The sequence below is a fragment of the Gobio gobio genome, assembly GCF_949357685.1.
Source record: "Gobio gobio genome assembly, chromosome: 7".
Lineage (NCBI taxonomy): Eukaryota > Metazoa > Chordata > Actinopteri > Cypriniformes > Gobionidae > Gobio > Gobio gobio.
Window position 1 is genome coordinate 3,943,176 of NC_137103.1, and position 72,089 is coordinate 4,015,264.

The following is a 72,089-nucleotide window of genomic DNA, read 5'->3' on the forward strand; positions in this document are numbered from 1 at the left end:
CAGTGAAGACGACTTCAGGACGTCTCAGAGTGTCCAGCATGCACATCTCCTCTCGAGGCATCAGCTACAGAATCCTGTCCCCACCAGTGCAGAGCTTGCTCAACATTAGCAGCAGGGGAGTGTGATGCATCTGCACACACAGTGAAGCCAAGACTTCTGGACAACAACCTGGTGTGAAGACGGGCAGCAAAGCCACTTCTTTATAAAACATCACGGACTGACTGAAATTCTGCTGGACGTACAAGCGTTAGACAGCTGAAGACTGGTGCACAGTTATTTTCTCTGATGAAGATCCCTTCCAACTGTATGGGACATTTTGGAAAAGCAATTGTCCGGAGAAGAACAGGTAGTAGTGGCCTAATAGTTAGAGAGTCAGACAGGTAACCTGAAGGTTGAGGGTTTGATTATAATATAGGTGGGGGAGTGAATGAACAGCGCTCTCTTCCACCCTCAATACCCCCGACTGAGGTGCCCTTGAGCAAGGCACCAAGCCTCCTAATCGCTCCCCGGTGCCACAGCAAATGGCTGCCCACTGCTCTGGGTGTGTGTGTGTGTGTGTTCACTGCTTACTGATCCTAATGTGTGTGTGGAGTAACTCGCATGGGTTAAAGAAGACAAAGTCCCAGTACGGGCTACAATACTTGGCCGTCATGTCACATCATATCATAATAAAGTGGCTCTGAGATATTACGTTGAAATGTTGGATCCATGGCCAGGCAACTCCCGGATCTTAATCCCATAGAGAACCTGTGGTCAACCCTTAGAAGGCAAGTGGACAAGCAGAAGCCCACAAATTGTGATCAACTCCCAATAAGGCAACAATTTATTATTGCTAATAAAAGCCTTTAAGAGTTATGAAATGCTCATCGTTTTCCAGTATACCATAGAAATTCTGAAGCAGCACATTTTGTGAAAACAAAAGGGTCACTACCAATATATTGGTCACCGCTGTAGTGCACACAACTCGTCAGGTACTGGTGGACTACAGAAATGGAGTTGGTGGGTTAAACCATGGAACTGATATGCAGAAGGTTGCTGGTTCGATCCCAGCGATTACCACCAGTTTGTCCTTGAGCAAGGCACTTTACTCCATGTTGCTCCAGGGGGATTGTCCCTGTAATACTGTAAGTCACTTTGGATAAACAGACTTACAGAAGCGACTCCCTTCCCCAAGATTTAAGCAAAGATTGCATTTGTTGTTCTCTCTTTGCTCTCTTGACGTGTTTTGCAATGGGCAAAGTCCCCGTTACACAATTATCGGTGAGTAAGAATCAAATGGTGAGGCACCTGCAGCTCTCATGGCATTGGTCCTGCCTTTTGTTCACACAGGTCAACTTTTTGCAATATATGGGAGTTTATTTGCGAAACTGTTTCCATTTTTAATTAGCAATTCTAATTTGCGCAATTTGAAGGGTAATGGAAACGCAGCTACTGATGACATATAAAACCATACTTCTTTGAGAGAATCCTTGTGATTACTTTACTTGTGAAGCATTTATAACACATGAACGATTTCCCCTCCTGTGCAAGTACTCATGTGAACCTTAAGATTTCCTTTTTGTGAGAAATTCTTGCCACACAGTGTACAGATGAAAGGCTTCTCACTGGTGTGAAGTCTCATGTGAGTGTTGAGGCTACTTTTGTGACTGAAACTCTTTCCACAGTCATGACATATAAAACTGTTCTCTCCTGAGTGAATCCTCATGTGGTTATTAAGGGTTGCTTTATGCGAGAAACTCTTCCCACACTCATCACATGTGAATGGTTTCTCTTCAGTGTGAATGTTCATGTGATACCTAAAGCCGCGTTTCCACCGCAGGAACTTTACCCCGGAACCAGGAACTTTGGGGGGAACTCAGTGTGTTTCGACCGCAGGAACCAGGGTCTAAATGAAGTTCCGGGTAAATATTTCCCCCTCCAAACGGCCCTGCTTGCGAGGTGGTACTTTCAAAAGTTCGCGAACTTTCGGGGGTGGGACTTGGGCGCTGAACATGCTGATTGGTTGAGCTCTCGCAGCATTTTTTTTTCCACCGCCATTTTTACAAGTGTTTTGCAGGTGGGTTCTGCGTTCAGTAAATATTTTCTTTGCAACAATGGAGTTCAACAAAAAATTCGACCGATGGACCGACGACGAGGTTCAGGCTTTATTGAGCATATATGCGGAGGAGGACATCCAGCGGGAACTGGAAACGGCGACCCGCAATGAAAAGGTATAACGTTACCTGAAGATATCGACTCGGTTCCAGTCACACTGGAAAACAGTGCAGAGAGAAGTTAAAGAAATTAAGACAAGATTACAAGAAATTAAAGGATAACAACCGGAGCGGTTCCGACCGGCGTATCAACAAGTGGTATGACCGCCTGGACGCGTTGTTGGAACACAGACCGTCTTTTTCTGGCGCAGCGGTAACGAAAGACTCGGCTATTGCGTTGTTGGAAACCATCCAGGAATCCAGGAAAGGAGTGGGTTGAAGGTAAATATCTCATCTTGGTATCATCTATTAAACTCGTTGCAGTGTTAAAACACGTTGCTTTTTTCAACGTGCTTTTCCAGACGTAACGAGTGACCCTGATGAATTGCAGGCAACAGAGACCAGCGTGTTTTCCCCCGCGGTCACCAGTACTTTAGCCCTCGTCCCGTGTCTCCTGTCAAAACACACACACGCCGAGGTATAAAGCTGACAAAAATGTGTATATATTTAAAAACTGATGTGTAATCCTTAATGGTTTTGAGTAGTTTTGTTGTTTTTAATTGTAAACTTAAATTGCCCATGATAAAAATTGCACACTGGGCATTGTTCAAGCTGGGCAAACAATTGTTCATTATTTGTAGTGAAAACACTAAATAATTAATTGATGGTTTCTATTGTTTCATGGTTGCCTTGTGTATTAATTTCCATGTGTTTCTGTGCAATTTTTCTACTTAGAGAAAAGGAAAAGGGACTGTGACTTTTCTTGATGCACTGAGGGACATGGATCGGACGCTAACAGGGCCGTCCTGCAGCATGGACAAGAACAGCGAGACCAATATATTCAGCTGTTACTGGAGAGCCAGGCCGAGGAGAGATGAGGAGGCAAGAGTTGGCATTCCACCAGTCAGAAGCGGAAGAAAGCTGACGGCAGCAGAGGGACTTTCAGACCGGGTTTCTGTCTGTTCTTGGACAGTTTGTCCAGTCGTTCAAGAAGTAGCCACAATGACCAGCCGCTTGAATGAGGCATTTGCACTACCACATTTGTACTTTATATATTGTACGTGTTGGCACAGCTCTTGGACAGGTTACTGAAAAATACAAAAAAAAAAATATATTGTTGTTTTCACATTTTATATTTTCATTATATTGTTCTAGTAATTTATTTGTCTTTGCACACTTTTATTTTAATTTTGTAAGAACTAATCTGTCTAAAATAAAGTCAAATGTGTAAAATGTCACTGTCTTTTTAATTTCCACATTCTAACTATATAACCACTTTCTAATTGTATTCATATAGTGTTGGAAGCAAATAAAAGGGCTGCTGCTCGCAAGTTTTCTGAATATGCATATAAACATATCTAGAAAACCCAAATATTATATTTTTAAATGTATAACTATGTGAATGTAGTATAATAACTTATAACCACAACTTAAGTGAAGCCATAAGTGTGGTCCTGCTTCATTTCAAATTTGAGGAAGAAATCTCTAAATTATGCATTTAATGAAGCATATTGTAATACTAGTCATGTGATTTTTTTTATTTTTGGTGAATGCTAAGAGATGTTATTGTGATAAATAATAAATACTTGCAGTCTAGTACCTAATCTTTCAACCGCTTAATTCAGTCTATTGTTTTCATTCAATTAACTTTTCACACATCTGTCATGACTGAAACCTCATTATCCTTTTATAGAAAATCTTTTGTTTTGGAATTGAGCACATTCAGATTTTGGATTGCCCATCATCTCATTTTGCATTAAAATGGTCAAACCAGGTGAAAGTGCACGTTTAAATAAGCAGTGTTGGTAATGTGTATACATAATCAGCAAAAGCAGCGCTGCTTGCATCTCCTCCACGTGTTATTGTTGCAGACAGTATCGCTCAAAAGTGATTACTGTCCGTCGGTGACTGGGAGGAGCAGTCGTGCGCATTCCCATGTCACCGGACTAATTTGCCTAATCTTCCCGGTACTTTAGACCGCGGTGGAAACGCAGATAGTAGCAGGTCTGGGGGAGAAAAAGTTCCTGGTACAAATAGTTCCGGGTAATTTCGGTGGAAACGCGGCTTAAGATTTACTACTGTTGTGAAGCTCTTTCCACATTGATCACATATCACATAAGTGGATTCTCATGTGGAATTTAAGGCTGTTTTGATGTGCAAAACTCTGTGCACAATGAGAGCAAGAATAAGGCTTCTCTCCAGTGTGAATTCTCATGTGGGTTTGAAGGTTTCCTTTTAGATTGAAACTCTTTCCACACTGTTGGCAGGTGAAACGTCTGTCTCCAGTGTGAATTCTCATGTGGGCTTGAAGGTTTCCTTTTAGATTGAAACTCTTTCCACACTGTTGGCAGGTGAATCGTCTGTCTCCAGTGTGAACGCTCATGTGGACATTAAGGTTTCGTTTTTGAGGGAATCTCTTTCCACACTGTTTGCAGGTAAAATAGCTCTTTCCGGTGTGAATTCTCATGTGGATGTCACAGGTCGGGGCGGGCCAACCCAGACTGCACCCACCCCTGAAAAACCCGGGAACCACCTCGAGGAACGTGTCAAGGACCAGACAGACAAGAGAATAAAATAATACAGTTTATTTCTTAATTTAAAAGGTCAATGAATTGGATAAGTCCTAATTAAAATCTTCTTCTTGCCACCAGGACAGTCCAAGAGTCTACAGACCTCCCGGGACGGGAGGGGAGGGTCGCTCGGGACGGACCGGAGGCTCGCCGGAGGGGAATCAGGGGGGAATCCCCGCGCCGTCCAGGTAGGTCACCGGGTAAGTATTCCTCTACGGGACTCAAGAGGGGAGGCCGTGGTCATACGAACCCCATTCAGACTGGAACCAGGTAAGTATGCCGATGCGAGGGCGAAGCGAGTCACTGGGGTTACTCCGGAGGGAGGTACTCAGAGGTGGGGGCAAGCGAGCCACTCTCTTCTTCTTCTGAGCAGGGTAAAGGCTTCCAAATAGGGCGTGTGGGGACCACCAGGCGGGGGGACACTTTGAGCGGGACGCTCACGTCAGCTGAACACTGGGACAGACACAGCACAGTTTCGACGGTTCAACAGTATGTGAAGCTTTTCAACTGATATACCTTCTCTCCTTTTGAACAGGGTAAAGGCTTCCAATAGGGGCGTGTGGAGACCACCAGGCGGGAAGGACACTTTGGGCGGAACACTCGACCACCAGGCGGGGAGGACACTTTGGGCGGAGCACTCCACTTCAGCTGAGCACTGGAACAGTACAGCAAGGTCTCAACGGTTCAACAGTGTGTGAAGCTTTGCAACTGATATAAAGCTTCTCTCCTTTTAACATGATCAAGGCTTCCAATAAGGGCGTGTGGAGACCACCAGGCGGGGAGGACACTTTGGACGGAACACTCCACTTCAGCTGAGCACTGGAACAGTATAGCAAGGTCTCAACGGTTCAACAGTATGGGAAGCTTTTCAACTGATATACCTTCTCTCCTTTTGAACAGGGTAAAGGCTTCCAATAGGGGCGTGTGGAGACCACCAGGCGGGAAGGACACTTTGGGCGGAACACTCGACCACCAGGCGGGGAGGACACTTTGGGCGGAGCACTCCACTTCAGCTGAGCACTGGAACAGTACAGCAAGGTCTCAACGGTTCAACAGGGTGTGAAGCTTTGCAACTGATATACCTTCTCTCCTTTGAACAGGATCAAGGCTTCCAATAAGGGCGTGTGGAGACCACCAGGCGGGGAGGACACTTAGAGCGGGGCGCTCACGTCGGCTGAACACTGGGATAGACACAGCACATTTTCAACGGTTCAACAGTACATGAAGCTTGCAACTGATATACCTTTTCTTCTTCTGAACAGGGTAAAGGCTTCCAATAGGGCGTGTGGAGACCACCAGGCGGGGAGGACACTTAGAGCGGGACGCTCACTTCGGCTGAGCACTAGAACAGACACAGCACAGTTTCAACAGTACAGGATATAAGAAGCACTCAGCACTAGCGGGGCCGGGTCTTTTCAAGCCGGAAGTTGGGCAGTTGCTTTACCAAGACCCTTCGTTAGAGACAGCGGGTGGAAGACTGTAGGAGAGGAGTGCACGGCAGACTTCTATTACTTCTCCACACACAAATTTCACTTCACAGCACAAACCGTGTAAATCTTCACTTCAGGCACTGCAATTCCACTCGCACACCGTGCATTCGGGCCAGCACTCACCCACCGGTCTTTTCTCCCACCAGATCGGATCTCGTCCTCGATCAGGGCTTGACTTTGCTCCGGGAAAGCAGAAGAATGATGCAGCGATCACCACATTCGGCAAGGAGAGGACAGAAGTTGGAGACAGATCATTAATTCACTCGGTGTAATGTTCACTCGTGCCAAACGTTTTCCAAACTCTCCACACCACTTCAGTGTTAGTGCATATAAACAACGGATCAAATACTCATCACTTGCGTCTTTCTCACTACGGACGATATTCCTCAAGTCTTCGCTGCCAAATACTTCACTCCTTCCTTCCTCTTCCCCAACTCCAATCTTCCCCACTCCACAGCCCAGCCTCAATAAAAAGAGCAACCCGCTGACAAACACAGCATCATACGGGAGGAGAACCACCCCAACAGTCTGTTTTCTCTCTGTTTTTAAAGCCTCATCTCAATAGGTGTCCCTCTCACAGCGTTCTCTATAATTGCCCCACACCTGCTGTCACTCAGGCAATCAGCCCCGCGGCCATGGCAACAGATTCACAGGGCATAGACCGGAGGTTCACTGGAAAATCCTGCAACAGTATTCACCAGGATCTTAGTCCCGTTCGGTTTGTTTTGTCACCCCGTGACATGGACATCAAGGCTTTTCATTTGAGTGAAACTCTTTCCACACCGTTTGCAGGAGTAAGGCTTCTCTCCGGTGTGAACTCTCATGTGGACTTCCAGGTTTTGTTTTCGACTGAAACTTTTTCCACACTGACCACAATTTAAATAACTCTTAGATTTGGTCTTCTGAATCTTTTCCATCTTCATGGATTTCTTTCCAGTGATGAAATCCTGATGTTTCTCACACTGATCTTTATCTTCTATATTATTCAGTTCCTGACTCTCCTCTTTCAGCGGCATCAGGCCTAAAGCGAAAAAAGACAAATACAAGTTAACACCAGTTTAATGGCACAGAACAACATACATAAAATCCAACACAAGGCATCAAAACCTAAGGAAATAAGTTTACTGAAGAGGGGTTTAATATGGAGTACAGCTTCAACTCTTCTGGGAAGGCTTTCCTAGGGCTGTGCAATTAATTGAATTTCGATTTTGGCTCCCAACGATCACCAAAATAGTACAATCGAGAAAAAACTATTATTTTGCCATGTTCAGTTTTGCAAGAACACTCTTATTTTGTCTTGCGTTCTGAATGAAACGCGCATGCGCACATCCGCCCCTCCCGAAGCCACAAACTCTCTCAGGTCGTGAGTCTCGTTACTCGTGTGCATATCATCCGCTGCAATTTAAAAACTCGGCGTGAGTAAAGATGGCAGAAGGAGGGCAGTTTCAGCAGCGTTTGGTGAGCAAAAAAGGCAAAACCAACTCCGTTTTCTGGGAACAGTTTGGCTTCGAGGAATCAGACGACGAACAGAAACATGCTACGTGCAAGATTTGCAATATGGTAGTGGCTGCAACGCAAGGGAACACCACAAATTTGTTTAACCACTTGAAAATTAATCACAGAGTGACCTATGATAATCTAATAAAGAAACAAAAACTGACGAGAGCAGGGGTGCCGTGTAAACGTCCTTTTTTTCCCTTCATATTTTTCTAATAATTCTCTCTTTGTAAACTTTGTTCAAAGCATGCGAGTGCTGCCATATTTTCGAATATGACCAGTCATTTTCGCCGTCCTCACCTGGGTGTAGTGCCAGAAGACGCGAATGAGAAGTTGCGCGCGCTGTGAGAAAATGTGTCTCGCACACGTCTCACAGCGCGCAAATATTGAGTTCTCTTTCAAGTCTTGCTCTTGAACGGACAAACTCACACAAAACGTATGTCAACGTCCATCTTGAGTATTCTAGCAGATAGTCTGTATATGCCTTAAGTAAACTTTATACAGTCGATAAATACGACGCATATCCGAGCATTAGGTCTTAAAGGGGCAGTAGCCTTTACTGCTGACTGTTTAATGTCAAACAACAAAAGACAAGGACATCACTCGCTGCTCTTGATTGAATAGCTTTTGTGAGTTTAATAGGATTAATCTTTACTCTATGCACTCAAATATGCAATGTTATTTTACATTTGATACATTTCTGTACCTGAAAACTAATGTTAGACGTACCTGAAAAACCTGAAAAGCATAGCCGAACCATATTGTTGATCTTATTTATTTGTGGTTATCATTTTTACTTGAATACTTTTATACTTTGATTTGAATGTTATATTATTTATTTTAATAGTTCAAAAAGTACAACAAATGTTACAATTTCAATTGAATTATTGAAAGGTGTCTTTTTAATAAATGCAACACATTCCCAAAGTCATGTGAAATAATCGTGTTACATAATCGTGATTTCAATATTGACCAAAATAATCGTGATTATGATTTTTTCCATAATCGAGCAGCCCTAGGCTTTCCACAAGGTTTAGGAGTGTGTTTATGGGAATTTTTGACCATTTTTGACCATTCCTCTAGAAGCGCATTTGTGAGGTCAGGCACTGATGTTGGACGAGAAGGCCTGGCTCTCAGTCTCCGCTCTAATTCATCCCAAAGGTGTTCTATCGGGTTGAGGTCAGGACTCTGTGCAGGCCAGTCAAGTTCCTCCACACCAAAGTCGCTCATCCATGTCTTTATGGAGTGATGCTTTGTGCACTGGTGCGCAGTCATGTTGGGACAGGAAGGGGCCGTCCCCAAACTGTTCCCACAAAGATGGGAGCATGAAATTGTCCAAAATGTCTTGGTGAAGCATTAGGAGTTCCTTTCACTGGAACTAAGGGGTCAAGCCCAACCCCTGAACCGTCAAACCCAGACTCATCCATGGGATTAGCAGACAGAGAAGCATGATTGGTCCCTCCAGAGAACTGGTCTCCACTGCTTTAGCATCCAGTGGCGGCACGCTTTACCCCACTGCATCCCACGCTTTGCATTGCACTTCTTGAGCTCATCTGAAGGCCACAGAAGTTTGGAGGTCTGGAGCTCTTGACTTTGCAGAAAGTTGGCGACTCAGACATATATTGTGGCAGGAGAGTTGAGTGGTTGTCAGCTGTCATTAACATATTATTGACTAATAAAATAACTACACGTCTTGAGGACATTTTGTATGCCTCCCTAATCAAACACTCCAGATTCAACTCATTAATAGAGACTTCTGAAGTGGTTGACTACAATCGAGTATATTGATGGTTTAAAAGTTTTTGTGCATCAGCTTATCATTGCAGCTGGGCAGCTTGTTATACACTTAAACCACGGCATCCCTGCATGCAAGGCACTAGAGCCAAAACAAAAACATAAAGATCCAAGATACAGCTCATTCAATCGTGCAAAACAAGATGAAACTCAGTGTGTGGCATGTTTGGAAAACTTCTTGAACAACGGTGTGCTGTTACAGCCGTTCTGTCTGACCGAATGGTACCAAAGAAGCCAGAACCCTCGAGATCCGAGATGGATAATGGCAGAGATTGTGGTGGTGGTGGTGGAAACCTTAAAATGTGCAACCACCCTCATGCCAACAGAAAAGGGCGTTTCAATTTCCAACATTTACCCCATCACATTTAGCCCCCTAAACATACACCTGATCAGAGCCGAGGATGACAGCCAAAGAGTCACAAAGTTAATTATTATTACTGTGGCAAGGTTTAGCAAAGTCTGTGACAGGAGAGGGAGCTTGAGGACGAGCGGCACATAAGTGTGTCAAGTGCGAATAATAAACACCTGTCTCTTATTTCAGTAATTGGCATGGAGAGACAGGATATAAGCCATCAGGAAGCGTGGATCAGGAGAGAGACTCTGGGATCTGAGACTAAGCAGAGAGGAACTGCAGACCAAACCAACTGGATAAATAAATATATAAATAAATGGACCATTTCTTATGAAATAAATTTAATTTATCCATCTGTCTATAAGACATATTTTCAAATGCAGACACTCTACCTAGTTCTGCTATCCATTCCTGATCCATTTCTGACTTCCAGCTCCTAAGAATTATTTGTCTGCCAATCATTAAACCAGGCACTCGTGGGGCAGTTGTGGCCTAATGGTTAGAGAGTCGGACTTATAACCTGAAGGTTGCAGGTTCGAGTCTCAGGTCCGGCAGGAATTGTCGGTGGGGGGAGTGAATAACCATTGCTCTCCTCCACCCTCAATACCCAGACTGAGGTGAGACCCTTGAGCAAGGCACCGAACCCCCAACTGCTCCCCGGGCGCCGCAGCAATATGGCTGCCCACTGCTCTGGGTGTGTTCACGGTGTGTGTGTGTGTGTGTTCACTACTGTGTGTGTGCAATTGGATGGGTTAAATGCAGAGCACAAATTCCAAGTATGGGTCACCATACTTGGCCACACGTCATTTCACTTTTTTTCACTTAAACTGATTTGTACCCAGTATCTTATGTTTTTGTCTCTTATGTCACTGTTGAGGACATAGTGAAACCTGAGTATCCAGAACAGTGCAAATGTGTTCATGAATCCTTTTCCAGAAATCCTGAATTTTTGTAAGACTGAGGATGGAGACTTAACTCATGCCTTCTGGTCTTGTACATCTCCAGCAATATGGTGTATATTTTAACCCAAGCCTGAACAGTCTGGAAGGGGTCCAATAAAAACAGTGCACAATCTTAAACTGTATAAGGGGTATTTTTGCATCCCTAGATGCCTTTTTGACATTTTTTTAAACTCTATGCCACTCCTCGTCATCAAATGTTAAATTCAAATCTCTTTCCCATATTTTCTTAAGAGCTAATGACGTTCCATCACTGTGATTCTGAATCAACCAGGAGTAGTATGCTGAGGCTTCATGACCCTTCCCATATGCTGAAATTATCATACAATGAATGTCTGCTATTTTAGGAGGCTGTGTAGTAGAACCAATAGTAGTACAGAGTAAATGTCTTAATTGTAAATAACGAGAAAACTGAGATCTAGATCTCGGATTGCCATTTTCACAAAGGTCACTTAATATAATAACACCTTTCTTAATCCATTCCCTCCACAGAAAGGGGTCTTTATTAATACACAGTTTGGGGTTCAGCCATATGCTTGAACAAGCATTCAGGTAAGGGTCAGAGCTACACAGCCAGGAAATCTTTAACCAAACTGTATGCAAATGTGAAATAATAGGATGTTTTTTCACCTCGCTATCCAGTTTAATGGACAGACAGACTAATTTATAAAACCTGGCAAACGCATATCCTAAGCAGTTTTCCCTAAATAAATCGCAATCAATTCTAAATGTAGCGATTCAATGAAATACAATTCAATTCTCAATGATTCATAACGCTTTGAAGCTTCAAGATGCGGTGTTTTGAAATCGTCATCACTATATAAGTTGTTATTTAGGGTTTTTTTGTGCACAAAAAATATTCTTGTTTCTTCATAAAGTTATTGTAGAACCACTGTAGTCAGATGGACTTTGTAACGACGTCTTTAGTGTCTTTTAAAGGGTTAGTACACCCAAAAATGAAAATTCTGTCATTAATTACTCACCCTCATGTCGTTGGACACCCGTCAGACCTCCGTTCATATTCGGAACACAAATTAAGATATTTTAGTTGAAAGCTGATGCTAAGAAAGGCTTCAGATAGGCCTCCATTGGCATTCAGTACATTGACACTTCCAAGATCCATAAAAGGCACTTAAAACGTCGTTATAAAGTCCATCTCACCACAGTGGCTCTACAATAATTTTACGATGCGACGACAATAGTTTTTGTGCGCAAAACAAAATCAAAATAACACCTTTATCCAACTTGTTATTGCCTTCCGTGTGTGCCTCCACGACGCATGCGCGAGAATATGACGCAGATCCGGCGTTCGGGAATCCATGAAATGCACACTTAAGCCCCATTTTGAGCACTACGCCGAGACCTAAAGCACGATCAATGTAGAATTCAACAGCTGAGATACGTGCGTCTTCCTCTGCTTGTAAACAAATCTCTTCTGGGTCATGTGTCCGAACGCCGGATCTGCGTCATATTCTCGCGCATGCGTCGTGGAGACACACACGGAAGACAAGAACAAGTTGGATAAAGGTGTTATTTTGATTTTTTTTTGCGCACAAAAACTATTGTCGTCGCATCGTAAAATTATTGTAGAGCCACTGTTGTGAGATGGACTTTGTAACGACGTTTTAAGTGCCTTTCATGGATCTTGGAAGTGTCAATGTACTGAATGCCAATGGAGGCCTATCTGAAGCCTTTCTTAGCATCAGCTTTCAACTAAAATATCTTAATTTGTGTTCCGAATATGAACGGAGGTCTGACGGGTGTCGAACGACATGAGGGTGAGTAATTAATGACAGAATTTTCATTTTTGGGTGAACTAACCCTTTAATTAGGACACGCGTGACATTCTTCAAATATATCCTTCATTTCTGTAGAGGATCACATGAGTTGAGCTTTGAGAATGACACTAACCTGTTTGCTCCTCAGTTTCTTCATGTCTCACACTGAACACTTCTTCAATCTTTATGTCTTCACTCTCCTGTTTAATCAACGCCATCTTTATAACAGTGTCACGTGGATCTCAGAGGCTTCTCCAGGAGTTCTCCTGTGTGTTTGGACAAAGTCATGTTTAATATTAATAATTATAAAGAACAATTAACAGAAAGTAAAATAAATCCGTCAGTGATATAGTTAATGGTCACTAATTGTCCTGATTATCCGGAAAACCACATATAGACAAAAGAATAACACTTATCCTGACACTTCATGATTTATATTTGGTGTTTAATTATAAACTACATTAAATAGTTAGACACTTCCTTAGCTGTGCAGAAACAATTAATATTATTAAAATAAAGTATTCATTAAAAAAGTTAATAATTTCTGAAAATAACAATTTTATTTTATTTTGAAAAAAAATTAAATCTCAGTTTCTCCATCACTACTTGACTGATTTCTTGTTTACAATAATCTTATTTAGGATAGAGATAAGACGCACCTTATCTATTATTTGCTTAAACTACCGTTAGATAAAGCATTGCGATGTTATATTCAATAATGATGAATTAATTTACACCGACTGTAAAACTATAAGAAAGATTAAACTGTTTGTGTCGATTTAAAAACTTAAAACACAAACCTTTCTCCAGCCGAATCACAGACGTGCGTCGCTGACTTATGACGTCACGGCGCATCGCCAAAATAAAAGTCCCATTCGGTTAGAACGTTTAGGCTACATAAAAGAAATACAATATATTTTCATTGCGGTTTGATGGGTGAAATACGTGTTTAAATGCTGTTCAATAATAACTATATTGAATGAGTGTGTATCACATCTAATATGTTAGATTCTGTCTAAAACAGTCATGTTTGAGTGCAGAAATCATTTATACAAGGGTTATTTTATCTTCTACTGATTATTGACGTATATAGCTATGCATTTCAGTAATACTGACACATACAAACTCTGCTTTAAGGAGCTCACACAATCTTTTTAATGTTTTTTAAACCATATTTGATCATTTTGATATTGGGGGATCTGATATAAATAGTTTCTGCATCCAAACATTGCATCTTTTCATCTCATAATTGCACAACATGTAATAAAACATTATATTCTATGCTCTTTTGTGATATTAGACAGCAGAGTGAACAGGACTTTTATTTTGCTCTGCGATGACATCATAAAGAGTTGCAACTTGATATATTAATCGTTTGAGATGAGCAAAATCTGCGCAGAACCGATCACCGCGAGATGCATGCCGGTTAGAAATGTTTCCAAGTTACGTTCCGAGTGCCAACAAACTCTCGTGATGGCAAAGCGGCTGTTTCATATTGTGCAGTCGGGCGCATTTGCTCAAAAGCATGATGGGAAACGACTTGCTGACGACACAGCTTAATGCTTTTTGGTTTAAACAACCGTGATGTATGGTTCTCTTTTAAAATGTTTGATTTTAAAACTCTGATATCATAATAATAATAATAAATAATAATAATACATTTTATTTGTGACGCACTTTACATTAAACAAAATCTCAAAGTGCTACAGATTTAAAACAATAAAAAAAAAAATAAGAATAAAGAAAACTGAAAAATAAACTAACAAATTAATCAAAAGCTCTGCTAAAAAGGTGGGTTTTAAGACCACGTTAAAAAGCATCAACAGTCTGTGGGATCCGCAAGTGGTCAGGGAGAGCCTTCCACAGACTGGAGGCTGCTGAGCAGAAGATCTCCCATAGTACAGAGTTAGGTCGTATGAATTATAAGAAGACATGTTGAAACAGAACGGAGATTACGTGTGGATGTTTGTATGGTGAGGAGTTCCTTGAGTCAAGTCAAGTCAAATTTTATTTCTATAGCACATTTACAGATACAGATGGCTGAGCCACACCAAAGTGCTTCACAATAAAGTGCTAAGTGCAAAAAAGCAAAGGAAGGCAGAGAAGAAAAAATAAATAAAAATAATAATAAATAAGTAGATAAAAAAAAATGAAAAGGGCAACAAGACAATGACTGCAGGAGTTAAAATAATGTAAAAAGAACATTTGAAGGGTAGCCAGGAGCACTATATACTGGCACTTAAAAAGGAGACACTAATCAAAAAAAGGAGACACTTGAGGTAGGGGGGATGCACTGATGAGTGAGGAGGGAGATCATATACTCAATCCTGAGAGAGACAGGAAGCCAGTGGAGAGATTTGAGAATGGGGGTGATATGGTCATATTTGCGCACCCTCATCAGGATCCTAGCAGCGCTGTTCTGAATACACTGCAGCTTCTGGAGATTTTGATAAGGAGCGCATTGCAGTAATCCAGCCTGGAGGAGACAAAGGCGTGGACAAGCTTCTCCGCATCTGCCAATGTTAGTATGGGACGAAGTTTGGCAATGTTTCTGAGGTGGAAGAAGGAGGTCTTACACAGATGCTTGATGTGAGCTTCAAAAGTAAGTTGGGATTCCATTCTGACTGATGTGGAAAGTGGAATGTCCTGATCAGAGAAAGCAATGGCATCCATCCCTCCTGGGGTGGTTCTGCTCTTCTCTCTAGTAATTTGGCACATAGTCTTAGAGCTAAACCTTGACTCACTAGGGCCCAGGTCAGGAAGCAGACAAACTGGCTAAACCGACCGTCTGCTAGCTGTCTCACGTCACTGGTGTCAGATAAATCCCAGCACATAGAGACTCTTTCACCTAGATATTATCATCTAGAGACTGTGTCTGTTCCCCGAATTAGTAAATACAAAAAAACATCAAAACCATTCAACAGGAAAAATGTAATTGATGTCCAACAAATAAACAACAGATATAATACACAGAAAAAAAATTATGGCCCGATTAAATTAAGCATTATAAATAAAGTTGACTTGACTTTCGCTTTTAACAGTGCAGATTGTTCCAAAGCAGCTTTACAGTGTTAAACAGGAAAATAATGAAGCATAATTTTATTCAGCTGTATAGCCATTCTGGAGAAAACGGGGATGTCATCAGTTAATTTCAATTATCATACAGTGAGAGTGTGGGCTTTAGATCAGTAATTAGATCAGTAATTTAGTTTAATAATTAGATTTATTTCGATATTTAGTTGAAAAATTTTGAAAAGTTTAGTGTCCCCAACTGAGCACACCAAGCCAGAGGCAACAGTGGCAAGGAAACCAAAACCCCATCAGGTGACCTAATGGAGAAAAATAAACCTTGGGAGAAACCAGGCTCAGTCGGAGGGCAGTTCTCCACTGGCCAATTAACAAACCGCGTATGATTATTATTCTGGAAACTTTACAGGTCAGAGGTCATAATAGATCAGAATATTTGAAAGATCGGAGGCAACATGCCGGAGACGGGTTTATTGAGGATGCCGTGTCGATGAGGCAGTTTCAGGGGAGTCTAATTGACATGACACGGTCTCTTAGACACTTCGGGGTCCTGTGTTGGTCATGTGTTGGTCTTCTCTGAGCGCAAGTCCACCATCTGATCTTGATACGGCCCGGATCCGGCTGACTGCATTAAACCTCGGGATAAAACAGAGAGACTATCATTAGCGTAGATGCCATTCTTCTGATGATGTAACGAGTACATCAGGTGTTATGGGAAGTGTTCCCGGTTCCGGCTGACCTAGTTAATGCAGCCTAACAATCATTTAATTGAAAAAGTGTTTTGTGTATGCCATAGTAAAGAGATGTGTTTTTAGTCTAGATTTAAACTGACAGAGTGTGTCTGCTTCCCGAACAATGTTAGGAAGACTGTTCCAGAGTTTAGGTGCTAAATAGGAAAAGGATCGACCACCTGCAGTTGATTTGGATATTCTCGGTATTATCAACTGGCCAGAGTTTAGAGAGCGCAGTAGATGTGATGGAGTTTAATGGGTTAAGAGCTCGCTCAAGTATCGGGGAGCTAAACCATTTAGTGCTTTGTAAGTAATAAGCAAGATTTTAAAATGTATGCAATGTTTAATAGGCAGCCAGTGCAGTGTTGACAGAACTGGGCTAATATGGTCGTACTTCCTGGTTCTAGTAAGAACTGGAGCTGCTGCATTTTGGACCAGCTGGAGTTTATTTATTAAGCGAGCAGGGCAACCACCCAGTAGAGCATTACAATAATCTAACCTTGAGGTCATGAACGCATGAACTAACTGTTCAGTATTTTGCATTGAGCTCCACAAGTAGTAACCTGGAATACTCTCTAACTCTTGATGGCTGCTCTGTCAAGTCCTCGTCGTCAGTGAGGAACCTGGGTGTGCTCTTTGATACCAATCTTTCGTTTGAAAGCCACGTTTCTAGCATCTGTAAAACTGCATTCTACCATCTTAAAAATATATTCAATTCAATTCCAATTTATTTGTAAAGCGCTTTTCACAATACACATTGTTTCAAAGCAGCTTTACAGAAAGTGCATTTCATAAATGTACTTTGAAAAATGTTAGAAAGAGAATGTTAAAGCAAAATCTTAGAAAAAGTTAATCAATCAAGTATTCATTTAGGCCATAACAACGCTGGCGTTGAGTCGTCTCTTCACAGGCGTCGAGTCGTCTCTTCACAGGCGTTGGGGCATCTGAAGTCTCCATGAGAGGCTGGATACAAACTGGAGCTGATGAACTAGTTACCTCGGGACTAGTGTCCCCAGATAACAACAGAAAAGCAGATGGGAAATAATTAGCATAGCTGCTGTTCAGAATATTAATGCTTTTGATCCGATTTAACTGTAGTATAAAAAGGTAATTATAATGTGAATGCTTGGCTAAAGAGATGCGTCTTTAATCTAGTTTTAAACTGGGACAGCGAGTCTGAACCTCGAACAGTATCAGGAAGACTATTCCAGAGTTTAGGAGCTAAATGTGAGAATGCCCTCCCTCCTTTAGTGGACTTAGATATCCTAGGAATGACCAGAAGCCTAGAGTTTAGTGATCTTAAAGAGCGCGATGGATTGTAGGGCGATAGAAGATCCGTTAAATGCACTGGAGCTAAACCATTTAGGGCTTTATAGGTCAGTAGCAATACTTTGTAATTGATACGGAACTTAATAGGTAACCAGTGTAGAGATGATAAAATTGGTGTTATATGATCATATTTTCTTGACCTAGTAAGAACTCTAGCAGCTGTGTTTTGGACTAACTGTAGCTTGTTTATTGATGATGCAGGACAACCAGCTAATAAAGCATTACAGTAATCTAGTCTCGAGGTCATGAATGCATGAACTAACTTTTCTGCATCAGAAATAGATAGCATGTTACGTAGCTTAGCAATGTTTCTAAGGTGGAAAAATGCCGTTCTTGTAACATATGAAATATGATTTTCGAAAGACAAGTTGCGGTCTAATATAACACCCAGGTCTTTTACTGTAGCGAATAAAGTGACAGGACATCCTTCCAAGTTAAAGTTGTATTGTGAGAGGTTTTGTGGGCAGTTTTTTGGACCAATAAGTAATACCTCCGTTTTATCTGAATTTAATAGCAGAAAATTACACGTCATCCAGTATTTAATATCTTCAACACACACTGTCAGTTTAGATAATTTAGCGTTTTCATCTTGTCGTGATGAAATATATAATTGAGTGTCATCAGCATAACAGTGGAAATTAATTCCATGTTTTCTTATAATATTACCAAGTGGCAGCATATATATTGAGAATAGCAGAGGGCCTAACACGGATCCTTGCGGCACCCCATAGTCTACTGACGTTATCTTTGATTTTTCCCCATTTAGGCAGACAAAATGGTAGCGGTCTGATAAGTACGATCTAAACCAGTTTAATGCTTGTCCCTGAACACCAGTGTAATTTTGAAGTCGATCTAAGAGTATTTTATGATCTATAGTATCGAACGCAACACTAAGATCGAGTAGAACTAGTATTGAGATACAGCCTTGGTCAGAAGCTAGAAGTAAATCATTTGTGATTTTAACGAGCGCGGTTTCTGTGCTATGATGCGGCCTGAATCCTGATTGAAATTTTTCATAGATATCATTTCACAATTGGGCAGACACAACTTTTTCTAGTATTTTAGACATAAATGGAAGATTTGAAATTGGTCTGTAATTTGCTAGATTATTATGATCTAATTGTGGCTTCTTAATGAGAGGTTTTATGACTGCCAACTTGAATATTCTTGGAACATGACCTAAAGATAAAGACGAGTTAATAATATTGAGAAGAGGCTCTTCCACTACAGGTAACAACTCTTTCAGTAGTTTAGTGGGTATTGGATCTAATAAACATGTTGTTGGTTTAGATGCAATGATAAGTTTATTTAGCTCTTCCTGTCCTATAGTTGTAAAGTGGTGTAGTAGTTTTTGAGGGGCGATAATTGCGGTTGAATCATAAGACATCATTAAAGATTGTACATTTACAGTTTTGTTTCTGATGCTTTCTATTTTCTCAGTGAAGAAATTCATAAAATCATTACTACTAAACTGTAACGGAATATTTTGCTCAGGCAATGCTTGTTTATTTGTTAGTCTAGCCACGGTGTTAAATAAAAACCTTGGATTATTTTGGTTATTTTCTATTAGTTTGTGGAGATGCTCAGCCCTGGCTGCCTTTAGGGCCTTTTTATAACGTGACATACTATCTTTCCACGCGATTCTAAAGACCTCTAAATAAGTTTGTTTCCATTTACGCTCTAAGTTACGAGTTTCTCTCTTGATAACATGTGTAGCACTGTTGTACCATGGTGCTTTAGTTTTCTCTCTAACCTTTTTTAATCTAATTGGTGCAACAATTTCTAATGTACTAGAGAAAATGGTACTGCTAGTCATTTCCTCTAGTTCATCTGTTTGTTTGGGTTCACTTAGCAGCTGAGACAGATCAGGTAAGGTAAATATATCTAAATTACGGCACATGCTCTCAATGCAAAATGCTCTACATGACCTCAAGATTAGATTATTGTAATGCTCTACTGCAGGAATTCCCAAAGTGTGGTACGCGAGCTGCCACCAGGGGGTGCGCGAGAGGAAAAATGTAATGGCGGTCTGTTTTTTTAATGGGATTTTCCATACAATAAAAAAAAAATGAACAGTAAACATTTCCTTTGTAATCGCTTTTATTTAAAAAACAAACAAAAAAACTATAATGTATTAGTTTTTGATAGAAACGTAGAAGAAGACAGCTGCTGTCTTCTACGCACGTACTGCTCTTCTTTTATGCACTGCAGGCTAGGCTATATGCGTGCCAACTCGTTTCATTCATTCCATATATATATTATAAATATGCTTAACTGGCTGAAATCAGGGAAACTGTCAAGTGGGACGTCTTATGATAAAGTTGTTAGTCACGAAGGAGGAGAGGGACCAAGAGAGAGTGAGGATTTGGAGGCAACAGAGACGGAGAGAATAGAGAGAGAGAAAATGAGCAGGAGTCAGAAGATGCGCCGGAGGAAACCGAAGAGGAGGGAAAGAGATGGCAAATAAGAGGTGATGAGGGTGAACACCAGACCGGGGAAAAAAGAAGGAAATATGATGACAATTATCTGGGTCTGGGCTTCACTTGGATCGGTGATACAGATTGTCCGAATTTAAGTCAAAAGCCCCTTACATTTTTTTAAGCAAGGTTGGAGGAGTTGCAGAAAACCCCCCCAAAAAAAAATGCAGTTTCATTCATGCGTTGGGTCTACGAAAGATGCATTACGGGCTCCATATCTGCTCAGATGTAGAGTAGGGAGAAAGGGGCTAAAAAAAGTTGGACATGATTCCTGTGTCCAATAATACTGTCGTGCCGCATTGATGCCATGTCTGAAGACATCCTATTGCTGCAATGTTTCTTTTATGCTGCGTTCACACCAAACGCGAATAGAGCGGCAAATCGCGTCTACCGCGTCTAGTTTGACACGTGAAGATTTTGAATCCATTCGCGCGTCCGCGGCGAATTGGACGCACGTGGAAATCGAGCGTTTGAAGCGAAATAGACGCACGTTCATTATCTTCACTGCATATTTAAATATCCTTAAAAAATAAAAAGTTATGAAACTTCTCTTTGCCCTCAGTCAAAACGATTTGGCTGACAACAAATTATAGATTCATGACACCAAATATCGCCCGTTAGATCTACAGAAGACGAACCAGAACAGGACATCAGAGACCGCGGCAGACGTCAGAAGGACTGGCCGAGGAAAGGCTGCTCTCACTGAGGTTATGAGCGGTGATTACCTAGTGATCGCCTGGATCTCACAACTACAAAAACACAAGATACATTTTTTTAAATAGGCGCTCTCTTTATAAAACCACAGATTTGAGCTTTAAACAAAAACGACATTCTCACCTGAAAAAGTCTTAAAACTATGTTTTGTGACACAATAGTAGTATTTTTAAATCATTTCATCACATCTTTACTACGTGACCGCGGCGAGCAGGCTCCTGATTGGTTAACGCGCCGCGAATTGACGCCAAAGTTAAATTTTTTCAACTCGGGCGTCAGACGCGAATTCGCTTCAAACTCGTGAATGCACAAAAGCACCACTCGCGTGTAACGTGCGTATCGCGCAAGACTCTCAATTCGCGTCCTTCGCGCGCAAAGACCTCCAGATGCCCGTCAACGTGCCTTTCCATTGACTTAACATTGAAATCACTCGCGCCAGACACTCTATTCGCGTTTGGTGTGAACGCAGCATAACGCGGCTGAAAATAACCGTGCTTTCTGTTACTGAGCCTGTGTCTGTCATTCGTCCTCTTAAAAGTGGAAGCTTGTGCGTAGCTTTGTTGCATTATATTGAAACTTTGTTGATGTTGTCATTGTCATGCGTGTTATGGTTATTTGCGCATGATTAAACATGAGTCTTTATATGGCGCTAAAACAAAGGTTTGTTGCGTTTTGTTTTTTGAAGTGAGGATTGGGGGTGTGCCAACCCGGTTGGGACATAGAAGGGGGTGCGCAGGAAAAAAAGTTTGGGAACCGCTGCTCTACTGGGTGGTTGCCCTGCTCGCTTAATAAATAAACTCCAGCTGGTCCAAAACGCAGCAGCTCGAGTTCTTACTAGAACCAGGAAGTATGTCCTTCTGGGGACATTGGCCTGTATTTTAACTGTCTTTATGGGGACACCTTGTCTAAGGATAATCATCAACCCTTTCAATGTTTGTTTGATACTTTAGACCCATTTATACTTGATAACTTGATTTTTGCAATTAGATATTAAACTAGATTATTAATCTGTTCTGGTCCATGCCTAAATTCTAATACAATCACATCGCAATTCAAATAAGTTGGATCATTACTTTAGAGAAGTGACTACTAATTATAAAGTTAGAGAACAGAAAATCATTGCATGCACATAACAAAAATGATCACTTTTACATTTTTTTTTTTGCAGTTTACAATTGTATGTACTTTAGTTAAAAAAATCATTCTACACTTTCTGTAGCATTGAATTTTTTATTTGATTTTTAGCTGGGCCCAGAATCACATCCAGTCACTCAACCAGCAGAAGATTCTGTGATGCCCTCACCAGCAGACACACAGGTAATAAGACAAGTTGTTTTAGAACCATTTAGTTTCAGAGCTGCACAGTATACATTATATTGTAGTAATAATTATTTCCCAGCAACAATGTTTATCAGAATGTGTTTGACAGAACGATGCGAGGATGGCATTATTACAGGCTTTGTCCCAACCCTGTTAGTGCATGCTGGATGGCATTATTACAGGCTTTGTCCCAACCCTGTTAGGGCATACTGGATTTTTTGCACATATTTACGATACCTATCTACATTTGTGAGTTATGAATGACAAATTGTAATATAATTATATCGATTTCTACATTTTAAACGACTTACCTCAAACGATGGATACAAACACCTTCTAAACAAACCTGAAAGTTTGGTCGGCACTTTAACCTCATAGGTAGTGATGAGTATTTATGATACCTTTTGGGGACATTGACCTGTATTTTAACTGTCCTTATGGGGACTCCTTTGTTGCTAATATAATTTGTGTAAAATTCTCAATACCTTCTACCTTTATATTTGTCATGTTTGACTGATTACAGGTTGTCTTCCAAAACCACATGGACACAGATTCCAGCTCTGCAGAAGATGGGAATGTGTCCCACTCCAATCACAAGGTAAAAAATTATAGATGATGGCCACAGTTCATAAAAGTTTGGTGAATTCATTCATTTTATCTTGACTGATTTTCGTAACAGTTTAAAAGGCAACCCTTTCAATGTTTCTTTGATCCTTTAGACCCATTCATACTTGATAACTTGCATTTAATTTTGCATTTATTCATGCAATTAGATCTTAAACTAGAGTAATTGCGTGCATGTAACAAAAATGCTTGCTTTTACTTTTTTTTTGCAGTTTAAAATATAGGGTATTTTTTGTGGATGTTAGAAGTAATACGATAAAAAGAAATACTTTTATTCTACAGACATTGGGAGATATTGTAGTTCTGTTTCAGTGGCACAGACCTTGTATTTAGGGGTTCAAGCACGAAGTGCTGAAACCCTATTGTAATTGTAAATTTTCCCATGATGCATCATTCTCCATCTAAAACTGATCGGGCAGACCAAACCGTAAGTCGTAGAGTTATGAAACTTTCAGGGCTGGTAGTACTCACAACGACTACCAGCGTCACAGAGGCTTTGGATTTGACATGCCTTTATATCCTGATTACTGATTAGGTGCAACACATTAATGATTTGAAACAGGCGTGTTCAATTTTGAGAGCTTGTGTGTTACCGATGACAACAGTGTGTTGCTCATGTTTCACTTTTGGGGGCTGTGTTGTGCCATTCTGAGTTAAGTGCACCACAATGCTACATGTGCTTTGTGAATGACAATGTGTTTACAGTTTTGCACAAAGAGTGATTCCGATTTGCTTGCTGTGTCCACATGATAAGTTCTGCAAACTGTGTGATTCAATCAATAAAGTGGTTTGTACACTTGCAACTTTGGTTTTGAAAATGGATTTTAGTGTTTTAGCAATTGTGAAATACTTTAATACAGTGGCTAAGTTTGTTAAGTGTTATATTTAAATATTCACAGTGAAGGTGTGTTAGTTGTGATTGGGACGTTAGTTTTTAGGGGTGGTTTACCTATTTAAAACTACAGACTTTCTAAACAGTGTCCCAACACTGTGATTTTTATCTGAATTATATTTCAAACAATGCATACCTTGCTTAGACGGCCCAGCAGTGTCAGTAGCAGGCCTAGGTAAGGGGGGAATGTTACCATCCTCTGCACCCTCCAAAATGGCAGGATGAGTGCTCCTCAAATGGCGCATCATGGATGATGTATTGTTGCAGATATCAATCACAATACACATCTCACTTTATTTGCTGCTTCCAAATGGAAATGCTCCCACACCACAGATGTACGGCATCTCTTATGTGGAGCCTCCATTTTTATCTATTCTATCAATATATCTATCTATATATCACCTAATCTATATCTATATAATTCTATATCTCTAATTTATGCTGTGCTATCTATCTGTCACTATCTAACTTAGCCTATATGAATGTGTCACTAAATCTATTCAAACTATCTGTCACTGTCTATACCTATCAGTCAATATATCTCATTTAAATCTAGCCTAAATATAACTAACCAAAGCGCATTATAAATCTCACTTATATCACAAAATCTCTCTCCTCTCACAAAAACCCATGAGGTGAAGCTGGATTAACTTCACTTTTAAACTGTGGGGAATTAGGTTCATACAGATGTGTGGTTTGTTCCCGCCCCTTTCAATCAACGCAGTTTCGACAGGCGCCACCTGATGAAACACTTTGAAGCTTCATTTAGCCATAGTCATGTGACATGGGTGTTTCGAATCACAGTTCGGAGCAGTGTTTCAAAACATCTGCGCTTCGGGATCTCGGCAAAATGCCGAAACGTCAGTTTCGCGTCAGCCATCCCTACCAGTTTCTTGACTACGATTGTGGATTATCCTTTAACCCTCGCGAGTCGGCAATCACGCCGGCGTGATTGGCTTGCTTTTTTTCTTATCAGTGCCAAAGAGACTCAAATAACTCTGTCATTTTTTATATCATTCAGGCAAGTGTTATACATCATTATAATCTGTTAAGTTTCTATTTTTTTTAGTACAGTCACAATAAAAACAAATGGTTGTGCTTTTTGCAAAATCAAGAAATCAAACATGATGCGCGATCTGCAGCCTCTCTGTCAAAGACGTTCATTCAGATAGTCTTCAAAAAACGACCTCTAGCTTATTGAATACTTGTCCGACAAACATGGGCCATAAGTCTAAAGAAACGCTGAAATGTCAGGTTTTAAACACTGTAAACCAAATCAAAAACAAATATTCTGTGTTTATGTAATCCGTTTGAAAGCAGATCGATGTTATTCGTTCCTGAGCGGCTCAATATAGACTAATGCGACCACGCCCACGAAGTGCGCGCTCTATTGAGATTCAAATACTGAGGCGACACCCACACACACATCAGCTCAAACAAACACACACATCAGCTCAAACAAACACTTCCTGCAACAAGGGCGCACTGAAGCTTTCTTTGTTTAAATTAGCTCAAAATTACTGTCAGATGTAAGTAATTACCTTGACAAACTATACATCATTTAAAAGATCTAAGACTCAAGCTTCCATTTTTGACCTCTGTTTTATTCTCAAAGTCATATAATGACCGTAATTTGTTAATATGTGTCAGGAGTTATGAATATGAAAACCGTCGGTACCTTCTAAAGATTGTAATTCGAGCGTCAGCTGCTCTCATTCATAAAAAACTGTTCATACTTCATACTGGCAGCCGGAGGGTTCTCCGTGCACATGTAGTCCATATATAGCACGCATGAAGCTATATATGGACTACATGTGCAGTAATGTAAAGTAATGCAACAGTAATGTAAATGCTAAATGTCCTAATACCTGTTGATACTACAACAATGCAAAGTATGCTCTTAACCTTGCAGTTTTTCACATATCTTGTAAGACTCAATTTCTCCATTTCTTTGCACAAAACTCTCCAGAAAGTGCCATTTAATGATTTATTAAAAAAAAAAAAAAAGAGGGAGCATATCCCCAGACCCCCCTAGGGAGAGCCCCCACCCCCATAATAAATCCCAATTTAACCACTGGAAACACCCCATAATCACAGCCCAATGGAGCAGAATCAGACTTACATTCTGACGACAAAGTAAAATCTAGTAAAAACTACATTTTTATTGGACATTATACAAAAAACTACAATTATATAACATTCAAAATACAGTACATTAACACATAGTCTATCTCAAAAAACCAAAGCAAAGTCATTGTTTGTGAGGAATGACCCATTTGAATGAACAGAATGAATGAATTTGAATTAATCAACCTCAGCATTCGAGTGTGGGAGGGAGAGGACAGCACAATCCAAGTCTTCATATGGGTTTATGCCTGCTGAATCCCTTTATTTCTTATCTTCAGCCCAGAATGCCAATATGTTTGTTGTTCCTTCCCAATTCTGAAGATGAATAGACCTCCACTGAATAATAATTTTGTCACTTGAGGCCAGGCAATATCCTAGAAGGTTTGCTAGTTTCGCCATGTCTTCAGGCTGATGTTATGGTTTAGTGTCTCCCCCACATTGAACAAAAATGTGCTCTCAGTTCATGGCTAAGGAGATGGTATAGCTCACACATCTCCTTCGCACACCTCTCGGGAGAGAGGTTCAGCAGTGCGGCCTTGGACTCAAAAATATAACCAAAGTATGGCTTGGGATAAATGTATCCATCTATTGGGTCTTGTTTTTTTGCCATTGTGTTAATGACCCAGCTGTAGACAGACTTTAAACTCTCATTTAATCGTTCAAGCAGCTTGAGTGGATCCAACTTTTCCCCCTCAAAAGCCTTAACAGCAGACTGCACCTTGCGTATTATAGATGTAGAAAAAGTGAGATGCAGGAGGTTCTGTTTTAACTCCTCCCACTGATCCAGGATTCTGGATACAGCTGGCTCTATGGTAAACACAGACCTTTGTTATCAGTAAAGGTTTCTTCCCACAGTTTGTCGTCAAATAGACAGACTTTTATGCCTCCCTGCGCTTTGGAGAAATAGAGAACCAATTATAGGTTTCTCTAACAAGAAATTCCACACTAGCCGAGTAACACACACAGTGGATGAGGACTAGATGTTTTAAGTCATTCTCCTCCCTCAGAATTTTGTGCACACCATTGTACACTCCTGTCATCACAGATGCATTATCTGTGCCAACGCCAATCAAGTTCTCCCTCTTGAGGTCACACTTCCCAAGAAAAGCTAGAACTGCTCTGGCTATTGGTCTAGCTTCCCCTCCCTCCAGCTCAACAAGGCCTAGGTCGGTGGGCACCACATAGGCCTTGTCCTCACTAAAATACTGATGTACGATCCCAAGGTACTTTAAGACACTTAAATCAGTGCTTTCATCAAGGAGGCTGTCTTTGCTGTTACCAAAATCAGCCACCAATCTTTTAAAGAAGTATGGTGCAAACACCCCATTGATAATTACTGTATACTGTATTTGGTACGGTGCATCTGAAATGTTTGACTGCACTGGAATCTGGAAAAGCAGCTTTGCATGCCTTACCAATGTGGTCATGAGAGAATGCAATAACCATTGCTGCCTCTGCCTGTTTTTCAAAGATTCAGTGCTTTTTTTATTGTTGTTGTTGAGAAAATGGCAATGCAGATCGCTTAGCTTGATTATAGGGCTTGTACTTTTTTCATTGTGCTTCTAAGTTGATGCATGCTTTTTACTGTCAGACAACATGGCACAAAATTCTGTATTGCAATACAGACAGTAAGCCCTTGTGTTATCGCCCACATAGGGCTTCAGCCACCCCTAACATTTTCTATACTTCATTCTTTATTTCAGACCCTTAGGTCCATACCAGACAAATAAAAGAAAATAACATAATAACAGACATTTACATATTACAAACATTATTTAAGACATACAAACTTCCAGAACCAGGAGGAATACCTTGTATCACTTAATGTTGGATCATTTATGACCATTATGATTGTAGTCACTTAATCAACACATAAAATTAGACATATAATTCCTTAACACAGCGTGAAGTAGGAACATCATTGAAACAAACACTTGGCTTGCACTTGGCAGCTTAAGCAAAATCCTTAATGTATCATTAAATACTACCAAGCCAAATTTACCAAAAGCCACGTTTTTTTGGCCCTGGCACAAAATGACCAGCTAACATAATTTGAAATCACTATCATTCATTGCATTATAAGAGTAGACTGATTGCTATAAAATAAGGGAAGAAGTGCTTCCAATCATGGTGTACTTGTGTTAGCAAAAGTTTCCCTCCAAAGAAAGATGTACAGACATCATTGCTTTGCATCAAAATGGCCTTGCAAGCAAAAAAATAGCTGGATCATCAAGAACTCAAGGTTCAACTGCAGTGAAGACGACTTCAGGACGTCTCAGAGTGTCCAGCATGCACATCTCCTTTCGAGGCGTCAGCTACAGAATCCTGTCTCCACCAGTGCAGAGCTTGCCCAACATTAGCAGCAGGGGAGTGTGATGCGTCTGCCCACACAGTGAAGCCAAGACTTCTGGACAACAACCTGGTGTGAAGACGGGCAGCAAAGCCACTTCTTTATAAAACATCACGGACTGACTGAAATTCTGCTGGACGTACAAGCGTTAGACAGCAGAAGACTGGTGCACAGTTATTTTCTCTGATGAAGATCCCTTCCAACTGTATGGGACATTTGGAAAAGCAATTGTCCGGAGAAGAACAGGTAGTAGTGGCCTAATGGTTAGAGAGTCAGACTGGTAACCTGAAGGTTGAGGGTTTGATTATAATATAGGTGGGGGAGTGAATGAACAACACTCTCTTCCACCCTCAATACCCCCGACTGAGGTGCCCTTGAGCAAGGCACCTAGCCTCCTAATCGCTCCCTGGGTGCCACAGCAAATGGCTGCCCACTGCTCCGAGTGTGTATGTGTTCACTGCTTGCTGCTCCTAATGTGTGTGGACTAACTTGCATGGGTTAAAGAGGACAAATTCCCAGTATGGGCAACCATACTTGGCCGTCACATCATATCATAATGAAGTGGCTCTGAGATCATTACGTTGAAATGTTGGATCCACGGCCAGGCAACTCCCGGATCTTAATCCCATAGAGAATCTGTGGTCAACCCTTAAAATGTAAGTGGACAAGCAGAAGCCCACAAATTGTGATCAACTCCCAATAAGGCAACAATTTATTATTGCTAAGAAAAGCCTTTAAGAGTTATGAAATGCTCATCGTTTTCCAGTATACCATAGAAACGTGACAATCTGAAGCAGCAAATTTTTTGAAAACAAACGGGTCACTACCATTACAGGGAGTGCAGAATTATTAGGCACGTTGATTTTCTGATCATATTTTTTTTCCAGGCACATTTGACCAATTCCAAACCACAGTAATCCTAATAACTACTATTGATTTAGTATTTAATAATGTATAAGTGATATATAATTGTTCATGAAGGCTGGAAATGAAAATCACCTTATATTCAGGTGTGCAGAATTATTAGGCATGTTTCCTTTTACAGATAAATTGAGCCAAAAAAGAGATTTAACTCAGACTGAAAAGTCAAAAAGTATTAAATGCCCATGAGAAGGATGCAATACTAATGCAATACTAGACATTGCAGTTAAGGCATGACCATTGGACAGTGAAATGCTCGTTGGGTCAGCAGGATCTGACAAAAACAGGTGGTGAAGAAAAGACACCTGTTAACTGCAAAAGAATTAAGAATTAAGGTGAAGAATTAAGGGTGAAACAATCAGGAACCCTTTAGTCTCCAGCGCCACCATTTTCCAAAGCTGCAACCTACCTGGAGTCTCCAGAAGTGCAAGGTGTCAGGATCTCAGAGACTTCAGTTGGGTAAAGAATCCTAAAAAATGACCCCCACTAAATAAGAATCATAAGCTGAAGTGTTGTAAAATACATGAAGAAGGTTTTTTTATAGGCTTTATGGACAGATAGGTTGAGAGTGACTCTTGAAGGACCAGCACCACATCCTCTAGTACCACTGTTTGAAGAATTCATCTTCCAGAATCTGGCAGTACGTTTTGGGAGTTCATTTTTAGTCCATCTCTGCAAAACGGACTTCAGGATGGACTAAAATGAACTCCCAAAACGTACTGCCAGATTCTGGAAGATGAATTCTTCAAACAGTGGTACTAGAGGATGTGGTGCTGGTCCTTCAAGAGTCATTCTCAACCTATCTGTCCATAAAGCCTATAAAAAAACCTTCTTCATGTAATTTACAACACTTCAGCTTATGATTCTTATTTAGTGGGGGTCATTTTTTAGGATTCTTTACCTAACTGAAGTCTCTGAGATCCTGACACCTTGCACTTCTGGAGACTCCAGGTAGGTTGCAGCTCTGGAAAATGGTGGCGCTGGAGACTAAAGGGTTCCTGATGGTTTCACCCTTAATTCTTCACCTTAATTCTTAATTCTTTTGCGGTTAATAGGTGTCTTTTCTCCGCCACATGTTTTTGTCTGACCCTGCTGCCCCAACGAGCATTTCACTGTCCAATGGTCACGCCTTAACTGCAATGTCTAGTATTGCATTAGTATTGCATCCTTCTCATGGGCATTTAATACTTTTTGACTTTTCAGTCTGAGTTAAATCTCTTTTTTGGCTCAATTTATCTGTAAAAGAAAACATGCCTAATAATTCTGCACACCTGAATATAAGGTGATTTTCATTTCCAGCCTTCATGAACAATTATATATCACTTATACATTATTAAATACTAAATCAATAGTAGTTATTAGGATTACTGTGGTTTGGAATTGGTCAAATGTGCCAGGAAAAAAAATATGATCAGAAAATCAACGTGCCTAATGCTGCGTTCACACCAAACGCGAATTGAGCGTCAGGCGCGAGTGATTTCAATGTTAAGTCAATGGAAAGGCGCGTTGACGCGCGTCTGGAGGTCCCGCGGCGCGGAAGGCGCGTTACGCGCGGCGCAAAGGACGTGAATCCGCTTCATTTGCGCGTCCAGTTCGCGCGAATGGCGCGAATTGAGCGTCTTGCACGATACGCGCGTTACACGCGAATGGTGCTTTTGTGCATTCACGCGTTTGAAGCGAATTCGCGTCTGACGCCCGAGTTGAAAAATTTGAACTTTGGCGTCAATTCGCGCCGCGTTAACCAATCAGGAGCCTGCTCGCTGCTGTCACGTGGTAAAGTGACGTGTATGAGAAACCCTGCATAAATTAAAAACAGTGCTATTGTGTCACAAAATGTAGTTTTAAGACGTTTTCAGGTGGGAATGTAGTTGTTTAAAGCTCAAATCTGTGCTTTATTTATAAAGAGAGCGCCTATTTAAAAAAAATAATCTTGTGTTTTTGGAGTTGTGAGATCCAGGCGATCACCGGGCAATCACTGCTCATAACCCCGGCGAAGGCAGCCTTTCCTCGGCCAGTCCTTCTGGCGTCTGCCGCTGGCTCTGATGTCCTGTAGTGGTTCGTTTTGTGTAGATCTAACGGCCGAGCTTTGCTCTCATGAATCTATAATTTGTTGTCTGCCAAATCGTTTTGACTGAGGGCAAAGAGAAGTTTAATAACTTTATATTTTAAGGATATTTAAATATACATGTACTGAAGATGATGTAGGAGTTGCCTGGACCACATTTGTGTGGCTATTAATGCTTAATATATATTTTTAATGAAAATGAAAAGAGGCAGAGTGGTGTTTTATGACATATTTCTCCTGGAGTGCCTTGAACGCGCGTCAATTTCGCTTCAAACGCTCGATTTCTACGCGACGCGCGAATGCATTCAAAATGTTCGCGCGTGAAACTAGACGCGGTAGACGCGATTTTGACGCTCAATTCGCGTTTGGTGTGAACGCAGCATAATAATTCTGCACTCCCTGTATATTGGTCACCGCTGTAGTGCACACGACTCTTCAGGTACTGGTGGACTACAGAAACTGAAGAGGAGATTTAACTGGACGTAACTCAGTTGTGATCTTGCAGAGAGTATGAGCAAAGAAGAGGAAACAAAGGAGATGAACAATCCACTGGAAGTCTCAAATTGGTCATGAAAAGTCTTACTTTTTGTCTTACTCGTAGAGTTTTACAGGGTAATACAATGAAGAGACCAGACACTGACTGTATCTGTGCTGGGGTGAGATGGTGTCCATGATAAAGGGATGAAGGGGAATAGGTGAGCTTGATTAATGGTGACATCCACTTCCACCAACAAAGGGAGATAGGGGTTGGGATGAATGTTGGTGGATTGCAGTGGCTTCCTGATAGATTATTTCTTTTAGCTGGAGAGGCAGCCGCATCCCTTCCCCAAGATTTGAGTAAAGATTGCGTTTGTTGTGATCTCTTTGCTCTCTGGATGTGTTCTGCAATGGGCAAAGTCCCTGTCACACAATTATCGGTGAGTAAGAATCAATGGTGAGGCACCTAAAGCTCTCACGGCATTGGTCCTGCCTTTTGTTCACACAGGGCAACTTTTTACAATATATGGGAGTTTTTGCGAAATTGATGTTTCCATTTTCAATTCGCAATTCTAATTTGCGCAATTTGAAGGGTAATGGAAACGCAGATACTGATGACATATAAAACCATACTTCTTTGAGAGAATCTTTGTGGTTGCTTTACTTGTGAAGCATTTATAACACGTGAACGATTTCCCCATCGGTGCAAGTACTCATGTGAGCCTTAAGATTTCCTTTTTGTGAGAAATTCTTGCCACACAGTGTACAGAAGAAAGGCTTCTCACTGGTGTGAAGTCTCTTGTGAGTGTTGAGGCTACTTTTGTGACTGAAACTCTTTCCACTGTCATGACATATAAAACTGTTCTCTCCTGAGTGAATCCTCATGTGGTTATTAAGTATGGGATCAGTTTCCCGCCAAATTTATTGCAGTCACGCATAAAAAAATAATAAGCATGAATCAAAATTTTAAAAGCACATGTGAAAATATAACGCACAAAACTGAAAAATCAATGCAAAATTAACCAGAATCACAAACAACGCAGTCAAGGAAATAAAAATAATAAGCGCAAATCAAATATTTAAACAAGTTTAAAATTATATTGCTCAAAACTGAATCATGAATTCAAAATTATCCAAATCGCTCACAAAATCATGTTTTCTGCTCTTATTTTAATTTTTTGCATGTCCGTGCTCTTTTCTCCTTTGCTCTTGTTTCCACATTCTGTGCTTGCGGTTTCAAATGTTGCAGTTCAAGTTTCATGTAAATTAGGGGCGGGTCTTAGCATCACCATTGGTCCACTAGTTTTAGATTGACAGCTCATCCTCAAGCCAATCAATTGAAGAGAGAAGTTGACGTCACTCCAATGCGACTCATGCCGCAGTTCAGCCAGCCGCTGTTGAGCTATATACGAGTATAACGTGTTCTATATCTGCAAGGAAATACATTATTGTATTGTTATAAATATAATCTTAGGACTCTCTCCTTTTGTATGATAGACGTTTTAGGGGGGTTTCCTCACAATTAAAGCAGTAAAATGAACATGATCACGACTGGGTGCTTAAAGCTTGGCTGTGAGCGAAACGCTTTCACTATCCGTGCGTCACTATGCACGGATGGGCTTTTATTTTATCCGCAACCTTATCACAAAATCCGTCGGCCCCAACGTTTTTTGACCAATGTTCAAAGCTGCACCCGCCCGCCATCCGCTGATTGTAGCTAAAGCCTTGTTGGGCGATGCAAGGCGATGCTGACGCCAGCAATCGTAATGCAAGGGACTGGCCTACATTAAACCTTTAACTAAAATAGTTATTGAGCTGTTTACACTGTCATATACAATAAAAGAGCCTGGACAGCGACAGGAAAGGAAAATAACGCAAAAAACCTGCCTACCATAGCCTATAGAGCATTTGACTGAAGGAGCTCATGCACCGTTCACTGGTAAAACGACGTGCGCTCAAATCCCGCTCCAACATGACATTTCTCTGTACTGTAGCCTACTTTACTTGTTTTAATTTAATATTTGAACATACGTGTTCTCGTTGTGCTTCATCGAGTTTTGATGTGTTTTATAGATGCAATAATGTTTATTATTCATATGTGGTTACATTCCACCACTGGCTGTGAAAAATATTTCTTTGGAATGAGAGTGGCACTAACCAACTATTTGGGGTCATGATTAACCCCTCTAAAATGTTGATTGTGTAAATTGATATATTTAATATATTCATGATTGTAAACAAATATATTTCCTTGAACAAACAGTGGGCCTTAGAGATGCGCGGTGGGTGGTTAGCTACAGCCGCGGACTCCGCGGATCGGGCGGATGATGTGACGAAAAATGATATTTTAATATTTTAAATTCGGGCGGGTGGTTCAACCATTCAAATTGATTATAAAAAAAAAAAACATAGGCCTACATTGTTAAATATTGTTGCAGCGCCTGGTAGGCCACTAAGCAAACCTGCAAGGGAGCCCGTACACTGCCTGGGTTTTGTTTCGATATTAGTTATATCTTAAAACAGCCAGTCATTGTAGTCACTCAGGGAATAGGCATTTAAAAGAGAGAACGCAAGAGCTAAACTTATACAAATTCAATAACATCCACAGCAGAAAACGAAAATATAGTCGGAAAACTTTGCCCATTAATTAGACGTGCAAGGCAAGCAGGCAAGTTTTGGAGTTGTTATGGACAATTAAAAATGTGAACATGCGTTGCACAGTTGTGCGGTGGACTTTCAGCGAATTTCAGTGAACGAATAGAGTCTGTTTTTTCTTTAATATCAAGGCTCCATGGTTTATTGATTGTTAGGCGAAGACGCGCTCTCTTCCCATGCAGTCAAAATAACGGTTTAATTTCTTCAGGCTCGTCCTAGTAGTCACCCTGACATGACAGTGCGTAGAGTTAATTAGCCTATAATGTGAATGACTTGTTATTTTATTCTTTTTGGAATAGGCATTAATTGGTAGTAGGATAAATAGCAGGATGTTGAAATGATGTGCCAAATTGCGTTTATTACAATGATAAAATTGTACAGTAACATTCAGGTAACGTCAGGTTTGCCGATGTGCGTTTTATTTATGGTGTCTATTTATTTTTGTCCCTGTGCGCCGATCGGTTCCCTGCTGATATTCTGGGGTACAATATAGGCTATTCATAGCCAATATAGGCTAGCAGCACGGGAAGTGGAGGTGCTGCAAATTTGAGTTAATTTACATGTATTTATTTTTAGCATTTAGTAATTTATTTGTTGGGGAGAGCGGGGCACAACCTAACGCTTTTTGACTTTCCCAGTTTGTGTAAATCCACTTGGGGTTCAGAGTAGGCTATTTATTTTTTCCCCACATTAATTGCACACATGTCTAGTACAATTATGTGGTTTTGTTTCATTAATACAGTGTTTACTTTTTTCTTGATTTACCCCGAAAGAATGGAAGTGAAATGTGACAACATGCCCCATAGGTGGGGCACAATGTAACATGACCAAATAACTTCTTAAAATGTTACATGATCAAAAAAATATACAAGACAAACTAAAATATTTTGTCAACAAAATACAATTATTAACTTTTTAAAATAAAATAATGGCATTTTTTAATCATTAAAAATATATGCATTTTTGAGTTTGACTATAAACACATCGCTAAATACAGCTATACAGCATAATTCAAAACAATAATAATGAATAATTTCTGAACATTAACTCTCAGACATTATTCACCCTTTTCTCATTCTCAAAAGAATTCATAAAAGTATATAATATATGGCATACTTCTAATAGGGGCTCATTGTAACGCAGTGTTAACACACACCCCATCTGCAACTGGATTTAAATCTTGGCTCGTGTCTTCTGCTGGTTAGATCAGCATTAAAGAACAATAGCAACTGTTAAATAACAGATAAGATTAAAATAATATCGGATTTGTCTTATTTTAAATAAACACAAAAAAACAGAGATGAAAACTAAACTTAAGTAAGAAATGTACTTTTGCTATAGGGCTGCCCCCAGCTAAAGTTTTTTTTCCTAGTTGTTAATTTAAGCCGTTCGTGCTGCGCTGGTGCCTCCATGCCATTGTCTGCTATATTTGCTTATTATTTATTAAATCCTCGAAATTGGTTGACAAAACGTTGATTAAAATGAAGAAACAATTTATACAAAACGAAATCATTTCTGTCCCCCATGTTTTCTCACATATATCATAATAATATTTCATAATCAACGTAGGCTAAATGAAATGAAAAAAATAACATTATAATATTTAAACATATTAAATTAAAACAAGTAAAGTAGGCTACAGTACAGAGAAATGTCATGTTGGAGCGGGATTTGAGCGCACGTCGTTTTACCAGTGAACGGTGCATGAGCTCCTTCAGTCAAATGCTCTATAGGCTATGGTAGGCAGGTTTTTTGCGTTATTTTCCTTTCCTGTCGCTGTCCAGGCTCTTTTATTGTATATGACAGTGTAAACAGCTCAATAACTATTTTAGTTAAAGGTTTAATGTAGGCCAGTCCCTTGCATTACGATTGCTGGCGTCAGCATCGCCTTGCATCGCCCAACAAGGCTTTAGCTACAATCAGCGGATGGCGGGCGGGTGCAGCTTTGAACATTGGTCAAAAAACGTTGGGGCCGACGGATTTTGTGATAAGGTTGCGGATAAAATAAAAGCCCATCCGTGCATAGTGACGCACGGATAGTGAAAGCGTTTCGCTCACAGCCAAGCTTTAAGCACCCAGTCGTGATCATGTTCATTTTACTGCTTTAATTGTGAGGAAACCCCCCTAAAACGTCTATCATACAAAAGGAGAGAGTCCTAAGATTATATTTATAACAATACAATAATGTATTTCCTTGCAGATATAGAACACGTTATACTCGTATATAGCTCAACAGCGGCTGGCTGAACTGCGGCATGAGTCGCATTGGAGTGACGTCAACTTCTCTCTTCAATTGATTGGCTTGAGGATGAGCTGTCAATCTAAAACTAGTGGACCAATGGTGATGCTAAGACCCGCCCCTAATTTACATGAAACTTGAACTGCAACATTTGAAACCGCAAGCACAGAATGTGGAAACAAGAGCAAAGGAGAAAAGAGCACGGACATGCAAAAAATTAAAATAAGAGCAGAAAACATGATTTTGTGAGCGATTTGGATAATTTTGAATTCATGATTCAGTTTTGAGCAATATAATTTTAAACTTGTTTAAATATTTGATTTGCGCTTATTATTTTTATTTCCTTGACTGCGTTGTTTGTGATTCTGGTTAATTTTGCATTGATTTTTCAGTTTTGTGCGTTATATTTTCACATGTGCTTTTAAAATTTTGATTCATGCTTATTATTTTTTTATGCGTGACTGCAATAAATTTGGCGGGAAACTGATCCCATAATTAAGGGTTGCTTTACGCGAGAAACTCTTCCCACACTCATCACATGTGAACGGTTTCTCTTCAGTGTGAATGTTCATGTGATACCTAAGATTTACTACTGTTGTGAAGCTCTTTCCACATTGATCACATATCACATAAGTGGATTCTCATGTGGAATTTAAGGCTGTTTTTATGTGCAAAACTCTGTGCACAATGAGAGCAAGAATAAGGCTTTTCTCCAGTGTGAATTCTCATGTGGGTTTGAAGGTTTCCTTTTAGATTGAAACTCTTTCCACACTGTTGGCAGGTGAAACGTCTGTCTCCAGTGTGAATTCTCATGTGGGCTTGAAGGTTTCCTTTTAGATTGAAACTCTTTCCACACTGTTGGCAGGTGAATTGTCTGTCTCCAGTGTGAACGTTCATGTGGACTTTAAGGTTTCCTTTTTGACTGAAACTCTTTCCACACAGTTGGCAGGTGAAAAGTCTGTCTCCAGTGTGAACGCTCATGTGGACATTGAGGCTTCGTTTTTGAGGGAATCTCTTTCCACACTGTTGGCATGTAAAACAGCTCTTTCCGGTGTGAATTCTCATGTGGACATTAAGGCTTCGTTTTTGAGCGAAACTCTTTCCACACCGTTTGCAGGTGTAAGGCTTCTCTCCGGTGTGAGATCTCATGTGGACTTCCAGGTCTCGCTTTTGACTGAAACTTTTTCCACACTGACCACAATTTAAATTACTCTTAGATTTGGTCTTCTGAATCTTTTCCATCTTCATGGATTTCTTTCCAGTCATGAAATCCTGATGTTTCTCATACTGATCTTTATCTTCTGTATTATTCAGTTCCTGACTCTCCTCTTTCAGCGGCATCAGGCCTAAAGCGAAAAAAGACAAATACAAGTTAACACCAGTTAAATGGCACAGAACAACAGACATAAAATCCAACACAAGTCATCAAAACGTACAGAAATAAGTTTACTGAAGAGGGGTTTAATATGGAGTTGGCCCACCCTTTGCAGCTCTAAAAGCTTCAACTCTTCTGGGAAGGCTTTCCACAAGGTTTAGGAGTGTGTTTATGGGAATTTTTGACCATTCCTCTAGAAGCGCATGTGTGAGGTCAGGCACTGATGTTGGACGAGAAGGCCTGGCTCTCAGTCTCCGCTCTAATTCATCCCAAAGGTGTTCTATCGGGTTGAGGTCAGGACTCTGTGCAGGCCAGTCAAGTTCCTCCACACCAAACTCGCTCATCCATGTCTTTATGGAACGACGCTTTGTGGGAACAGTTTGGGGACGGCCCCTTCCTGTCCCAACATGACTGCGCACCGGTGCACAATGATGGGAGCATGAAATTGTCCAAAATGTCTTGAAGCATTAAGAGTTCCTTTCACTGGAACTAAGGGGCCGAGCCCAACCCCTGAAAAACAGTCCCGTTCTCCTGGCAACCGCCAAACCCAGACTCATCCATGGGATTAGCAGACAGAGAAGCGTGCATGGTCCCTCCAGAGAACACGTCTCCACTGCTTTAGAGTCCAGCGTGCTTTACCCCACTGCATCCCACGCTTTGCATTGCACTTGGTGATGTAAGGCTTGGATGAGCTGCTCGGCCATGGAAACCCATTCCATGAAGCTCTAGTACACACTGTTCTTGAGCTCACCTGAAGACCACCGAAGTTTGGAGGTCTGGAGCTCTTGACTCTGCAGTCAGCTGTCATTAACATATTATTGACTAATAAAATAACTACACGTCTTGAGCACATTTTGTATGCCTCCCTAATAAAACACTCCAGGTTCAACTCAGTAGAGACTTCTGAAGTGGATGTACTACAATCGAGTATATTGATAGTGCCGCCGCTCCCACCACGTGCTTTTGACGTGTAAAAGTTTTTGTGCATCAGCTTATCATTAGAGCTGAGCAGCTTGTCAGGCACTTAAACCACAGCATCCCTGCATGCAAGGCACTAGAGCCAAAACAAAAACATAAAGATCCAAGACACAGCTCATTCAATCGTGCAAAACAAAATGGAACTCAGTGTGTGACATGTTGGGAAAACTTCTTGAACAATGGTGTGCTGTTACAGCTGTTCTGTCTGACCGAATGGTGCCAAAGAAGCCAGAACCCTCGAGATCCGAGATTAATACTGGCAGAGATTGTGGCGGTGGTGGAAACCTTAAAATATGCAACCACCCTCATGTCAACAGAAAAGGGCGTTTCAATTTCCAACATTAACCCCATCACATTTAGCCCCCTAAACATACATCTGATCAGAGCCGAGGGTGACAGCCAAAGAGTCAACACAATTAATTATTATTACTGTGGCAAGGTTTAGTGAAGTCTGTGACAAGAGTGAGAGCTTGAGGACGAGCGGCACATAAGTGGGTCAAGTGCGAATAATAAACACCTGTCTCTTGTTTCAGTAATTGGCATGGAGAGACAGGATATAAGTCATCAGGAGAAAGCCAAATCTGGACACAACTGTCCAGGCCAATTTCAAATTTACCGTTCGTTGCAAAAAATTTCAAGAAAGCTGTGTTTTTGCAATTAAAGAGTTATTTGGCAACTAACAGTATTCTAGAAAAATTCCAGTCTGGATTTATGAAAAATCATAGTACTGAGTCTGCACTTCTAAGAGTATTGAATGATATTTTACTATTTGTTGATTCTGGGAACTTTAGTACTCTTAGATTTGAGTGCAGCTTTTGATACAGTGGACCATGGCATTCTTTTATCACGCCTTGAAAAGTGTGTGGGGCATCCAATGAACTGCTCTTAGCTGGTTCGAATCACATCTTAGTAATAGAACTTTTTCAGTAGGTATTGGTCACGCTACTTCATCTGTAGCATCTCTTACCTGTGGTGTTCCTCAAGGGTCTATTCTGGCACCCATTTTGTTTTCCCTTTACCTGCTTCCACTAGGTTAAATTTTTAGGAAGTATGGAGTCATTTTTAGTCATTTGTTTGATTACTCGTTACTGAAAAAAATAATTCCGTTAGTAACGCCGTTTATCTATATCGCCACTATTCCTATCACTGTTCAGGAGTCTCCAAATATCTATGAGGCTGAGAGATTGACACATCCTAAGTAATGACTACTTCGCTTTAGGTGTATTATACACTTTTGAGCTGCTATGGTCTAAGAGTGGATCCATTAACAAATTAAAATCTCCCAGCAGGTCGCAACTTCACTTCTAAATCTATTTTAAAAATGTGGTTGTCAATATTAGGCGCATAGATATTGGCCAATGGTAAATTCTGCCCCTGTATTTCAACCCAAACCATAACTCTTACGAACTCTTACATTTGTTTAACATATCTTAATTGTAAAAGCTTTTTTATTAATATTATAACTCCCCTACTATTACTTGACCCTTCACTGCAAAACATATGACCGCCAAATGCCCTGCCAAGGTTTTCAGCTTCCTGCATAGCAAGAAGATGTGTCTCTTGGAGAAATACTATATCCAATTTGTTATGCTTAAGAGAAGCCACCACCTTCTTCTTTTTAATAGGGTGCCCCAACCCATTCACATTCCACATGGAAGAAGATAATTTACCTAAGTCAACGAGTGGCATTCTTCAAATGTAAAGACATATGTAGCCAAGTTTACATTCTCTAAACCATATTCAAGCAACAGTGTGACCATAAAACCCCAAATAACCAACAGAAAAAAAAATACAAATTGCGCTTCAACCTGAACATCGCGCATCAACGTTTTAACAAAAATCCAACCCACGATTTGTTAAAGAGAAGTTCCGCGACACTTCGCTACTCCAAAAAAAATCAAGTCCGATGAAGTAAAAAACTCTTCTCAATTTTTTATTGTAACCAGTAACCAAAGAAGTATTCTTAACGTGTGTATATTGTATACAGTTACAAATAATAATAATAATAAAAATAAATAAAAAAAATACCAAGGATATCAAGGCTCACTACATTTTTCAATGAAGGCCATAGCTTGTCGTGGGCAAGAAAAAGTCTTGCAGCCGTCCTTTGTTTCGATTCATAGTTTTGCAGGATAAAGCAGTGCGAAGCTCACCTTCTTCGAGTGAAGCATTTTCTTGCATTCCTTGAATCTGTCTCGCTTCTGCTGTGTTGCTCTGGCGAAATCAGGAAAAAACATAATTTGATTGTTCTCCCAGCAAAGTTTGCCTTTAAAGGGGTGGTAAACCACGATTTCACTATTCTAACTTTAGCTAGCGTGTAATGTTGCTGCTTGAGCATAAACAACATGCAAAGTTACAACGTTCAAAGTTTAAAGCAAAGGGAGATATTTGCTTTTAAAGAAATCAATTTTAAGGACTACAGCAAACGGCCAGTAGGGACTACAGACATTCCTCCAGGGTTACTGACATCACCAGCCCCAATATTTACATAAAAACCCTTCTCCGAGAATATTAAATAAGGGGGGGGGGGCATTTTGTATCGCGGCGCTGTTGTGGTATAGTTAGGCTGGAGTGGTGTTGCTGCAATGCCGACGAAACGCTGTTATTTTCATCCGGATTGCAGGTCTGGGGTACTTGCTTTGTTCAGCCTTCCTTGTGGGACGGGGGTGCGTTGCAGTGCGTTTAACATACAGCATGTTATATGCATGTGTGTTTGAGACAGAGGGGAACAGGCACACACGGGGCTCCCGCAGCACATCTCACGGAGGAAAACTTCCACAATATTCGCGAGTTCAATGCTTGATTTGCACAACGGCTTGTCCTGAAAGCTGGATTTACAAACAGAAGCTGTTTACGGGCCACAACCTGTAAGTCTAATGTATTTTTCATCTATGTGTTTTCCTGTAATAGGTTGTAGGAAGGAAGTAAACAGATGACAACGCTGTTCTGCAAACCAGTCTATTAAATGCTCATTCATACTTAACGTTATCCGATGAACACCTAACGTTACAAACACCTAACGTTAAAATCTCAACAGCGAACTTGGCATTAGTGTAAATGATTCTTTGATTAGAGCTTGTATGTATTATTTATCTACAGGCATGCTAAACATGGTTCTGTGTGTGATTTGGCTAACTTACTAGTAAAGCCAGTGTTTAGTGTTTGTTTTGGGTTAATAGTTCTTGCGACAGATATTTGGCTATAATCGTTCTAAAAATACAACAGTGCCATTCAGTAGCGATCACTATAGATCCACAGTCTTTACTCTTGAGGACTGAACAGGTTGAACAGCTTCTGCTCGATCATCTTCACTAAAATGTTCTGGGTCTGATTCGGGCTCAGATTGGTATGGTTTTATTGACGCCATTGTTTCTAATACTACCAAAGCACAGTCTACCGGTAAAGGTAAGGGCCGTGGCGTTTCCGACAAACGTGTACTAGGCGGTTAGCGAATCTCAACACACTGGGCCAGCTAACCAATCTGAGCCCATCGTGTATTTTTGAGGGACTGGCTTCATAGAACCCGGAAACCATCAGACCGTTTTACAAGGAGGGACAGAGCAGTGTAGAATAAAGGTCAAATATATGAAAAATAATGCAATTTTTTTTAAAACGAAGCATGAACACATGTTACAGTGCACCGCACAAACACAAGCAAGTCTTCAAAAGAATGTGTTTTACCACCCCTTTAATTCTCGCCGCCCATAACACCAAGTCCCTGTTGGCGGACCACAGGAATTTTGCCAAAATGGCCAGGGTCTATCTGTCAAGTTTAGGCGCTGACCGGGAGATCTGTGTGCATGCTCTATCTCAAGTTTCCGGCACGACGAGTCTATCAATTACGGGATAAGTCCATCCAGAAAACTCACCATGTCCTGGCCTTCTTTACCTTCAGGTATTCCGACGATACGGACGTTGTTGCGTCTGTTCCGATTCTCCATGTCTTCTATTTTGTCCCATATTAGCTCCAGTTTGGCTTTGGTGGCAGGTGGATTGGCCTGTAGTTCATTCTCAGCCCCTTCTAGAAACTCCACTCGTTTTTTAACCTCATCCAATCTTGTAATCAGGGAGGATAGTTTAGCCTCAACCGACGCGGTAGTTTTCCGTATATCCGCAATTCTCTCCATATCACTTGAGATTTTTGTCAGAATTGTGTAAATGTTTGCGATGTCTTGACTCCCGTCAGTGGACTCTGTCTCGGGATCCGCTAATGTTAGCTCTCGGCCATCTTGATCCTGAGTGGCGTCGGGTGTATGCGAACGTAAGTGCCTTTATATATCCCCACTAGCTGAAGTTTTGGCCATTCTTTATTTCCAGTATTGCTTAAATGACCGTGCAATTACAGTTTTCATCGGTTCACGATTATTAAAAGGATAATTGTAGCAAACTGAAGCGGTGCTCGCTGCTAAGCTGCCTTCTCTCGCATCGCGTCACGTGCCTCCTTGACGGCTAATATTAACCAACCTAAAGTCTTCTTCAAAGTTTAGAGTGTAAGATGAAGTTTAATTTGTTATTTATAGGACGGTGGACCGGCTCACAGCGGGCACACACTGTGCAGTCACTAGCGGACGCTGTGAAGAGAAATGAAAACAGGTCACACTCAGCAATTATTTGCACAAATGCTCCCAAATATTTTTTGAGATTACACAGATTCAATTTCAGATGCATATGTGACCAAAATGGTAGCAAATTCGAGCCTTGATCCTGTTGTGTTGCAGATTAAGAGGAGCAATGATTAGGAGGATATTCTTCACAACAGGGCTGCATTTCCCAAAAGTACTGTAAGTGACCAATCACGCTTCTCTATCTGCCAATACCATGGACGAGTCTGGGTTTGACGGTTGCCAGGAGAGAACGGGACTTGCCTGACTGCATTGTGCCAAGTGTAAAGTTGGAGGGGGATTATGGGGTGGGGTTGTTTTTCAGGGGTTGGGCTTGGCCCCTTAGTTCCAGTGAAAGGAACCCATGAACTGGCTTTTAAATTTTTTTATACTGAGGTCAACTTATGATGTTCGCATGGTTTTACATTCAGAAACATCATAATGAATAAGTAAAAGGCTATTTTCTGCCCTGGTTTTGAGGCTCTCTCAAGGAATGCTCGGTTAGACTTGGAAGTAAATGTCCACGGCTAGGAGTTTGATTGGCGCTCATTATGATTTGCATATTTAATGAGCTCCAGCTCCCTTGCCAGCACATGTGGGAATTGTTTTGAAACCCTGTGAGGAAACGGCAACCGGAATGAATTGCCTACAGGGCTCGCAAAATGCCTATATCAAACAAACACAATGATTTATCTCTCATCCACCCGTGATTGATTAGAATGTGTTTTTTTTTTAGTTTTATTACTTGTCCAGCCCGATCCGTGAATATAACTGCCAACCGTATACGTGTGCCCGCCCTTCAAATATCAAGTCAAGAGAGTGAACGCACATCAAGAAAGGAATGTTATTTCACTATTTAAGATTTATTAAACTATTAAAGCTTATGTTTTGTAGCCCGTCTGAAAAACCCATAGCCCCGGGACGTTGAGCTTTGTGAGCCTTGGCCCATAACGTTACAAGTCAGAGTCTGATCCCGAATCGCAATGAACAAACAATACCATAAATAAAGGATTCTCCAGCCTGTGACAGCGTGCTAAGGTATGTTCTGTTAAACACATACACATAATCAATAGATATCAAACGATCTGTAACAATGCATTACTGTCACATATTAAAAACATTTTTACAAACATTGGTGTGTTGCTTCATTCATTCATTTAATCTCATCCTGTCTGCAAATCCAGTCTTGTTTACAAACAAATCCGTGGTGAAATGAAGGAACAGATGCAATGTCTTCCCCGCGTGAGCTGGATATTCATTCAAAATAAAGTTCATCCATGCATTCATAATATTGGAATCTGAATGAAGCTTATGCGGTATGTTTACTGCTTAGTTCAGCTCTATGTGTAGGCCTGTGTCATGTTAGTGTTGTTGTTCTGTAGAGGCGGTGCTTCACCACACGATGATGTCAAGGTGTGGCACATTCTGAGATTGAGCGTTTGCTGGGTCTGGAGTCAATAAAAGCTTTTCTTTGACTAACAAGGAAGTTTTCAGCTCTGAAATTTACAGGATATTCTTATATTACCATGACCTTTTATATATCAAAAGCTCAAGGGAACGTTGATTTCTCAGTTCATGACCCCTTTAATGCTTCACCAAGACATTTTGGACAATTTCATGCCCCCATCTTTGTGGGAACAGTTTGGGGACGGCCCCTTCCTGTCCCAACATGACTGACCAGTGCACAAAGCGTCGGTCCATAAAGACATGGATGAGTGAGTTTGGTGTGGAGGAACTGGACTGGCCTGCACAGAGTCCTGACCTCAACCCGATAGAACCATAGACACTAAAAGAAATGGACACAGCGACCCCATAGACTTCAACGGAGGAAAGTGAAGTAAATTAGAAGCACTCACTTCCTGATGGCTGAGCGTAAATTGTCGTGTTTCTTTAGAAATAAACAATGGACAAATGGAGTCTTTAAACGCCTCAGATGTAAAGTTATTCATTGTCTAAGTGACGCCAAAATGAATGGGAGTCAATGGGATGCTAACAGCAGGTGATGGCTTGGTTAGCAATGGCTGCCCCTATGGAAGGTACGCTTTCCGTAGGACTACTCCCTTGGATAGATCACCTTTGGGATGAATTAGAGTGGAGACTGAGAGCCAGGCCTTCTTAAAACACCACAGGAAGATCTCCTTGAAGGGACTTTGAGGATTTGTTTTAAATTTACAATTGAGTTATTATTTGACATAAAATATATATATTTAAATTTGACAAAGAAACATGCAGATTTTTTCCTGAGAAATAAAAGGACACTTTCATCTTAAAGTCAACATGAAAGAGTCATTGCAATATTTTTTGCCCTATTGTGACGTATATTAGAGTGAAATCTTAGTCCATATAATGCGAGTGTAGATGTCCTCTAAAGTTCATGTGCAAACACTTTTATTTCCATTCTGGTCATGTGATCTCAACACGTCTGTTCACATGCATGGGTGCCGTATAGGGGGGAAAAGTTAGGACTGACAGGGGCCCCAACAAATAGGTAAAATAGAATAATTTTTTTTTATTATATTATACACTATATAAATCATCATGATTGAGTAGATTTTAAATAATAAAAAAAAATCAATGATGTCTGACTTATTTTGGCAATAAAAGTTAAATATCCCCATTGACCAAAAAGTAAACATCCATATTGACCGACCACCCCCCTGTATCTGCATGAAATGGTTTGGTCCTGCCTTAGCCTTAACTCATCAGTAGCCACGTTTCCATTACAGGTTTGCACAACACTTTTGCGATATTTATGCGACTAAAACAATTTTTTTCCTCTCGTGATAAGTCATTCCAAAAATTATTATGCCATGTATGTTGTTAGGTTTATATCCCAGCCACCGCACGCCATTATTTTGAATAGAGGGAGACGTGCGTGTTATCCAAGCACTGATGGCAAAGCACTGTATCAAGTATAGTGGTTTCTGGGTGTTTCTCTCTCTTATCTGCTTCAAGGTCTTGATAAATTGTGGCATTTTCTATTCTATTGTCTTGTCTTCTGTCCAAACATACCATCATGTGTAAAGAATGATCCACTTTTACGTACGCCAGGTTGTGACGCATTTGCCACATATAGAGAAGTAGAGCCCTGCATTTCTGCCCGAGCCCGACAGGCCCCGACTTTTTTACGCCCCTAGGGCCGGGCTTCGGGACAATTTTCCTTTCATACCTCAAACGCGGTCCAGGCTTCGGGCCTTTTTAGGCGTCTCCTTCATTTTATATTTTAGACATTCAATATTTAAAAGAGCCAATGAGATATGCTGCACTGGTGGAAACAACATGAGACCATGATATCGCGAGTCCGCAACTGTCAAGACCGGCTCACACAGTGTTTCAACACACATCGCCGCAAATGAGTAAAGCAAGCCAACACGCAAACTGCCACAAGTGAAAATAAGCAAAGTCTTAGATGCTCAAAAACACAACCATCGTTATTAAAGGTCCCGTTTTTCGTGTTTTTTTGAAGCTTTGATTGTGTTTACAGTGTGCAATATAACACGTGTTCATGTTTCACGTGTAAAAAAACACCGTATTTTTCACACAATTTACTTATCTGTATACCGCTGTTTTCACTGTCCTCAAAACGGCCTGAGAATTTCCCTCTGTGACATGGAGGCGTCGGTGCCATTAATAGCGTTGCACTGGAGCGCGTCTCACAGACATGAGAAATATGTCGCTTGAAATGTATACTTTTAAACGAAACAATTCAAAACAAAAAGAAATAGGCTACTCTCTGATTATGTAATAAAATGTGAGTTTCTCTTTTGGCGTCCACTACTGCGGAGACGGCAAGTCAGCACCGTCGGCCAACAAAAAACTCTAGAGTTTTCTATGTCAATTAATAAACAATTAAAATGTCTCCTTGCTTTTTTTGACATAATCAATACTTTTGCCAGTTCTTTGCGGCAAGCTTAGTGTGTGCGCTTGAGTGGGGATAATAATAGCCTATTATATCGTTAGCCTACTCATTACGGTAATATATCAATATATTACATAAACGCTCGGGTTAATAATTCTCTCATATTTATGTAATTAAATTAATAAAAGTGCTTAGTCAATGAATGGCTTAAATGAACAACTACTATTATATAAAAACTTTAGTCGGGGACAGCCCTATACCTATGAGCGAGCAGCGCTGAGTGGAATGAGCAAGCTCGAGTAATAGGTCAGTATTAGATTTTGGATAGCTAGCTTGGCTTGTATGTTTGGTGCAGAATGGGTGTGTTAGGGGGGGCCCAACCTCATATTCTTTCATAGGGCCCAAAATTGCTAGCAGCGCCCCTGTCCACATGGGGCGACCGGCTCCATGTCAAATAAAACTGCTTTAAAGGGTTAGTTTAAAGCAGTTCCAAAAATAAAAATTCTGTCATTATTTACTTCCCCTCATGTCGTTGGACAGGGTTAGGGTAAAAAAACGACTAAATAAAAACAAAAGGGTTAGGGTAACCTAAAAACCTAAATAACGACTTATATAGTGATGACCGATTTCAAAACACTTTATCATGAAGCTTCGAAGTAGAGGTCGACCGATATATCGGGCCGATATTTGTGATTTTTTTATATATCGGCATCGGCCAATATCCGTGTTTAATAGCGCCAATTTAAAATCAGGCCCATCCGCGGGCAGCCCCTTGTTATTGGTGCCGCTGCCGCATGTGAAGGACCCCGAGCCAAAACTTTTGGAAATCAACAGTAGTCCTGGATTCAACAACAGTCCTGGGAGATAAAGGTAAGGCTTAAATTCTGATATTTCAAAGTCTAATGGCCATATATTTACTATTACTAGCAAACTATGAAGAGTTGCTTCACTTAGTGAAAGAAAAAAAAACGAATAGCATAATGCCACAGCTGGTTGACGGTTCGCTTAACGTTACTTGCAGTTAACTTTAATGACTGTTGTCGAAAAATATCAGCAGCTTGCTTGCTAACATACTAGCCCCAATGTTATAAGTTAGGTTTTATTTTTCCTGTATTGGAGTCAGAGAATTTCTCTCAGTGCGTGGGGTGGAGAAGGCGGCAGCTCTCACAAACACTGCAGCGTGATCGAGCTATATTACTCTGCCCGCTCACAGACGACACCGTGCTCGGAGACACACAAATTAGCTGTCCTGGAGCAGCCCAGAACCTGGGGCCTCATTTATAAAACTTTGCGTAAGATTTGCGTTAGAAGGGGCGTATGGATGAAACATAGGACGTGCGTACGGACAAAAATATTCGGATTTATGAAACCGTGCACACGCACATCCTACGCAGTTTTCCCTTAATAAATCACAATCAATTCTAAATGTAGCGCAGCTTTTGCGGCTTCATGTCACGCCCATAGTTGCCCATAAATAGTCTGTGAAACGCCCACAAGTTAATATTCATAATTTGCGAAATCATGCCAAACACAGAGAGGAAAAAAAAAAAAAACGTAACTTCACTCGATGTGAAGTAGAAGTGATCGTTGGCGAGGTGGAAAAGAGGAGAAAAATGTTGTGTGGAGGGCACAGTGTGGGCATTACTAATGCCAAAAAGGCACTTGAGGTGCAAAAGGTTGCAGACGCCGTGAATGCTGTAGCCTCACAACCTCGGACCGTGGCCGAAATAAAAAAACAAATGGTCGGACATCCGTCGAGGCAAAAAAGCGTCTAGCGCTCCATCGCCAGAGTGTGTCCTCGTTTGCCAGCAACTCTTCTTGCTGTCTGAAGATGCGTTCACTCCGAATCCTTCCATTTGCCAAATCTTCTAGAGCGCAAGATCAGCCATCTATCTATCTATCTATCTATCTATCTATCTTCCTAAATATCTATCTTCCTAATTATCTATCTATCAGTCAATCTAATTGCATCTATATCTGCTCCGCCAGACGGACACATTGACGAGAATATCAGTTTTGTACATTTCGTTCTGTTTACCATATTATTTATGAGGATGAATTGCATAACATGCCAATATTATTGCACAACATATTTCACTTTTCTTTTTGCAAATATGTGTTAATTTGCATTTCTGTTGTAATTTTCGTTTGATTTTGTTTGTTTTACACTGCAGATCGATCAAACGGGTGTTCGTGTAGGCTGTTAATTGTAAGACTTGCTTTGTCTTCATGTTATTTATGAGAGGCAGTACCTATAGCCATTTCTTTTACACAACGGTCTACAGTTTCACACACTCTCACTTGTTTCTTCATCTGCCGACGGTGTCGCCATTTTCTCATTTCACCCGTTTTTGTGCGTACGCCTGGGTCAGAGCTTGCGTGAAGGACCGCACGTTTTCCCGTCAAGTTTGCTTTTCATAAATACCAATTATTGTGTAGAGAGCGGCGTACGCCTTCTTTTGTGCGACGCAACGTTTATAAATGAGGCTCCAGGTCATTGTGACATTTGTTCGGAAGCATGGTTTGATGCAGGCCCGTTCTCAAACGCGAGCAAAAAGCACCCTCAGTTGATACTGTAATAATATACGTGCGAAACAGACTAGGCAGATTTGCACATTTGTGTTCGCGCTTGGGAGAGCGCCAAATGCATCTATTTACAATGTGTTTGTGCAGCGGTGAGTGATGTAGCCAATCACAGAAATAGTTAATCGAATATAAATGCTGGATTCACTGCACGAGACAGAAATATCCTCCTGAGACCCAGAATAGAGCTTTTGCCTCTGTAGAGGACATATTTTAGTGAATCTCTCTGACAATATACACAGATTTAAGTCTGGATATCTTATATGATATTCTTATAAAAATATTCCTTTTGATTACTCCCATTATTACATGACTTTTTACAAATTAAAAACAAAACAAAAACAAATTACTATGCAAATTAGATGTAGTGTATAGATGAATTGCATTTATGGTCATGTTTATCATTAATTATTCTGTTAGGCTTATATCATTCATAACATTTGAGTCATCTTTACACAAAGTTTGGATTAAAAAAAAAACTTGAAGCATAAAAATGTATTGTTGAATGAAAAAAAAATCCCATTGTTTTTGCCTATTCATGTTTTACATTTTCTTAATAAATGAGTTATGTTGTCCTCTACAGAGCAGATGATGTAGCATATAACAGGATTTTTTTTTTACCCAAAAATATCCATTTGTTTTTTATGCTCCAAACAATGTAATGACCTAAAAAAACAAAAACAAATTCACAACCTTTTTTACCTGGTTCTCAGGGAAATTACATGTAAAAAATACTAGTAATGCATTAAAGCAATGTAAAGGCAGACTAATAGATTAATAGGCAAACATTTGTAGCAAAAATGTATATATTTTTATAACTGGAACTTGTAATCCTAAATTTCTCACTGTATGCTGGAGCTGTTGCTTAGCCAACATCTAGGCTTTACTAGAGCACCCTCAGTAATTTCAGAAGCACCCTCAGTGATTTGATTCTGTAGTCGGGCCTGGTTTGATGCAGACAATAGCCGGGTTTCTATCCAACTATTATTTGAGCATATTCAGCTCAAGAATTATAGACTGAATTGAAGATGAAGGCGCTACTAAAATGCTAACCATGAATGTTTCTTCTGTTTAGTAATTGCTGTCTGATGGCAGAACAAAAATCAAATCCAGTATGGCAGCATTTCACCGAGCCAACTCCAGGGAAAGCCAAGTGCAATATCTGCAATGCACTGGTGAGCTTGGGAGCTGAAAAAGGTAAAAAGAAAAACACCACAAATTTGTGGAGTCACCAGAGATGTCACCACCTCCAGGCTTACAAAGATGTACAGAAAGAAAAAGAAGCAGCTGCCTCTACAGCCAAAATATCTCAGCCAACTCTAACAGAAATGTTTGATGCCCAAACGTTAATGGCAGAATTCGGATCCCAGGTCAAAAAAACTTGACACTTTAGTTACAGAAATGATTGCCACGGACAATCAGCCTTTTACATTTGTCTCAGGTATTGGTTTTCGGAGGCTGGTGGCTGCAATGGAGCCCAGATACAACCTAAAAACCGAGAAGCACTACCGCACAGACATCCTAGATGGTATAGTTGCAAAAGTTGAGAAGAAAATAAAAGCACTGATTGCAGAGGATGCTGGCCCTTTTTTGTCTTTCACGAAAGACTGTTGGTCTGGGGACACTGAAGCACTAATGAGTCTAACATGTAATTTCCTTGACGACAATTGGGAAAGGAAACAAGTCATCCTAAATGCGAAGGCCATGTCTGGCTCCCACACTGGGGAGTACATCAGCAACATGTTCATCAGTCTGCTGAAGTACTGGGACATCAGCAATGACAGGGTTGTACTTGTGCTCCGTGACAGTGGTGCTAACATGGTTAAAGGTCTCAGATTGGCAGAAATTCCTGATCTCAGCTGCAGCGCACACACTTTACAGCTTGTGGTGACCGATGGCATCAACAGTCAGCGAGTAGTGCTGAACATTAATGCCAAATTAAAGAACATAGCTAAACATTTCAACCACTCTGTGCTCGCAAAGCAGAATCTGAAGAAAATTCAAAAAGAACTTGGGCTCCCCCAGCACAGTATCATTCAGTCTGAAATAGGCTTGCTACAATAGTACGCTTGTTACTAGTCCAGACTCAACACCGGTTACATCACTTGCCCACCGTGGCACCGCCCACCGTCTTTTTGATTTTTTTATAGTAATAAAATAATTTAGTTCAGTTAGAGAACAGACAATACAAATAAAAACTGAACGTGTCTGCTTAATAAAGCAGGATCCGACCGCAGGAGTCATTCATCAGATTTAAGAGTGAGGAGCTGACTGAGATGATCGCGCAAGATTTGGTTTCAAAGCGAAACGTAAAAGCGCCTATTTAAGGGAGTTTGTCATTTGTTTTGTTGTTGTGTTTTTCATTAAAAATAATAGGCTAATGAACCCACAATTCAAGCAACCCGCAGCCGAATTGGCGCTAATTCAAAACTGAAAGTTAAATGTGCACGGCCGCACAGAGCGCGCATTTTTTACTTTCGCCTGGCTCCGCAGTGCGAGCCTCCGCTACACTGACTGCGCGCATTTATTTTTGCCGCGCGCACCGAGTATAAACAAGGCTTTACGGACGAACTGTTATTCATTCATGGCGTGCATCTCAATCATAGACTGATCAATGCTTGATCAGTGCCCTGACTACTGAACTAGGGAACTGATTGAGACGCACCCATGGCCTCACAGAGCCCGCATTTACAGACGAGCTGTCAGGTTTTCGGTTCAGAGCGGTCGTTTGTGCTATTTTGTGCCTACATTAATTTCAGTGTGAACACATTTATAATGTTACTTTCGGTTAGATAGAATTAGTGATTTAAAAGCCTCCGCCGGTGATACCGGTATTACCGGTGTTGTCACACATCAATTAACCGGTGGGGAAATTTCCTCACCGTCACATCCCTACTATTATCTCACTGAAATCTTGACGGATTTACAAATGGTTTGGTTTCTTACAAACATTATTAACGTGGCTATAATTCTGGATGCTTGAACAAATTATGAATAATTATTCATAAGCATGCAGTGTCATAACTACATCTCTGAGCAAGTTATGGTTATTTAAAAAGTACATGCACCATTAAAACACAATGTTACGAGTGAGCGAGCTGACTGTGACAAGATGGCCGCCAGATGCGGACGTCAGCCTCCATTGGCCAGCAGCGCGGACGAGACATCTAGCCTTTATTATGGATATCTATGGCTGAAATCACGTGACTTTGGCGATCCAAACCGCTGAATCGACTCGCTGATTCATAACGCTTCGAAGCTTCATGATGCCGTGTTTTAAAATCGGTCATCACTATATAAGTCGTTACTTAGGGTTTTTTTGCGCACAAAAACTATTCTTGTCTCTTCATAAAGTTATTGTAGAGCCGCTGTAGTGAGATGGACTTTGTAACGACGTCTTTAGTGCTTTTATGGGTCTTGAGAGTGAACTGTGCCATTGTGCCAATGGAGGCCTTTCAGAGCCATCAGATTTACACTAAAATATCTTCATTTGTGTCTGAAGATGAACGGAGGTCTGACGGGTGTCGAACGACATGAGGGTAAGTCATTAATGACAGAATTTACATTTTTGGGTGAACTAACCCTTTAATTAGGACACGCGTGACATTCTTCAAATATATCCTTCATTTCTGTAGAGGATCACATGAGTTGAGCTTTGAGAATGACACTAACCTGTTTGCTCCCCAGTTTCTTCATGTCTCACACTGAACACTTCTTCAATCTTTATGTCTTCACTCTCCTGTTTAATCAACGCCATCTTTATAACAGTCACGTGGATCTCAGAGGCTTCTCCAGGAGTTCTCCTGTGTGTTTGGACAAAATCATGTTTAATATTAATAATTATAAAGAACAATTAACAGAAAGAAAAATAAATCTGTCAGTGATATAGTTAATGGTCACTAATTGTCCTGATTAGCCGGAAAACCACAAATAGACAAAAGAATAACACTTATCCAGACACTTCATGATTTATATTTGGTGTTTAATTATAAACTACATTAAATAGTAAGACACTTCCTTAGCTGTGCAGAAACAATTAATATTATTAAAATAAAGTATTCATTAAAAAAGTAAATCATTTCTGAAAATAACTGAATTTTATTTTATTTTGAAAAAAAAAATTAAATCTCAGTTTCTCCATCACTACTTGACTGATTTCTTGTTTACAATAATCTTATTTAGGATAGAGATAAATAAGACGCATCTTATCTATTATTGGCTTAAACTAACGTTAGATAAAGCATTACTATGTTATATTCAATAATGATTAATTCATTTAAACCGACTGTAAAACTATAAGAAAGATTAAACTGTTTGTGTCGATTAGTTAAAAGACACAAACCTTTCTCCAGCCGAATCACAGACGCGCGTCGCGGGCGTATGACGTCACAGCGCATCGCCAAAATAAAAGTCCCATTCGGTTAGGACTTTTAGGCTACATAAAAGAAATACAATATATTTTCATTGCGGTTTGATGGGTGAAATACGTGTTTAAATGCTGTTCAATGATAACTATATTGAATGAGTGTGTATCTCATCTTATATGTGAGATTCTGTCTAAAACAGTCATGTTTGAGTGCAGAAATCATTTATACAAGGGTTATTTTATCTTCTACTGATTATTGACATATATAGCTATGCATTTCAGTACTACTGACACATACAAACTCTGCTTTAAGGAGCTCACACACTCTTTTTAATGTTTTTTAAACCATATTTGATCGTTTTGATATTGGGGTATCGGATATAAATAGTTTCTGCATCCAAACATTACATCTTTTCATCACATAATTGCACAATATGTAATAAAACATTATTTTCTATGCTCTTTTGTGATATTAGACACAGCATGAGTGAACAGGACTTTTATTTTGCTCTGCGATGACATCATAAAGAGTTGCAACTTGATATATTAATCGTTTGAGATGAGCAAAATCTGCACAGAACCGATCACCGGTGATCACTGCGAGATGCATGCCGGTTAGAAATGTGTCCAAGTTACGTTCCGAGTGCCAACAAACTCTCGCGATGGCAAAGCGGCTGTTTCATATTGTGCAGTCGGGCGCATTTTTTCTCCACCGACTGCTCTGATCAAAAGCATGATGGGAAACGACTTGCTGACGACACAGCTTAATGCTTATTGGTTTAAACAACCGTGATGTATGGTTCTCTTTTAAAATGTTTGATTTTAAAACTCTGATATCATAATAATAATAAATAATAATACATTTTATTTGTAACGCACTTTACATTAAACTAAATCTCAAAGTGCTACAGATTTAAAAAAATAAAAAAATAAGATTAAATAAAATTGAAAAATAAAGTAACAAATTAATCAAAAGCTTGGGTTTTAAGACCACGTTTAAAAGCATCAATAGTCTGTGGGATCCGCAAGTGGTCAGGGAGAGCCTTCCACAGACTGGAGGCTGCTGAGCAGAAGATCTCCCATAGTACAGAGTTAGGTCGTATGAATTATAAGAAGACATATTGAAACAAAACGGAGATTACGTGTGGATGTCAAGTCAAGTCAAGTCAAGTCAAATTGTATTTCTATAGCACATTTACAGATGGCTGAGCCACACCAAAGTGCTTCACAATAAAGTGCTAAGTGCAAATAAGCAAAGGAAGGCAGAGAAGAAAAAATAAATAAAAATATTAATAAATAAGTAGATAAAAAAAAATGAAAAGGGCAACAAGACAATGACTGCAGGAGTTAAAATAATGTAAAAAGAACATTTGAAGGGTAGCCAGGAGCACTATATACTGGCACTTAAAAAGGAGACACTAATCAAAAAAAGGAGACACTTGAGGTAGGGGGGATGCACTGATGAGTGAGGAGGGAGATCATATACTCAATCCTGAGAGAGACAGGAAGCCAGTGGAGAGATTTGAGAATGGGGGTGATATGGTCATATTTGCGCACCCTCATCAGGATCCTAGCAGCGCTGTTCTGAATACACTGCAGCTTCTGGAGATTTTGATAAGGAGCGCATTGCAGTTGTCCAGCCTGGAGGAGACAAAGCTTCTCCGCATCTGCCAGTGTTAGTATGGGACGAAGTTTGGCAATGTTTCTGAGGTGGAAGAAGGAGGTCTTACACAGATGTTTGATGTGAGCTTCAAAAGTAAGTTGGGATTCCATTCTGACTGATGTGGAAAGTGGAATGTCCTGATCAGAGAAAGCAATTCTGGTGATAACGGATTTCCGAAGCTGAAGTGGAGTGCCGACTAGGATTGCTTCAGTCTTGGAGCTGTTTAGCTGCAGAAAGTTTTGCTTCATCCATGCCTTTATCTCATCCAGGCAAGTGATCAAAGTGGATGGAGTGAGGTCAGCAGAGGGGGAAGAGTTTGTCCTAAGGTAAAGTTGAGTGTCATCAGCATAGCAGTGAAAAGAAATCCCATGCCGGCTGATGACACGGCCAAGGGGGAGCATGTAGAGGATGATCATGTGTTTATGTGTATGCCATAGTAAAGAGATGTAGACGTGATGGAGTATAATATGTTAAGAGCTCGCTCAAGTATTGGGGAGCTAAACTATTTAGTGCTTTGTAAGTTATAAGCAAGATTTTAAAATGTATGCGATGTTTAATAGGCAGCCAGTGCAGTGTTGACAGAACTGGGCTAATATGGTCACACTTCCTGGCTCTAGAAAGAACTGGAGCTGCTGCGTTTTGGACCAGCTGGAGTTTATTTATTAAGCGAGCAGAGCAACCACCCAGTAGAGCATTACAATAATCTAGCCTTGAGGTCATGAACGCATGAACTAACTGTTCAGCATTTTGCATTGAAAGCATGTGCCGTAATTAAGAGATATTTTTAAGATGGTAGAATGCAGTTTTACAGATGCTAGAAATGTGGCTTTCAAACGAAAGATTGGTATCAAAGAGCACACCCAGGTTCCTCACTGACAACGAGGACTTGACAGAGCAGCCATCAAGTGTTAGACTGTATTCTAGGTTACTACTTGTGGAGCTTTTTTGGCCAATAATTAAAAATAATTTTTTTTCTGAATTGAGTTGCAGGAAATTACTGGTCATCCAATGTTTTATATCAGCTCTGCATTCCGTTAATCTTGTGAATTGGTAAGTTTCTTCAGGGCGTGAAGAAATATAGATCTGAGTATCGTCAGCATAACAATGAAAACTAACGGCATGCTTCCTAATGAAATCTCCCAGTGGTAGCATGTACAGGGTGAAGAGCAGCGGTCCTAGCACTGAGCCCTGCGGTACTCCATACTGAACTTGTGATCGGTGTGACATTTCTTCATTTACTGCTACAAACTGATAACGGTCACATACGTATGATTTAAACCATGACAAAGCAATTCCACAAATACCTAAATAATTTTGAGTCTATTCAAAAGAATGTTGTGGTTGATAGTATTGAATGCAGTGCTAAGATAGAGTAACACTAATAGAGAGATACAGCCACGATCAGATGATGAGTAAATCATTTGTAACTCTGATGAGTGCAGTCTCAGTACTGGAAATCCTCACAGATACCATTTCTTTGTAAAAAGGAGCATAATTGTGAAGACACTGCCTTTTAAAGTATTTTTGACAGAAAGGGTAGATTTAATATTGGCCTATGATTGACTAATTCTGTAGGATCAAGTTGCGTTTTTCAAGTTTCAAGTTTGTTGATTTTGATGATTTAACGCGTTTAGCCAATTCTTCTTCTCCTATAGCAGTGAATGAGTGTAATTGTTCCTCAGTGACACTACAATGCTCTGTCTGATGTGATACTGTAACAGACGGCTGCATGGTTAAAATTTTCTTCCTAATATTATCAATCTTATCTGTAAAGAAGTTCATAAAGTCATTACTGCTGTGCTGTTTACAAACATCAGAAGTTGAAGCTTTATTTTTGGTTAATTTAGCTACTGTATCAAATAAATGCCTAGGGTTGTGTTTGTTTTCTTCCAAGAGAGTCGAGAAATAAGCAGATCTAGCAGTTTTTACGGCCTTTCTGTATGTGATCATGTGCTCTTTCCACAAATTACGAAAGACCTCTAGTTTTGTTTTCTTCCAGCTGCGCTCCATTTTTCTGGCTGCTGTTTTAAGGGCCCGGGTGTGCTCGTTGTACCACGGCATTGGACTATTTTCTTTAATCCTCTTTAAGCGCAGAGGAGCTAAGACTGTCTAAGGCAGTGTTTCCCAACCTTTTTTCAGTCATGGCACCCTTTAAAAATGTTCTCCATTTTGTGGCACCCCCTCACATACGTTACGCTAGGGGTGTAACGGTACAGTTTGCTCACGGTTCGGTTTGTATCACGGTTTTAGGTTCACGGTTTCAGTACGATTCAGTATTTGCCATGTTCAGGGAAAAAAGGACTACTGTCAAATAAAAATAGAGAAAATAATTAGAACAAATTATTTAAATACAGGCAGGAGCACAAATAAATACTATTGAGCAAAGATACTAATAAAATAAACTATGCTTTTCAGGTTTTTCAGCTACGTCTAACATTCGTTTCCAGGTACAGAAATTTATCAAATGTAAAATAACATAGCATATTTGACTGTATAAATTAAAGATTAATCCTATTAAACTTATAAAAACTATTCAATCAAGAGCAGTGAGTGATGTCCTTGTCTTTTGTTGTTTGACATTAAACAGACAGCAGTAAAGGCTACTGCCCCTTTAAGACCTAATGCTCGGATATTAGAGTGCGGATCGGGCCGCATTTTTCTGTCCGAGCCCGACAGGCAACAGGCATTAAGATATTTATGCCCGAGCCGAGTCCGAATGTAGCGCACAGACTCTTCATAGATGTGAAATTGCTGTTTTGTTTTGCACCGGCAGTGATAGGGTTAACAAAGGGAGTTCAGAGGGGCGGAAACTAATCCTGAAGACGGGTGCGCTTGAGTGAGAGTGTGTTAATCTTCGTTCTGATTAAAAGTTTGGAAACCTCCCTTGTCTGTCATACTTCAGACATTACACTATTTTTTTCTCATACTAATGACACATGTACGTTTGTTCGTGTGGAAAGCCCGCTTTTATTAAGCAACTGTAGGAAGGCATTCTGAAATGATTACAGATGAGCGCATCAGCGCGCACACAGGGAAACAAATACACACGTTAACACGGGACCAAATCAAATAGCCATTTGTGAAACCAAAATTAAATGAACAAAGGTCTACCAAAATGGCCCAGCTAACAGAACAAAACATCTACGTAACACAAATGCAGCTTATTGAAGTGAAAATCACTCTTACCATTTTTCTCAAAAACTGTATGGCTACTAAACTGCAACATGGGATTTATTTACATAATCCATCCATCAAAGTTTAGGCTAATCCAGGTTATTATGCCGAAAAAGGATTGCATCAATTGTGGATGGCTTCAAGGCTGTCCAGCGCTGAAGTTGCGCTGCCAGCCACATGTAGCCTAATAATATGCAATATGCACGTGTTGCGCGCTGGTTGCGCGTTGTCACAGTTACATAAACAAATTTCCGCGCACAGGAAGACGAATGTTAAGGTAATATTTTTAATTTATTTTAATCACAAAAACATCAAGTTAAAAAGGCCCATTGGCTACCTACATAAGCTGTTTTAAATTTCAGATGTTCAATGCCTTATTGTGCTGACGTGACCGAGTCCGACCCGAACTCGAACATTATTTATAAATATCTGTCCGAACCCGGCCCGGCCCGTCGGTTACCGACGGGTCCCGTCGGGCTCGGGTCGGGTATCCATCCTCTATCGGATATGCGTTGTCTTTCTCGACTGTATAACGTTTACTTAAGGCATATACAGACTATGTCTGCTAGAATACTCATCAAGATGGACATGTTGACATACTTTTTGTGTGAGTTTGTCCGTTCAAGAGCGAGACTTGAAAGATAACTCAATATTTGCGCACTGTGAGACGTGTGCGCACTTTCGGATGAGTGCACAGAGACAAATGTTCTCATAGCGTGCGCGTGACTTCTCATTCGCATCTTCTGGCACTACTACACCCGGGTGGGTGATGACGGCGAAAATGACTGGTCATATTCGAACATACGGCAGCACTCGCATGCATTGAACAAAGTTTACAAAGAGAGAATTATTTTTAAAATGTGATTTTTTTTTTTAAGGACTTTTACACGGCACCCCTGCTCTCGTCAGACGGCACCCCGGGTTGGGAAACACTGGTCTAAGGTACTGGTGTCCCAATCACCAGTGAGAGTGCCCCTGATTACCACCTGAGAATCACATCCAGTCACTCAACCAGCAGAAGATTCTGTGATACCCTCACCAGCAGACACACAGGTAATAAGACAAGTTGTTTTAGAACCATTTAGTTTCAGAGCTGCACAGTATACATTTTATTGAAGTAATAATTATTTCCCAGCAACAATGTTTATCAGAATGTGTTTGACAGAACGATGCGAGGATGGCATTATTACAGGCTTTGTCCCAACCCTGTTAGTGCATGCTGGATGGCATTATTACAGGCTTTGTCCCAACCCTGTTAGGGCATACTGGATTTTTTGCACATATTTACGATACCTATCTACATTTGTGAGTTATGAATGACAAATTGTAATAAAATTATATTGATTTCTACATTTTAAACGACTTGCCACAAACGATGGATACAAACACCTTCTAAAAAAAACCTGAAAGTTTGGTCGGCACTTTAACCGCATAGGTAGTGATGAGTATTTATGATACCTTTTGGGGACATTGACCTGTATTTTAACTGTCCTTATGGGGACTCCTTTGTTGCTAATATAATTTGTGTAACATTCTCAATACCTTCTACCTTTATATTTGTCATGTTTGACTGATTACAGGTTGCCTTCCAAAACCACATGGACACAGATTCCAGCTCTGCAGAAGATGGGAATGTGTCCCACTCCAATCACAAGGTAAAAAATTATAGATGATGGCCACAGTTCATAAAAGTTTGGAGAATTCATTCATTTTATCTTGACTGATTTTCGTAACAGTTTAAAAGGCAACCCTTTCAATGTTTGTTTGATACTTTAGACCCATTCATACTTGATAACTTGCATTTAATTTTGCATTTATTCATGCAATTAGATATTAAACTAGAGTAATTGCGTTCATGTAACAAAAATACTTGCTTTACATTTTTTTAGCAGTTTAAAATATAGGGTATTTTTTGTGGATGTTAGAAGGAAATTCTACAGACATTGGGAGATATTGTAGTTCTGTTTCAGTGACACAGATCTTGTATTTAGTATTTGAATTCTGTATTTGAATTCTGATTAATTTCAGTTTAAAAAAACAAATGCTTGGATATGATTCTGAAGACTCACTAAGCAGCATGGAAATAACAGAGGATGAATATGTGCCAGGGTCAGATTGTGAAAGTGAGACCAGCTCAGAGGGAGGCAGTATATTAAAGAAAAATGCTGCCACCATGGCCAGTCCTGCTGTTAAAGATGGAACAAGAAAAACATACAAGGGATCTAGAAACCGGAACTCTGCATCTGACACATCTGGGGAAAGCTCCATAACTTCACTTACAGTCATGCACAGTCAAAAGACTGACGATGGATCTAGAAGATACAAAAAAAACATTACTGTCTCTTTTGTGAGAAACCACAATCCAAAATCGCCAGGCATCTGGAACTTGTTCATAAAGATCAATCTGAAGTCGCTAAGGCCATTTCATCTCCAAAGAACTCCAAGGGAAGAAAGCTCCAACTGACTATACTAAGGAAACAGGGGGACAGAGCACCAATGTAGATGTCATTAGAAAGTGAAAAGGTGTCATTGTTCCATGTAAACAAGTGAGTTCTCCAAATGTCAATCCAAATAAATTCTTACATTGTGCAAATTGCCAAGGACTTTTCAAAAAAAGATTTCTTTGGAAACATGAAAAGGTGCCCACTTCGAGGTGTTCTTCCAAAACCTGGTAGAACTCGAGCCCAATCGATTTGCGCCTTTGCGCAACCTGTGCAGGAAGGAGTTAGCAAGGGACTGTGGAAACTTCTCAGTGACATGAAACAAGGTGAAGTCGTAGATGTCATAAAGAGTGACCATTGTATTCTCAAGTATGGCGAGCAGAAATACAACATCATGGGACACCAGCGTTCTGATCATGAACTGATCCGTCAGAAAATGCGTGAGTTAGGGAGACTGGTTTTGAAAGGAAGGCAGGTGTCCCCTCTCAAATCACTTGAGGAATACATTGATCCAGCCAACTTCCAACACACAGTTAATGCAGTTAAAGCTGTTTCAGGCTTTCAGTGTGAGACAAATAAGATAGCGGTGCCAACGCTAGCCAACAAACTTGGTCAGAGCCTCATGAAGGTTGCCGATGGGAGGAACTCAATATTTCTATCAATGGTCATAGCTCGAGATAAAGCAGTCTTTCACTTCAACAACTTTTGGACCTTATTCCAAATCTTTAAAGTATGTTTAACCCATAAATTCAAAATTTAAATTTTTTTCTGAGACTGCAAGTTAAGAAACGGGAGCTGAGAGAGAGAGATTCCCGGCACCGAATATTCCTCCATAGATACCCACTGTGACTCCGGATCCCGGATGATCCATGCCACCACAGCTTTTATTTGGGCAGCCCAATAATACAACTTGAAGTTTGGTAGATTTAAGCCCCCATTTTCCTTAGACGACATTAAAATTTTTAGGCGCACTCTTGGTCTTTTGTTCTGACATATAAATTTTGACACTAATTCTAAAGATTTAAAAATAGATTGTGGTATAACAACCGGTAGGTTTTGGAATAGAAATAATAATCTTGGAAGAATATTCATTCTTATACATTCAATTCTACCCAAAAGAGAAAGCGGTAGTACATCCCATCTGTTTAAATCAGATCTGATTTCCTTTAACAATTTATCATAATTAGATGAAAACAACTGCTTAGTCCTGGGGGTAAGAATTACTCCAAGATATCTAAACCCCTGCTTGGAGTGTCTAAATGAAACAAGATTATCCAGCTGCAATGGCCAAGTCCCCACAATCATTAAGGCTTTGGATTTGTTTGTATTAATTTTATAACCTGATACCATACTGTATTCCTTAAGACTGTGAAGCAAAGCTGGGACAGAAGTAATAGGGTTTTCCAGAAATAATAAAATATCATCAGCGAAAAGTGATAATTTATGTTGAATATTGGATTAATCTCTTATTCCATTAGGATTGGATCTAATCAGATCAGCAAACGGTTCTATACTCAAAGCAAATAGAGAGGGTGAAAGAACCTCACCCTGCCTAGTACCGCGTCCCAGTGGGAAAAATGTTGAACAGTGGCCATTGACCATTACTCGTGACTTTGGATTCTTATAGAAAGTTTGGACCCACTTTATAAACGTCTCATTAAAGCCCATGTGCATCAATGCCTGTTGTAGGAAGCCCCAATCCACCCGATCAAAAGCCGTCTCAGCATCCAAGCTGAGAAACATTGATGAGGTATTCCTTTTCTGTGCCACTATTTGGAGGTTTAAAGCTCTTCGAACATTGTCGGTCCCCTGTCTACTGGCGATAAAGCCAGTCTGATCGGGTTTCACAAGTTTTCTCATATATTTTTGCATTCTGTTTGCAATGATGGCAGTCAGTATCTTTAAATCCACGCAGAGGAGACTGATGGGGCGATAAGACGAGCACAAAGTAGGATCTTCACCATCTTTATAAAATACGCTAATAATCGCTTCAGACCATGACTGAGGAGGATCCCCCTCTGAGAGTGCATAATTATAAACTTTATACAGAAGAGACGTAAGCTCTCCTTCAAAAATTTTATAGTATTCTCCTGGGAGGCCGTCCACTCCTGAAGATTTATTATTTTTAATTTAGTAAGACATATTGAGTTAAAAAAATTATCTGTTTTTTCTTCCTTATTATGACAGCTCTCTTCCTTGTACAAATCTTGGTAATAGGTGGCAAATGCCTTTGCCACATCCTTGGGTTGCGATAGCATTTCCCCAGAATTTGGACACCTAATTCTATGGACAACTCTGCCTGATTGTGCTTTTCGCAACTGAAATGCTAACAATCTACTTGCCCTGTTACCAAATTCATAATACTTTTGATTTGTAAATCGAAGCTGCCCCTCTGCATTATAGGTTAATAAATCATTTAATTTCTGCCTACTTTCTTTCAACCGATTAAAAGTGTCATTATCTTGTACTGTATGGTAATCTTTCTCTAACTGTTTAATTTTATTTTCCAATCCTAATTGTTCTGCAAGCCTCTCTCGCTTTAATCTTGATGAAATCGCCATAATGTTTCCTCTCAGGACACATTTGGCTCCCTCCCATAACACTGATGGACTTACATTGTCATTAAATTGAATATACTCTAATATCCCTTTCCTAATTTGTTGTTGAATCGCTTCGTTATTTAGAATAGATACATTTGCTCTCCAGTATTTAAAATTATTATTTGGACTCAACTTTAACATCAAAGAGACTGGCACGTGATCTGAGATGGTGATTGCTTCAATATTACATTGGGTCACTCTATAGGAATCTACACCTGTCATCAAAAACATATCTAATCTAGAGTGACTACCGTGTACATTTGAAAAAAAAGTGAAATATTTTTCCTTGGGATGCTGGCGCCAAACATCTATCAAACCCAACTCATCCTTCAGTGCACAGAGTTAAAGATTTACTAGTACTAGGACCAAAGTCGGCAGGGAGTCTATCTACAGATGCTCTCAAAACACAGTTGAAATCTCCCCCTATAAGAACAGTCCCTTCAGCATTGTCTGCTATCGAGAATGCAATATTTTTAAAGAAAATTGGACAATCCTCATTTGGGGCGTATAAATTCACTAAAGTCATTTTAGTACCCCCTAAAAATCTCCCCTCCTTATCAGTAAAGGTTTTCTCATGACAAAAATACACTGACTTGCTAAAAAGGATAGCAACTCCCCTTTTCCTCCCACTTTGATCCGAGGAACTATATTGCTGATCTACCCACTCTCTCCTCAGCTTCATGTGCTCCTTATCAGAGAGATGCATTTCCTGTAGCATTGCTATGGCACAGCTAAACTTTTTCAGTTGATTCAGCACCTTTTTCCTTTTAATTGGACTACCTAATCCTTTAACATTATACATAACACATATTAAACTATCCATCTGTTATTCTCTTGTATATTCAACTACTACCTTTTCTTGAATTTCACAAACATCACTATAAGAGGAGTCATTACTAAAAATTACAACGTGGCCCATCAAGAGTCTCAGGACAAAAAAAACATTAACAAATGAACACATAAATAACAAGTTGAACAATGTAGGCTTCCACATGCCCGACTGGATCAAAACGTTAATCTTTTAACTCAAACCTGAATGACCCAGTCCCTGATGCATCTTGGTTGGAGGTTGGTGACTGGTCCTCCGCGGGGAAAAAAAGAAAAGGAAAAAAAACACGCCATGTGCGGTATTGCTGTCGCTCCCAGAGCGCTTCGTTAGCGACTTGGCTGTGGATAGGTGGTTCTCCACTTAGTGGTTCTCGCGTCTCGTCCATATTGAAAATTTGCACTTTTTTTTCCCTCCTTACTATACTAGTTTAATTAGATAGATGTAATCGGCAGAGATATAAATTAGTTATCCTTGTTGAAGAAGGCTTTGATTTCGGCGTTGGTAAGAGTCGCTGGTCCTTCAATGTGTCTCCTTCCCGCTGTATTCCACCCTTCTTGGCACAGCTCCATCTCATCCACTCGGGCGTGCACCCCCAACTTCTCAAATGCAGGCACAGCGTCTGCCAATGTCGGGTAGGTCTTCACTCCATCCTCCATAAAAACTCTCAGCTGTGCCGGAAAAACACACTTTGCCCTTTGCCACTTTTGAAGAACTGTGTTCTTCATCTTTAGCTGCTTAACTGTATCACGTACCAGCGCCCTTTTCTTCTGCAGCTCGGGAGAGAAGTCATGATCAAAGTAGATCTGTTTTCCTTCATACATGACTTTTTTCTGCTCCTAGGCCTGTCTCAGTATGATTTCTTTCACTGAAAAGTCCAGAAACCTAATGACCAGCGAGTGAGGGGCAGCTTCAGAGTTTTTGGGCTTAGCAGTAAGCGCCCTGTGTGCCCTTTCAATGACGATGTTAAGATCAGGGGGAAGCTGAAGAACAGAATTAAGCAAATCATGTACAAACCGCTTAACATCTCTTCCCTCGCACCCTTCGGCCACTTTATAAATTCTCAGATTGTTTCGCCTTAGACGATTTTGCATGTCTTCACATCGTGCATTCAAATCCATCTCTCGATGCAGTAAGTAGCGAAGGGCCCGCTCATGACGCATGGCCATGTCTTCATTAGCACTGATACGGTCCTCCGCGGTTCTCTTTTGTAGTTCAATAAGCTCTCCTTTCAGTTCCCAGAACGACGTCTCCAGCCGTATTAAAGATAGCTGAGTCTGAGTGTGTCCATCTTGGTTGTCTTTCCTCATCTTCTCGAGCTCTGCCAGAATTTTTGACTCTGAGTCCCGCATGTTAGCATCCGATTGCACACACTGTGCTTGCATCAGAGTTAGCTGCTTCAAGTTTTCGCATTTTTCCTTAACTGCGTCCTGTTTAGATTGTCCTATACCTCTAGTTGTCGACATGTCGAATTTGTTGATGGTCGCCGAGTATTATACTGGTTTTATTAGGAAATTATTAAACTTTTGGACGGAGCGATTCCCTCAAGCTGCTGTCAGCATGGCGTCACCCGGAAGTCCCAAGATTTCCTTTTTGTGAGAAATTCTTGCCACACAGTGTACAGATGAAAGGCTTCTCACTGGTGTGAAGTCTCATGTGAGTGTTGAGGCTACTTTTGTGACTGAAACTCTTTCCACAGTCATGACATATAAAACTGTTCTCTCCTGAGTGAATCCTCATGTGGCAATTAAGGGTTGCTTTAGCACTAGAAACTCTTCCCACACTCATCACATGTGAACGGTTTCCCTCCAATGAATGTTCATGTGATACCTAAGATTTACTACTGTTGTGAAGCTCTGTCCACATTGATCACATATCATGTAAGTGGATTCTCATGTGGACTTTAAAGCTGTTTCTATGTGCAAAACTCTGTGCACAATGAGAGCAAGAATAAGGCTTCTCTCCAGTGTGTATTCTCATGTGGGTTTGAAGGTTTCCTTTTAGATTGAAACTCTTTCCACACTGTTGGCAGGTGAAACGTCTGTCTCCAGTGTGAACGCTCATGTGGACTTTAAGGTTTCCTTTTTGACTGAAACTCTTTCCACACTGTTGGCAGGTGAAACGTCTGTCTCCAGTGTGAACGCTCATGTGGACTTTAAGGTTTCCTTTTTGACTGAAACTCTTTCCACACTGTTGGCAGGTGAAACGTCTGTCTCCAGTGTGAACGCTCATGTGGACATTAAGGCTTCGTTTTTGAGGGAATCTCTTTCCACACTGTTTGCAAGTAAAACAGCTCTTTCCGGTGTGAATTCTCATGTGGACATTAAGGCTTTGTATTTGAGTGAAGCTCTTTCCACACCGTTGGCAGGAGTAAGGCTTCTCTCCAGTGTGAACTCTCATGTGGACTTCCAGGTCTCGCTTTTGACTGAAACTTTTTCCACACTGACCACAATTTAAATAACTCTTAGATTTGGTCTTCTGAATATTTTCCATCTTCATGGATTTCTCTCCAGTCATGAAATCCTGATGTTTCTCATACTGATCTTTATCTTCTATATTATTCAGTTCCTGACTCTCCTCTTTCAGCGGCATCAGGCCTAAAGCAAAAAAAGACAAAAAAAAGTTAACACCAGTTTAATGGCATAGAACAACAGACATGAAAAACCAACACAAGGGATCAAAACCTACAGAAATAAGTTTACTGAAGAGGGGTTTAATATGGAGTTGGCCCACCCTTTGCAGCTCTAACAGCTTCAACTCTTCTGTGAAGGCTTTGAGGTCAGGACTCTGTGCAGGCCAGTCAAGTTCCTCCACACCAAACTCGCTCATCCATGTCTTTATGGAGTGATGCTTTGTGCACTGGAGCGCAGTCATGTTGAGACAGGAAGGGGCCGTCCCCAAACTGTTCCCACAAATATGGGAGCATGAAATTGTCCAAAATGTCTTGAAGCATTAAGAGTTCCTTTCACTGGAACTAAGGGGCCAAGCCCAACCCCTGAAAAACAGTCCCGTTCTCCTGGCAACCGCCAAACCCAGGCTCATCCATGGGATTAGCAGACAGAGAAGCGGGATTGGTCCCTCCAGAGAACACGTCTTCATTGCTTTAGAGTCCAGCGTGCTTTACCCCACTGCATCCCACGCTTTGCATTGCACTTGGTGATGTAAGGCTTGGATGAGCTGCTCGGCCATGGAAACCCATTCCATGAAGCTCTAAACACTGTTCTTGAGCTCATCTGAAGGCCACAGAAGTTTGGAGGTCTGGAGCTCTTGACTCTGCAGAAAGTTGGTGACTCAGACATATATTGTAGCAGGAGAGTTGCGTGGTTGTCAGCATTAACATATTATTGACTAATAAAATAACTACACGTCTTGAGCACATTTTGTATGCCTCCCTAATCAAACACTCCAGATTCAACTCATTAGTAGAGACTTCTGAAGTGGATGTACTACAATCGAGTATATTGATAGTGCCGCCGCTCCCACCACGTGCTTTTGACGTGTAAAAGTTTTTGTGCATCAGCTTATCATTGCAGCTGGGCAGCTTGTCAGGCACACAGCATCCCTGCATGCAAGGCACTGGAGCCAAAACAAAAACAAAGATCTAAGACACAGCTCATTCAATCATGCAAAACAAAATGGAACTCAGTGTGTGACATGTTCGGAAAACTTCTTGAACAATGGTGTGCTGTTACAGCCGTTCTGTCTGACCGAATGGTGCCAAAGAAGCCAGAACCCTCGAGATCCGAGATGAATACTGGCAGAGATTGTGGCGGTGGTGGGAACCTTAAAATGTGCAACCACACTCATGTCAACAGAAAAGGGCATTTCAATTTCCAACATTAACCCCATCACATTTAGCCCCCTAAACATACACCTGATCAGAGCCGAGGATGACAGCCAAAGAGTCACAAAGTTAATTATTATTGTGGCAAGGTTTAGCAAAGTCTGTGACAGGAGAGGGAGCTTGAGGACGAGCGGCACATAAGTGGGTCAAGTGCGAATAATAAACACCTGTCTCTTGTTTCAGTAATTGGCATGGAGAGACAGGATATAAGTCATCAGGAGAAAGCCAAATCTGGACACAACTGTCCAGGCCAATTTCAAATTTACCATTCGTTGCAAAAATTTTCAAGAAAATGTGACAAGCTGAGCCATATCGCATTAATTATCAAGGACTATCGCCTTACTACTAATCAAGGAACCGGCTTTACTGACGAGATGCGCCTAACAATGTCATGCGATATATCGCCCAGCCCTAGGACCATGGTATTCTTTTATCACGCCTTGAAAAGTGTGTGGGCATCCAAGGAACTGCTCTTAGCTGGTTGAGATCATATCTTAGTAATATAACTTTTTCAGTAGGTATTGGTCACGCTACTTCATCTGTAGCATCTCTTACCTGTGGTGTTCCTCAAGGGTCTATTCTGGTTCCCTTTTTGTTTTCCCTTTACCTGCTTCCACTAGGTTCAATTTTTAGGAAGTATGAAGTCTTTTCATTTTTATGCAGACGACACCCAAATCTATTTACCCCTAAAACATAATGACAAGCAAGGCTTAGAAACATTGCTTGCATGCTTAGCTGATGTACAATCTTCGATGTCTCTGAATTTTTTGCACTTAAATGAGAGTAAGACTGAAGCAATTGTCTTTGGGCCCTCAGTGGGAAAAGGAAATCCAAATATAAATTGTGGTAAACTAAACTGCTATATCAAACCAACGGTCAAAAATTTGGGAGTTGTTCTTGATTTGTCCCTTAAATTTGACCAACATATAAACTCGAAAGTAAAGTCATGTTTTTCCCATCTTAAACTTCTGTCTAAAGTTAGCACTTTTCTATCTTTTAAAGACCTTGAAAGAGTCATACATGCTTTTGTTTTATCTCGCTTGGACTACTGTAACTCTTTGTATATAGGATTACCCCAATCCTCCATGTCAAAGCTTCAGATGGTCCAAAATGCCGGAGCCAGGTTTTTAACTAGGGTTCGTAAACAAGAACATATTACTCCAATATTAGCGTCTCTTAATTGGTTGTGCATTATAGAGTTGAATTTAAAATTGTTGTTGTTTGTTTTTAAGTCTTTAAATGGTCTGGCACCTTCCTATTTGTCAGATCTTTTAAATGTAAATAAGTCCGTAAGATGTTTGCGATCCTCAGACAGTATTACACTGTCATATCCTAGAACAAGATTGAAGTTGCGAGGTGACCGTGCGTTTTCAGTGGCCGGTCCCAGGATATGGAATAGTCTTCCATTATCTGTGAGGTCTGTATTGTCGATATGAATTTAAATCAAAGTTACAGTCTTCTCTTTTTAATCTTGCATTCCATTCATTATAACTTATAGTTTCTTTTGAACTCAAACTTAGTGATGTATTTTTATTTTTTTTATTATTATTATTGTTCTTTGTACAGCACAGTGGTCAACTTTTGATGTATTTATTTGTGCTTTATAAATAAATAAATGAAATGAGGAAGCAAGGATCAGGAGAAAGAGAGAGAGTCTGGGATCTGAAACCAAGCAGAGAGGAACTGCAGACCAAACCAAATGGATAAATAAATATCTGGACCATTTCTTATAAAATAAATTTAATTTATCCATCTGTCTATAAGACATATTTTCAAATGCAGACAATCTACCCAGTTCTGCTAGCCATTCCTGAAAGGAAAGGGCTTCCTCTGACTTCCAGCTCCAAATAATTATTTGTCTGCCAATCATTACACTGATTTGTACCCAGTATCTTATGTGTTTGTCTCTTATGTCACTGTCTGTCCACCCACCTAACATAAGCAGTTGAGGACATAGTGAAACTTGAGTATCCAGAACAGTGCAAATGTGTTTATGAATCCTTTTCCAGAAATCCTGAATTTTTGTACAAGACCAGAGGGCATGAGTTAAGTGTCCATCCTCAGTCTTACATCTCCAGCAATATGGTGTATCTTTTAACCCAAGCCTGAATGTTAAATTCTAATCTCTTTCCCATATTTTCTTAAGAGCTAATAACGTTCCATCACCGTGATTCTGAATCAACCAGGAGTAGTATGCTGAGGCTTCATGACCCTTCCCATATGCTGAAATTATCATACAATGAATGTCTGCTATCTTAGGAGGCTGTGTAATACAGTGTTGCCACAGTTACTTTGAAAAAGTAACTTAGTTACTTTACAGATTACTTGATTTTAAAAGTAACTAAGTTACTTTACAGATTACTTGATTTTAAAAGTAACTAAGTTAGATTACAAGTTACTTTATTAGTTACATTCATCAGTTGCCGACAACACCTCTGCAGCCTCAACATAAAAATGACAACCGTTTGTTCCAACACTAAACATAAAACATGTTACACTACACTAAACAAAAAAAACACTAAACATAAAACACTAAACTGAAGGGTCAAGGGTCAAGCCAAACATCACTTGTCTCTTCATCAGACACATATCCTTCAAGAATGATTTTATGATCTAATATCAAAATAAGAATTAATGATAATCAATTTATAACCATTTCCTACATTTACTAAATCAATTCACATATAACCTATTTATATTTCAACCTCTCCGTATTCAATGAGTGATTTTGATGATTGAAGTGTTTTTGCTGTGCTTTTGAATTCCTATTGTTGAGGTGCTGCTCTGATGTCTGTGCCCCCCCCCCCCCCCCCCCCCCCCCCCCCCCCCCCCCCGGGGTCATCCCTGTAACATCTGTGGGATTCTTTGGGGACTCAGGGAAAAATGTACCTCTTTGATATATCTTCTTTCTTTATAGAATAGAATAAAGTCACTTCTGAAGTAGAGTTAGTATCAGCATGTTTTGAAGAAGGACTTTGTTGATAGTTAGTTAAGATGTCCCGACCTTGATGGAGACTGTTTTTCTGGGAAACTTTGTGTGTGCGTCTCATGATTCTGTGCAGATCCAGTATTGGAGATGGTCCTTTCGGCAGACGATTCCAGACTTTGAGGCGTCTTTTCTGTGACCTCCGAGGTCATTGAGGATTAATCTGGGCCTGGGTGACACAGAGTCTACGCATTTTGAGAGATATATGTCCCT